Raw genomic sequence first — 72,089 nt, forward strand, 5'->3', positions numbered from 1 at the left:
GGGTCCGGTCACCTCTTCTCGTTGTGCAGCGTTTTCTGCCACACTTTTTCCTTCCCACAGACTTCCCACTGAGGTGCCTTGATACAGCACTCTGGGAACAGCCTATTCGTTCAGAAATTTCTTTCTGTGTCTTACCCTCTTGCTTGAGGGTGTCAATAGTGGCCTTCTGGACAGCAGTCAGGTCGGCAGTCTTACCCATGATTGGGGTTTTGAGTGATGAACCAGGCTGGGAGTTTTAAAGGCCTCAGGAATCTTTTGCAGGTGTTTAGAGTTAACTCGTTGATTCAGATGATTAGGTTCATAGCTCGTTTAGAGACCCTTTTAATGATATGCTAATTTTGTGAGATAGGAATTTTGGGTTTTCATGAGCTGTATGCCAAAATCATCCGTATTAAGACAATAAAAGACCTGAAATATTTCAGTTAGTGTGCAATGAATCTAAAATATATGATGGTTACATTTTCATCATGACATTATGGAAAATAATGAACTTTATCACAATATGCTAATTTTTTGAGAAGGACCTGTATATTAGAGAAGCTACAGTAATAGCTGTTGCCATGTGAACATGTTGTGAAACACTTTTAACTCTGCTTGGTCTACTATTGTTCAGAATGGGTCCTTCCAAACATACGCAGCCATTCTACAAAAAGAAGGAGGAGGATGCTGAAACGAACACATCTGGGTTGTTGCTAGGCAGCCGGTCGGTGACGGAATCCCTTCTGCATAGATCGTGAGTCCTCGTGCTTTTTCGGATCTCCTCGCGTCCTATGAGCATGCGATGCGGTTGATGTCAGCAGCAGTAGCGCCAGTCAGTCCGGCGGAGCTGAGGACTGGAAGGATGATGGCGGCCGGCAGAGCGACTCTCTTCCGTTGGATCTGACGGATAAATCCCCGGGCTCAGAGAGCCACCTCAACGATGGAGAGACAGGGGTTCCCCGACCAGGACCAACTCCTGCAGTTTCTGAAGAGGCTCAAGGAGGTGTTTGATGTCTGTGACGAGGATGCTGACGGCTTCATCCGGGTGGAGCACTTGATGGACCTAGGGCTTCAGTTCGGTCAAGGAGACAAGGTGAGCTGAGGGGAATGGAGGTTAGTTATGGGTAAATAACTCGATAACGAATATCCTTGCTCTTAAAACCATTCCAACATTTTCACCAGATAGCTAAATGGGCAGCTGAAGAATAATGGACCCCAGAGCTTCGCATATAGACAACCTGTAAACATTCCCAGGTTCTGGAGAGCTCCTAGCATTTATAATGTCAGGATTAACCCAGGCTTGTTCGGGACCCCATGAGGAATATGGTTTGGGGCTACTTCCTTGCACCACTATAGTGTAAATGCTTGGAAGGTCTGAGGACACTGTACTGGTCAGCTACTGTGGCTCAGTAGGAAGAGTAGTGGTCTTGCAATCAGAAGGTTGTGGGTTCAATTCCAGCTTCCTCCTGCCATAGGTTGATGTGCCCCTGGGCAAGGCACTTAACCTCAAGTTGCCTACCGATCTGTGTATCGGTGTATGAATGTGTGAGCGTTAGTGAGTGCAATTGGGTGAATGTGGCTCTAGTGTAAAGTGCTTTGAGTGGTCTGTATGACTGGAAAAGCGCTATATAAGTTCAGTCCATTTACCATTTACTCTCATGTACATGCAGCCAACCCTCTGAATCAGAATCCAGCACTGCACAAGTTATATTCTATAGTTTGCCCATTTTGTTATTGTTACGACTAAAACCAACTTTAACAGGTTGTACCTGGTGTTTATTTACGGTCTAATTTAATCGTGTGGTTGGTAGAATTTTTAAAACAATTTCTAGTTATGTACTTTAGGTTTCAGGAGAATACTATACTGCTGAATGTCAGATCATGTAGGACAAAAAGAGCTTCAGTGGATCCAATTCACTCTTACATAAGCCCTAGGCCTGCTAAAAATGGATGAAATGTACTCATGATTATTCTGGGTAATTCTAAAATTACAATTATATAATTATAATAATATATTGCATTATTATATAAAATTATATATATTCTTACAGAGATTAGAAACACGATGTAAAATTTTTTTCCAAGCTTTTTTTAAGTTTTTTTTTTTATTGAATGTTTTACATGTTGCCAGTTGGAAAAAGGATCTAATCATATGGTTTCCATTTGGCATTTTAACTGTGAAACTTTCCAGATTTAATACGTTTCAATGAAAACGCAACATAAAGTGTTTCTGTACAACTGAACATTCTGTTTTTATGAAATTATGGGTTTCAAAATTCACACACGTTTGACATCCCTTTGAAGGAATGCTGGTATTCCCTTTAATAAAATAGATGTGATTTAGATCAGAATGTTGCATTACATTTCATCTGTGTCACATGGCCTTCTACAACATTACTGTGTTTAATAACCATTCACCAGTGACATTCAGACGTTCCTCAGATGTTTGCTCCTACCTGTTTTTCTTGACAGCCAGCTGTATTTCATCCTAACAGGAGTTAAAGCAGGACAACCTTCTCTGCTTCAGCACAGGGTAAACAGGGTTCCAGAGTGCTGCTATAATGTTCTTACAACACATCAACACAGTCGTTTCTTTTACCTTAAAGGATTGTCTGAGTCAACATATTAGGCTGGAAAGTTTTCATTAAACTTCCATCTCACTTCCACGGACAGTTTTGCATAAGTCAGAGGTTTCTAACTCTAGCTCTCTGTATTAATATAAGTAATGTAGTTTTTATTGTTTCGGTGCTGTGCTATGGTCACGGCCCTTAAAACAGGGGTGTCCAGGTCCAGGTCCTGGCTCTGCTAGATTACATTAGCACCAGGTTCATCCGCCCATATTTTCCACATTGCAGAAATCATAGAGAAAATTTTTATTTGGCAAAATCATTTTTAAAGAAATCCTTTTTTTGTGATGTTTTAGAGTTAAAATGAAAATACATGTTTGGCTGATTTTTGAGATGTAATAAACACCTCTAAAACACAGACATGTTTGAATGTGCCCACATGATGTTCAGATTATTCCTGCATAGAGGAATAATTAGAGCTGGAGACTGCAGCTTCCGGCTGGGGAAAGTGTGTTGTACTGGGAGACACAGCAATCATGTTTTGACTTTGATAGTGTATTGGTTGATAAATTAAGTGTTCTAGATTAATATTTTATCATATCAGAGTAAAAGATTAGTTAAATCTCTCACTAAGGTTAATAATGGACTTGGAAGCAAAGGTAAAAACCCTGGAACCTAAATTAGAATTTGATAAAGTTTTGTAACATGACAAAATAACATCTGGGATAATGTCGATTAGACTTGGTTTTATATGAAGTTGCCATAGTTAAACGCCTCGAACATTTTAAGTGAAAGCAGTTCCCAGGTACTGTAAGTATTTTACTGTTCTTTGTCTTCCTCTCCTACAATTGTATATGTTTCTATGTTGTTCAGCCTTTAGAGAGTTTTAAGAGAAATATGTCAGCAGATTGGTAGATCATTAGGTTGTGTCTTGATTTGCCCCTGAGATTGTTCTCTGCAGCAGCTACATGCTCATTGTGCTCATGGTGGAAAAGCTAGTTGTCATATTTTCTATCAACATCTGTCTTTCTCTATAGGGACACAATTATGTTTCTTTTACCCTGATGAATTTACTCCTACTACCCGCCTACAGTATAAAACAGTAATGTTGATTTTCCAGAGTCCTGCTTCTGACGATAAGAGAACCATTATTTTCCATTATTTAGTTTTCTCTACGACTGTATTTTAGTTTTATTTTCTGATCTATTTTTGTTGGAACCTTTATTTACACCTCCAGAAAAGAAAAAAAACAGACATACTGTATCTATCCTCCACCCCAATCATGAGTGACATCATTAGTAAAGAATGCATCAAATTTAGTTTTAACACAGAATTCCACTAAATATAGACTATTTGCTAAAGTGTTCTGGAATGTATAGACATAAGCCTTATGGCCAGTCTGCTGGTTTAGTCTAATATTGACCTGTACCTTCTACCGGAGGACAACAAGAGGAACATGTCATGTGCTGTTGTTCATGCATGATGTTGTTCACTCTCCTCCAACAGAGGGTGGTGTAGATAGTACTGATCTCTGGAAGAATAGTCCCAAAGATCTTTCTTGCTGATTTTACCACTACACTGAAAATCCATAAGTTAAAACACTGCTGATGGCACAGTTGTAAAAGTTTCCCATCATCTTTTTGAAATCTGTGAGATCTCAGCTTTAAACAGACATGCTGGTTGTGTGTGTAGAACCCGTGTGGTGAACAGCTGAGAACAAGTTTTGTGGTGATGCCATTTTGTGGAGTTTGTTTACTCTCTGATTCAACTGCTTATAGTTTAAACTGTTTTTGGTGTTCACAGAAAGGGTTTATAATAGCTGTTAGCCAAGATTCTAACGCTTCTGTGGATACCACACATGTTTTTGTTTAACGAAGGAAACTTACAGTAATGAAAGTAGAAAGAAAAAAGTAAAAAACTTCCACTAGTACTGGGGGTTGGGGCTTAAATGGTAAATTGTAATTGGCCTGTACTTGTATAATGCAAGTCCAAGTCCAAGTACACCAGAGGGCTTTACACTGCAATCAGTTATTCGTCCATTCATACACACATTCACACACTGACAGTGGTATGCTACATTGTAGTCACAGCTGCCCGAGGCAGACTGACAGAAGCGAGGCTGCCATGCAGTAGGCGCCACCAGGCCCTCTGACCACCATCAGCAGGCATGTTGGGTGAGGTGTCTTGCCCAAGGATGCAACAACTGAGAAGGATGGACCTCATGCTAATGGAGAGTGGAGAGTGGTTTTATCCATTTCCTCGTTGGTCTTCTTGATGTTCAGAACCAAGTTATTATCACACCATGATGCTATATGTTGTTGATGAAGCGGAGCACTGTGGGGTGTCAGTGAATTTGATGGAGCAGATAGAGCAATCATGTGTGAACAGAGTGTAGAGAAGTGGGCTGAGCACACATCTTTGGGGGCCCCCAGTGTTAGACAGGAGTGAAGAGGAGGTGTGCCCGTCAACTCTTAAACTCTGTGTAAGGTATGTTAAAAAGTCCACAATCCAGTTGCACAAGGTGTTTAATCCCAGGTTAAGGAGTTTGGCTCGGAGTTTGTAGGGCCATATTGTATTGAAGGCCAAGCTTAAGTCAATGAAGATCAACCTCACATAGGTGTTTTTGTACTCTACAGGGGTTGGACAATGAAACTGAAACACCTGTCATTTTAGTTTGGGAGGTTTCATGGCTAAATTGGACCAGCCTGGTAGCCAGTCTTCATTGATTGCACATTGCACCAGTAAGAGGAGAGTGTGAAGGTTCAATTAGCAGGATAAGAGCACAGTTTTGCTCAAAATATTGAAATGTACACAACATTATGGGTGACATACCAGAGTTCAAAAGAGGACAAATTGTTGGTGCACATCTTGCTGGCGCATCTGTGACCAAGACAGCAAGTCTTTGTGATGTATCAAGAGCCACGGTATCCAGTGTAATGTCAGCATACCACCAAGAAGGACGAACCACATCCAACAGGATTAAATGTGGACGCAAGAGGAAGCTGTCTGAAAGGGATGTTTGGGTGCTAACCCGAATTATATCCAAAAAACATAAATCCACGGCTGCCCAAATCACGACAGAATTAAATGTGCACCTCAACTCTCCTGTTTCCACCAGAACTGTCCGTCGGGAGCTCCGCAGGGTCAATATACACGGTTGGGCTGCTATAGCCAAAACCTTTGGTCACTCATGCCAATGCCAATCGTCGGTTTCAATGGTGCAAGGAGTGCAAATCTTGGGCTGTGGACAATGTGAAACATGTATTGTTCTCTGATGAGTCCACCTTTACTGTTTTCCCCACATCCGGGAGAGTTACGGTTTGGAGAAGCCCCAAAGAAGCGTACCACCCAGACTGTTGCTTGCCCAGAGTGAAGCATGGGGGTGGATCAGTGATGGTTTGGGCTGCCATATCATGGCATTCCCTTGGCCCAATACTTGTGCTAGATGGGCGCGTCACTGTGAAGGACTACCGAACCATTCTTGAGGACCATGTGCATCCAATGGTTCATACATTGTATCCTGAAGGTGGTGCCGTGTATCAGGATGACAATGCACCAATACACAGCAAGACTGGTGAAAGACTGGTTAGATGAACATGAACGTGAAGTTGAACATCTCCCATGGCCTGCACAGTCACCAGATCTAAATATTATTGAGCCACTTTGGGGTGTTTTGGAGGAGCAAGTCAGGAAATGTTTTCCTCCACCAGTATCACGTAGTGACCTGGCCACTATCCTGCAAGAAGAATGGCTTAAAATCCCTCTGACCACTGTGCAGGACTTGTATATGTGATCCCAAGACGATTTGACGCTGTATTGGCCGCAAAAGGAGGCCCTACACCATACTAATAAATTATTGTGGTCTAAAACCAGGTGTTTCAGTTTCATTGTCCAATCCTGTACATGTACTATCATTGTATGGAGCACAATGGCGATGGTGTCCTCAGTCAACCTATTCTCCCTCTATACAAATTAGTATGGGTCCAGTGTTGATGGTATTGCTCCTTTAATGTGTTTGATGACCAGTGTCTCTAGGCATTTGGCAAGTATGGAAGTGAGTGACATGTGACATTTGACTGTTTGAGGATAGGGACTATTTTGGTTGTATTGAAGCTGACTGGGACCCATGCTGTGGACAGCAACAGGTTGTAGATGGAGGTGAAGACGTCTGCTAACATCCTGGGAGCAGCAACAGCAGAGGAACGATCACCCCACTATTTTACCTTGACCCTGGTACTTCTAAAGTGCATTAATATGAAAACCTCAGTGTCCTCGCATGTTTACGAAGAGTGAGAATTTCTGAGAGATAAGATGGGGCAAGACTATTTATGGCATTAAAAGCAAACATTAAAATGAATAAACTGAATTCCAAAATTATAGTTAAAGGCAATGAAGTGATAAAATCACTGGACAGTGTGGTCATGTCAGGGTTAGTTTAGTTGAAGGTGAGCAAGGCAGGTCTGGCACACACAGCTATCAAGTGCATTACACTAAATAAATCTTGAGCTGATAAAAGCGTGAATGGCTTTTTCCAGGTTCCAACAACTAAAAAATGGTTGAACTTTGGCCAGATGATGAAGCTGGAAAAGCTTGCTCTGACAACAGAATCAATCTGTTAGTCAGATTTTAAGCCGCTGTCAAAAGTAACTCCCAGATTTGTTACTTTCTGTTTAAAGCTTGAGGCCAAAGAACCAAAATCTGACAATGTCACACAGGGCAGTCCAGTCTTCTCATTATTTAGGTGTAAAACATTTATGGACAGATATAGCTTTATCTCCCTTATGCAGCTCAGTTTCACACAGAGAGCTCCATTTCATACTTTCACTGGGTTTAACTGGCAAAACCTGTAGATTTGTACATCATCAGCACTTTGATATTTTTTGTAAAGGTAAAGTGCGATATAAATAACATTATTTATTTATCAGCATAATAGTGAAATAAGACATTATGTTTGGCAATGGCTAAGCCTTAAGGCAGCATGAACAAAGGAAACAGGAAAGGGTCAAGCATGGAACCTTGTGGTACCCCATAGGAGACTGATGTAGTTTGCAAAAGCAAACCATAACAGACAAACTCCGTCTATGCATGCCTTCCCTGTGCCAGGGCACACAATTAAATCTGTAAACCATATGTAAACAATATCAGGAAATGGTCAGGTATACCAACATTATAAACACATACATTTAAGCCTTTAGGCATCCTGGGTGAGAATTATGGACATGTTGAAAATAAATCCAGGATGGATTGCATTAAACTATTAAGAAGAGTTTGGATCAGTACCAGAACATGGCGAGTTTCCCCCATTTCCTTTGGTGCTTTCTATCAGGTGTGCTTCTGACTAGCTAGACAGAACACCTTAAAGGATTATTATTCCCATTTTTTTCTTGTCTGAATTTCAACCTGAGCCTCAGTTTAGCTGCACTGCCCGAGCCGTCCAAACCTCTGGAAGGAAACACATTGTCCTGTGAATATCAGCCCAGTAAGGTGATGGTATTAGGACAAAATAGAAAGGTGTGAGATGAGCTCTGACATTATTGAACAGCATACACTCTGCACATATTTGGAATGAATTCATACAATTTCTTATAATACAAGAATTTATTAACAAAAATAAGTCAACTCAAACATATTTGAATCAACAAACTCTTTACTATGCTAAAACAATCCAACTAAACTACCAAGCAAAATTAAAGAATAACGAAGACTAATGGGCTATGTACAATATAAACAATTTGATTAAAGATGATTGGAAACCATGACCAAAAGAGTGATGCAACATTACCATGCAATGTTTATGTCTGAGAACTAAGGATTATCTTGAAGAATCTGGAAATGAAGTTAAGTTAGTCTTGGAACCAACTTAGGCAATAATCAGCAACATTTAGACAACCCTTCACAATGCAAGATCAGATAAAATATTATTTTAATGAAATAATGTTTTAAATAATGACCTGCTGAATAAAACCAACCTTCTGGATGACTATTTCTCAACGGTGTCTCATTAGCTGCCTTTATTTATTAAAATAATATTGGAAGAAATATTATTAAGGGAATATTTTGGAAAGAGCCACATCTTTCTGGAGAAATGGTGCTTAATGGTGTTTACTTAGTTATCAAATTTAGTAAACTGATGTTAGGGACACATTATTTACTGGATTGAAAAGTAAACTTTTCTGGGTAAATATTATTTAGCAGCAAGCACATGTCCTTAGCTGTTAGCAGATAAGCTAACAAAGAAGCTACTAGCTTAGCACCAGAATCAAACACATACCTTTAAAATACCTCGGTTAATATAAGGTTTAAAATGCGGACGGCGCGTTATGACCAATGTTCTGTTTAAAATCACACTTTAAATAAAGTTTGTCTTAACTTTAAAAACATGCAAAGAACACAAACTGGGCACATGTGCTGCAGATAGCCTGCTAGCACTAAAATAGGCGAGTTTCACACAAACAAACCAAACTTCATAAAATGACAAATGTTTAGATCATTTCATCCTACTGTTAATCTGCCCAAACCGAACCTCATGAACTGTGGTAAGGAATGTTGTCCAAAAGACGATGAAGTTTGAAGAAGGTATCCACAGTGAACAAAGGATTGGCTCCGGAGCTGTAGCTGGGCGGCCTGTCCTGTCCGTTGACCACACGGGTTAACACGATGAGGCGGTCTCTGCTGTCTTCCTTCCAGACTGGGAGACCCATCTTTGCAGGGGTTTCTCTTGAACACCGTTTGCTTCTGCAGGGCTCGGAAGGAAAGTCAAGCAATGCTTGTACCTTAATTACCCCCGTTCATGAATGAAAATACTGGATACACAGACAGTATTTCATTCATACTTATCTTTGCATATGATCGATGATCGTATGACACTCTTGGATCCAGTTTGAAGAGTTTATGTCTGTTTGCCAGTAAAGAGACATCAGCGCGCTTGTCTCCCCTGTCGGGTCTCTTTCGAAGGCCGTGTGAAAGAGAGCGGATGTAGCAACAGCTGTGCTTTTATTTGGGTAGTGGCGTCACAGGAAATCCGCAGTTATCCCGTTTCCTGTCTGTGCCGGAAGAAGGTTAGTGCACTTTATTTCGAAAAGTTCCAGAAGAGTTTGTTCCGGAGTTTAATGTTGAAATCCATGGCGGTGGGTCCCAACACATCCGTCTTACAGCACATCTGAAGAAGCCTCTGACTGAAGACACTCTGTTGTTGTAGGACAGTCTCATAAAGAGGATGCTCAGGGTTCTCCATAATGTTCTTCATTTTATGAAGAATCCTTCTTTGCACAATGATCTCCAGAGGTTCCAGAGGAGTCCCCAGAACAGAGCCAGCCTTCTTTATCAGCTTGTTGAGCTTTTTTAAGTCCCTGGCTCTGATGCTGCTACCCCAGCAGATGATGGTAGAAGAGATCAGACTCTCCACAACAGACTTATAGAAGATATGCAGCATCTTGCTGCAAACACCAAATGACCGAGGTATTTATACTCCTCCACCACCTCCACTTCTTCTCCCATGATGGAAATAGTGTTTGACCTATTCATGTTTCTCTTCAAATCTATAATCATCTCCTTTGTTTAAGTTACGTTCAAAATGAGATGATTGTTTCCACACCATGCCACAAAGCGGTCCACCACCTTCCTGTACTCAGCTTCTTGTCCATCTCTGATCCACCCCACAACTGCAGAATCATCCGAGTATTTCTGCAGATGACAGGAGTCTGTCTTGTACTGGAAGTCTGAGGTGTACAGAGTGAAAAGGAATGGTGAGAGTACAGTCCCCTGTGGTGCTCCTGTGCTGCTGACTACTTGGTTAGACACACAACCCTTCAGTCTCACAAACTGTGGTCTGTTTGTCAGGTAGTCTTTGATCCAGGAGATTGTTGAGGCCTCCACCTGAGTCTTCTGGAGTTTCTGACAAAGCAAATCAGGTTGGATTGTATTAAATGCACTGGAGAAATCAAAGAACATGATCCTCACAGTGCTACTGGCTTTGTCCAGATGACAGTAGGTTTGTTGAAGCAGGTGTATGATGGCATCTTCAACTCCAAGTCCACAGCGATAAGCAAACTGAAGGGTGTCCTGATAGTTTATTGTTTGCTTACTCAGGTGGGCCAACATGAGTCTCTCTAGGACCTTCGTGATGTGGGATGTCAGGGCAACAGGTCTATAGTCCTTGAGGACTGATAAGTGACTTTCCTTTGGTGCTGGAACAAGACAGGATATCTTCCACAACACTATAACTTTCTCCTGGGCCAGGCTAAGGTTGTAGAGGTGCTGCAGAATCCCACAGAGCTGCTCTGCACAGGCCTACAGGACTCTAGGGCTGAGACGATCTGGACCTGCAGCCTCATCCCGGTTCTGTCTTTCCAGCTGCCTCTTCAGCTGACTTCTTGAGACACACAGGTGGAAGAGGGGGCAAAGGAAAATCAGCATCTTCTGATTTGGTTGAAGACAAACATGTAGAAGCAGAAGGATCCATCGCTGAGGTGGAAGGTAAAACATTTGAGGTGTGACAGGAAAGCTTTGGATCAAAGGAGGGTGGGATGTCTGTTTGGCTGTGAGCAGGAGTGGAGGATGCTGAGCTTGTTTCTGAACTGAACCTTTTGAAGAATATGTTTAGTTCATTGGCTCTGTCCAGACATCCATCGGTCCGATTGTCCTTCTGCTTAAAGTCTGTGATTTTCTTCTGGGTCCTTTGTAGGGCTTGGAGTTCATCCAACTTGTTTCCCGACAATCTCACGTTGCCCATCATAATCGATGGAAGAGATGGCTTGAACTTCCTCCTTCTCTCTCTTCTCTTTGCTCCTGCTCTGCATCCGCAGCGTCTCCTTTTCAACTCATCAGGGATTTGAGGTTATAGTTGAAGTATTATTTGAACTTTTGAGAAATTAATCAGCTGCTCCTGGTTGTAAAAAACAACCCCATTTCCATGGTGACACATCATAACATATATCCAGAAGTAAAAATATTATCAGCAAAATTATATAAATTGTTGTCATCATGCATTCAGTCAATATACAAATCAGTTTTTTCCATTTATTGAAGAGTGAACCTGTATGTTGTTGCAGGTGAAGAAGCTGACTAAGCATCTGTGTCCTAATGCTCATGGTAAAATAAGCTTCAAAGATTTCTGCCATGCAGTGTTCGCTATTAAAGGTAAGACAGTTTTCATCAGTTTTTCTCTTTCACACAAATCTTTGCTTGATTGATGCTGTAAATGTTTTAACATACATCTGGTTCCTAATGATGTTTTCCATCTGTATTTATTGTTTATGGTAAATTAACAAGCAACAAGTTAAATCTTTAGCCTACAGTCATGTTAAAAAGAAAGTGAACATGCTAGGATAGTCACTTCTAGGATAAAGATTTTTTGTGCCACTAGTGGCCTGAATTTAACTGCATTTCTGATCATTTTATTGTAGAGGAAAGCTGTCTTGCACTTAGTCGTAAGTGTTGGTATATTAAGCTGTGCAGTGTACTGGATTTACATTATTCCCACCTCTTATATTTAAACAAAATATATATCATTTCTCTCAACCTTGTTTCTCTCCTATCCTCCTCTTGCTGCTGCAGGTTTTGAAGAGATATTAAAGATTGCTGTTTGTCCTCGGAGTCTGACATCCCGGCATCAGTCAGTCACAGACAATGGCTACATTTATCAGGTACACCTTTGTATTGATGGGGATCCTGATTTTCTAACTGTAAATACAGTTGAAAGACAAGAAATCACAGCTCTAGGACACAAAACTGAAACACTTCATCTACACATACATGTCTGCCTTCAAACACATCACTTGAGTTGTATCCCATTCTTAATCTATAGGGTTTAATATAATGTCAGCCCAGTTGTATTAGAAGTTGGTAAATGGGCAGTATATGTTGACACCCACATCTATCTAATTCTTAAAGAATAATGGTCAGTGTGAATAGGCTGTTAAACATGATGTTTTTGCCGTGATGGGGTGGTTGCACATAGCCCTGCAAGAGATCAGCTCAGCTACGTAGTTGCTTAGCAACAGGAGCTAAAGGGAGAGAGATGGTGTGGTCTTGTCCTGACAAAGATCCTCTACACTACCAAAATAGTGGTTTAAGTGATGTAAATGTTTGAATACATGCATACACTTGTACATTTGCTTTGTGTTTGGATAATTTTTATTGGTAGAGAAACATAATAGTGAGTAAATGTTGAAATTAAAATGTAACTTCATTTATGGTTGTATGTATATCAGGTTTCAAACTAAAGAAATGCATGTCGTCAAATCCTGCTCGAGTGTGCTGATTAGATACAAACATTTTGCTGAAGAAATCCAATTTTCTGTCATATTATTTATAGTGCCTATTCCTAAAACCTGCATAAGGACAACATGCAAAATTCACTTAGAAAGGCCCCAGACCAAATTTTAACACATGACCTTTTTGAAGTGCTAATTGCTGCACAAACACAAGTACTTATTTTATCTAGAATCAGAATAGGTTCTAGGTTAATCAGTTATACTAAAATATCCCAAATCTTCTACCATTAAAAGAACCTTAAAGAGGTTCTTTAAGTTTCTGTCCCTCAAAGCCATTGAGGGAGCTCTCCTACTGCCCAGCCAGCCTGTTTGCTAACTTACCGTGGTGGCTCATAAACACACGCAGTGTGTGTAGCTTCTCTGCCTCATTAACACCCACTGAAAACTCTTTGTAAAGCTAAAGTTATAGCCAATGACATAAAAAGCTGCATTATGGAAATTAGCCTTTAATTGTGCTTTTCCAGTTTCGTTAATAACAATTAAAAATATATGCTGTGGAACAGGTCTTATAGACTAAGTTACTTTATCTATTCTAGATAGATATATCATGTTTTTGTAATTATCAAAATAGAGCATTTCCAGCAGTTCATGGTTCTTTAGGTGCTACACGCCTTTTCATTACAAACAAAAATTTGTCATGCTGTGTAGTGAAGATAGGACCAAAGTGCAAGGAAGGATCTCAGGAGCCAGACAAATGCAGGTAAGTTTGAGGTTTAATTACTCTCACTCACAGACCAGGCAGGGAAAACCAGAAATGACAACGAATCCGCATAGATCAAAGGGAACCAAGGAACATATATACAAACATTGGTCTTGTCGTTCATTGGGGAACCAATGAACGACCAGACAAGGGAAAACTAGAAACAGGTGTGGGACAGGCTACACGAAAAAGAACGTAAACAAAAGATCAGACCAGGTTAAATAACAAAAACATACTCAAACATGGACAAATCCTGACAAAATATGCATTCATGACTAGAAGGCAGTCTAAATAGTAGGTAAATACTGTATCCGCATGTTCCTAAAACAACAAGCCATTGTCTTAAGTAACAATTAAAATAACTGGGTAATAAATATGAAAGTCCTTTGTGCATGAGATTGGGTGTGTCCTTTGGCAGAGTGAGCCCAGACAGATTTATGTATTATTAATGTTTGTATCTGGGGCATACTCCATGCTACCATTATAAATAAACAGTTGTATAACAAATCTTGCTATTCACATACCTGATCAAATTGTTGTTTACATGAAGAAGAAAAAGTGATTTAGTTGAAGGGAAACTGTCAATTAATAGAACTATGGCCCTATGGATGACCAATCTTGTCAAAATTAAGAATACATATAGAATAAAATAAATGACTGAATAAAATACTTACTGGGCCAAAAGGTAGCTAGACATATAAATTAGAGGGTTAGGAATAGTAAAACAGCAAACACATAACTTGTATTAAATAAACAAATGAAAAGAATAGAGTTCAAGAAACAAGTATGATTGAAAAGTATCATACTTACTAAAATAAGAAATAAGCATAATAGCAAATACATACACTACCAGTCAAAAGTTTTAGAACCCCTTTCTCATTTACTGGTTTATTTAATGTTTATGACCTTTGAAAATTGTATGTAGATACCAGTGGCGATTGCTCTAAGACTGCAAGGGAAGCTCAGCTTCCCCTAAAATGTCAAAAAAATAAGTGATCAAATATATACTGTTGTGTGTAGATGTCATTGACTAAATATGCGCTACAACGCGCTCAAATTTGTTCAGAATCAGCTTCTTATCACTGGTAACGACGTGGCTTTCCTCTCACTCATTCCCGCAGCTTCACAGTGCTTTAAACAGTGAGTTCAATAGCGAAGCAAAAATACTGGCCTTGTCCCGCCCATCGAACTCTCAGCGTCCCTGAGGGTCTATGGGGCAGCCATGGCTGCAGCGAAACGAGACGAGTCATTGGATAAATGCTGGGCTTTGTCCCGCCCATCGGACGCTCAGCGTCTCTGAGGGTCTATGGGGCAGCCATGGCTGCAGCGAAACGAGACGAGTCATTGGATAAATGCTGGGCTTTGTCCCGCCCATCGGACGCTCAGCGTCTCTGAGGGTCTATGGGGCAGCCTCGGCTGCAGCGAAACGAGACGAGTCATTGGATAAATGCTGGGCTTTGTCCCGCCCATCGGACGCTCAGCGTCTCTGAGGGTCTATGGGGCAGCCATGGCTGCAGCGAAACGAGACGAGTCATTGGATAAATGCTGGGCTTTGTCCCGCCCATCGGACGCTCAGCGTCTCTGAGGGTCTATGGGGCAGCCTCGGCTGCAGCGAAACGAGACGAGTCATTGGATAAATGCTGGGCTTTGTCCCGCCCATCGGACGCTCAGCGTTCCTGAGGGTCTATGGGGCAGCCATGGCTGCAGCGAAACGAGACGAGTCATTGGATAAATGCTGGGCTTTGTCCCGCCCATCGGATGCTCAGCGTCTCTGGGGGTCTATGGGACAGTGGGCTGGCCTCGGCTGGCCCAGACGCTCAGCTTCTGCATGCTGATTGGATGATCTGTCCGAGGCTGAATCCCTTTTTGATTGACAGCGAAATGAGCAAATCAGTGATCTTGAAATTGAGATTCCCCTCCTTGAAAGACCAGCATCCGCCACTGGTAGATTCTCACTAAAGGCATCAAAACTGACTGAACACTTATGCAATTATGTAGCAAACACAAAATTGTAAAAGAACTTTTAAATTTTAGATTCCTTCTGTCCTCTGCGGTGTAAAATATTAACCTCTGGCCGTCTCTCAGTGAACCTCTTGGAAGTTCTTTCAAGACTCTTTGGAAAACCATTTCAGGTGACCACCTCTTGAAGCTCTTGGAGAGAACGCCACGAGAACAAAGCAGTCATCAGAGCAAAGGTAGGCTATTTGGAAGAATCTACAATATAAAAATGTTTAGAGTTATTTTATACTTTTTGTTCGTTCGTTCGTCGTCTTCCGCTTATCCAGGACCGGGTCGCGGGGGCAGCAGACTCAGCAGAGACGCCCAGACGTCCCTCTCTCCAGACACCTCCTCCAGCTCCTCCAGGGGGAGCCCAAGGCATTCCCAGGCCAGCCGAGAGACATAGTCCCTCCAGCGTGTCCTGGGCCGTCCCCTGGGCCTCCTCCCGGTGGGACGTGCCTGGAACACCTCCCGAGGAAGGCGTCCAGGGAGCATCCGGTATAGATGCCCGAGCCACCTCAACTGGCTCCTCTCGATGTGGAGGAGCAGCGGCTCTACTCCGAGCTCCTCCCGGATGGCCGAGCTCCTCACCCTATCTCTAAGGGAGTGCCCGGCCACCCTACGGAGGAAGCTCATTTCAGCCGCTTGTATCCGTGATCTCGTTCTTTCGGTCATGACCCTAAGTTCATGGCCATAGGTGAGGGTAGGAACGTAGACCGACCAGTAAATTGAGAGCTTTGCTTTTCAGCTCAGCTCTCTCTTCACCACAATGGACCGGCACAGCGCCCCCATTACTGTGGCAGCCGCACCGATCTGTCTGTCGATCTCCCGCTCCATTCTTCCCTCACTCGTGAACAAGACCCCGAGATACTTAAACTCCTCCACTTGAGGCAGGAACTCCCCTCCAACCTGAAGAGGACAAGCCACCCTTTTCCGGTCGAGTACCATGGCCTCGGACTTGGAGGAACTGATCCTCATCCCAGCCGCTTCACACTCGGCTGCGAACCGCCACAGCGCATGCTGTAGGTCTTGGCTAGAGGGGGCCAGCAGGACCACGTCATCCGCAAAAAGAAGAGACGAAATCCACTGGTCCCCAAACCAGACCCCCTCCGGTTCTTGGCTGCGTCTAGAAATCCTGTCCATAAAAGTTATGAACAGGACCGGCGACAAAGGGCAGCCCTGCCGGAGTCCAACATGCACTGGGAACAGGTCCGACTTAGTGCCGGCAATGCGGACCAAACTCCTGCTCCGCTCGTACAGGGACCGGATGGCCCCTAATAAAGGGCTCCCGATTCCATACTCCTGGAGCACCCCCCACAGGGCATCACGAGGGACACAGTCGAATGCCTTCTCCAGGTCCACAAAACACATGTGAACCGGTTGGGCAAACTCCCATGAACCCTCGAGCACCCTGTAGAGGGTATAGAGCTGGTCCAGTGTTCCACGGCTGGGACGAAAACCACACTGTTCCTCCTGAAGCCGAGGTTCGACTATCGGTCGGACTCTCCTCTCCAATACCCTGGCGTAGGCCTTACCAGGGAGGCCGAGGAGTGTGATCCCCCTGTAGTTGGAACACACCATCCGGTCCCCCTTCTTATAAAGGGGGACCACCACCCCAGTCTGCCAGTCCAGAGGCACTGTCCCCGACCGCCACGCAATGTTGAAGAGGCGTGTCAACCATGACCGCCCTACAACATCCAGACACTTGAGGTACTCAGGGCGGATCTCATCCACCCCCGAAGCCTTGCCACCGCGGAGCTTTTTAACCACCTCGGTGACTTCAGCCTGGGTGATGAAAGAGTCCAACCCCGAGTCCCCAGCCTCTGTTTCCACCACGGAATGCGTGATGGCAGGATTGAGGAGATCCTCGAAGTACTCCTTCCACCGCCCGATAATGTCCTCAGTCGAGGTCAGCAGTCTCCTGCCCCCACTATAAACAGTGTTGGCAAAGCACTGCTTCCCCCTCCTGAGGCGCCGGACGGTTTGCCAGAATCGCTTCGAGGCCAACCGGTAGTCCTTCTCCATGGCCTCACCGAACTCTTCCCAGGCCCGAGTTTTTGCCTCTGCCACAGCCCGGGCCGCAGCATGCTTGGCCTCACGGTACCCGTCAGCCGCCTCAGGAGTCCCACAAGCCAACCACAGCCGATAGGACTCCTTCTTCAGCTTAACAGCATCCCTTACTGCCGGTGTCCACCACCGGGTTCTGGGATTGCCGCCGCGACAGGCACCGCAGACCTTACGGCCGCAGCTACGGGCAGCAGCATCGACAATAGATTTGGAGAACATGGTCCACTCGGACTCTATGTCTCCAACATCCCCCAGGATCTGGTCGAAGCTCTCCCGGAGGTGGGAGTTGAATACATCCCTGGCCGAGGGCTCTGCCAGGCGTTCCCAGCAGACCCTCACTATGCGCTTGGGCCTGCCAAGTCTGTCCGGCTTTCTCCTCCTCCAGCAGATCCAACTCACCACCAGGTGATGATCAGTGGACAGCTCAGCCCCTCTCTTCACCCGAGTGTCCAAAACATGCAGCCGAAGGTCTGATGATACGACAACAAAGTCGATCATCGACCTCCTGCCTAGGGTGTCCTGGTGCCAAGTGCACTGATGGACACCCTTATGTTTGAACATGGTTCAAACATAAGGGTGCTAGTCATGGACAATCCGTGACTAGCACAGAAGTCCAATAACAAAACACCACTAGGATTCAGATTGGGGAGGCCATTCCTCCCGATCACGCCTCTCCAGGTGTCACTGTCGTTCCCCACGTGGGCGTTGATGTCCCCCAGCAGAATAATGGAGTCCCTGGGAGGGGCACTATCCAGCACCCCCGACAGGGACGCCAAGAAGGCCGGGTACTCTGCATCCTTGTCTTGTGTCATGATATATGTTTGGATGAGTTGTACTGGAATTCTAATTTCCCCTCGGGGATCAATAAAGTATCTTTGAATTGAATTTGAATTTAAACATAACGACATAAGTTTGCGTTCACTCGTGTAGCGTTGCCTGGCTGCCTGTGGCAGCTTGAGTAAAAGTCGGCGTAACGCTTCGTTCTGTTTATAAAGGAAGTCAGTACTCTTCCACCAGAAAATTTTATGGTAGATTTATTTTCAACTAAAGAAAACCAAGAGCTTCAGAATGAAAGCAAGAAGTTAATATTGATTGTTTTTGGTGTCATTAATGTTTTGGTTTTTCTGTATAGTAAAATAAATGATTAATTGTTGGCTGATCTGATTGTGGGGTGGGGCTTAGGGTTTATAAGAAGAGCTTCTGGCTCTGCTGGAGTCAGTGTGGCCTGGTTCCTTAGGAGGTAATGTAGATGCGCAGAACTAAGAGAAAGATAAGAGTTGTAAATACTATGTATATATCCAAATTTTCTTCTCATTTTTCCTGCCACTCTGCACTTCATTTTTGGGAGGTGTGTAAATAGAAAGCTTAACATTCAGATGCTTTCATGCCCTCTGTGATTTTTTCCACTTTTTGGAATCAAGTTTATGGTGTCCAGGCCCACCACATGAGCAGCTAGAAGGAACTCACGACATTGTTATTTCTGTTATTCTATGTAATTCTTGGTAGCGCCACCCTTTGCAGCAATTACAGCTGCAAGTCGCTTGGGGTATGTCTCTATTAGTTTTGCACATCGGGAGACTGAAATTCTTTCCCATTCTTCCTTGCAAAACAGCTGGAGCTCAGTGAGGTTGGATGGAGAGCGTTCGTGAACAGCAGTCTTCAGCTCTTTCCACAGATGCTCGATTGGATTCAGGTCTGGACTTTGACTTGGCCATTCCAACAACTGGATACATTTATTTGTGAACCATTCCATTGTAGATTTGGCTTTATGTTTTGGATCATTGTCTTGTTGGAAGATAAATCTCCGTCCCAGTCTCAGGTCTCTTGCAGACTCCAACAGGTTTTCTTCCAGAATGGTCCTGTATTTGGCCCCATCCATCTTCCCATCAATTTTGACCATCTTCCCTGTCCCTGCTGACGAAAAGCAGGCCCAAACCATGATACTGCAACCCCCATGTTTGATAGTGGGGATGGTGTGTTCAGGGTGATGAGCTGTGTTGCTTTTACGCCAAACATATTGTTTTGCATTGTGGCCAAACAGTTCGATTTTGGTTTCATCTGACCAGAGCACCTTCTCCCACATGTTTGGTGTGTCTCCCAGGTGGCTTGTGGCAAACCTTAAATGAGACTTTTATGGATATCTTTGCATCTCTTCCATACAGGCCAGATTTGTGCAGTGTACGACTGATTGTTGTCCTATGGACAGACTCTCCCACCTCAGCTGTAGATCTCTGCAGTTCATCCAGAGTGATCATGGGCCTCTTGGCTTCATCTCTGATCAGTCTTCTCCTTGTTCTAGATGAAAGTTTAGAGGGACGGCCGGGTCTTGGTAGATTTGCAGTGGTCTGATACTCCTTCCATTTCAATATGATTGCTTGCACAGTGCTCCTTGAGATGTTTAAAGCTTGGGAAATCTTTTGTATCCAAATCCAGCTTTAAACTTCTCCACAACAGTATCTCGGACCTGCCTGGTGTGTTCCTTGGTCTTCATGATGCTCTCTGCGCTTCGAACAGAACCCTGAGACTATCACAGAGCAGGTGCATTTATACGGAGACTTGATTACACACAGGTGGATTCTATTTATCATCATCAGTCATTTGGGACAAGATTGGATCATTCAGAGATCCTCACTGAACTTCTGGAGTGAGTTTGCTGCACTGAAAGTAAAGGGGCCGAATAATATTGCACGCCCCACTTTTCAGTTTTGTATTTGTTAAAAAAGTTTGACACATCCAATAAATGTCATTCCACTTCACAATTGTGTCCAACTTATTGTTGATTCTTCACAAAAAAATAGAATTTTATATCTTTATGTCTGAAGCGTGAAATGTGGCAAGAGGTTGACCAGTTCAAGGGGGCCAAGTACTTTCGCAAGGTACTGTATGTATATGCATTTATTATAATAAAATACTTTATGATCTATTCTTAATGCCTTAGCCCTCTCAGAATCATGTAAACTATATGGCATACAGTTATTTTATGGAAAAACAATAAAACAAAATCTGAAAAAACCCCACCAATTCTGAGTGTGCTTCTGTTTATATTTACCCTTTTTCACATACAGTCTGTGCACAACTGTTGGTGTGATGCTGTTTGATTGTGTTTGTAAGCAGAACGGTGAGGTAAAGCTTGGCCCTCCAATTATCACATGTACACAGTCTTACCCAGAGTGCCGTGTGTATGATGCGAGGCATGGAGCTGAGGCAGAATGTGACATGGACAGCAGTGTTGAAAACGCTCTCAGCTCTGACTCCCAAGAGACATCACAAGACAGGTCAGTTACAATCAACAAGAGACCATTTGTAGGTTTGGAAAAACTATCTTGACTAAAATTTTTGCTGTACAACCATAGACATATGATTGGATTGGCGTCTGCCCCTGTCATCCCCAGAGAAGAGCAGTTTGAGGACTATGGTGAGGGGGTAGATGTAGATTTCAGCCCCAGCAGCCCTTGTCCTGAAGATGACAGCAGGACAAATGGTTTCTCAGACCTGAGTTCCTCACTCCCTTCCAGGTTTGTAATGTGTCTAGAAATACACACCAACCTCAATATTGAATTTGATCTCAGATCATTTTTAACACATCTCTTTCAATGAAAATGAAAAAGGACTGCTGGTAATTGTAATGCTAGCTATTCCTCCATTTGAGTGTCTGGAACTATTGAAAAGTGGTGAAGCAGATGCTTTGGTGTTGAACCAAATGGCAGCTTCAAGGAAAAAAGGCTATTCCACGTGCCATTCGCTTGAACACACTCCTTTATGTTCTGCCTGAGTCCTTTCTGAATAAACAGCAGACAAGCCTCGAGATGTTCTAATATAATACATTTTCCTTTTCGTTATGGCTACTTACAGGGGTTGGACAATGAAACTGAAACACCTGTCATTTTAGTGTGGGAGGTTTCATGGCTAAATTGGAGCAGCCTGGTAGCCAGTCTTCATTGATTGCACATTGCACCAGTAAGACCAGAGTGTGAAGGTTCAATTAGCAGGGTAAGAGCACAGTTTTGCTCAAAATATTGAAATGCACACAACATTATGGGTGACATACCAGAGTTCAAAAGAGGACAAATTGTTGGTGCACGTCTTGCTGGCGCATCTGTGACCAAGACAGCAAGTCTTTGTGATGTATCAAGAGCCACGGTATCCAGGGTAATGTCAGCATACCACCAAGAAGGACGAACCACATCCAACAGGATTAACTGTGGACGCAAGAGGAAGCTGTCTGAAAGGGATGTTCGGATGCTAACCCGGATTGTATTCAAAAAACATAAAACCACGGCTGCCCAAATCACAGCAGAATTAAATGTGCACCTCAACTTTCCTGTTTCTACCAGAACTGTCCGTCGGGAGCTCCACAGGGTCAATATACACGGCCGGGCTGCTATAGCCAAACCTTTGGTCACTCATGCCAATGCCAAACGTCGGTTTCAATGGTGCAAGGAGCGCAAATCTTGGGCTGTGGACAATGTGAAACATGTATTGTTCTCTGATGAGTCCACCTTTACTGTTTTCCCCACATCCGGGAGAGTTACGGTGTGGAGAAGCCCCAAAGAAGCGTACCACCCAGACTGTTGCATGCCCAGAGTGAAGCATGGGGGTGGATCAGTGATGGTTCGGGCTGCCATATCATGGCATTCCCTTGGCCCAATATTTGTCCTAGATGGGCACGTCACTGCCAAGGACTACCGAACCATTCTTGAGGACCATGTGCATCCAATGGTTCAAACATTGTATCCTGAAGGCGGTGCCGTGTATCAGGATGACAATGCACCAATACACACAGCAAGACTGGTGAAAGATTGGTTTGATGAACATGAAAGTGAAGTTGAACATCTCCCATGGCCTGCACAGTCACCAGATCTAAATATTATTGAGCCACTTTGGGGTGTTTTGAAGGAGCGAGTCAGGAAACGTTTTCCTCCACCAGTATCACGTAGTGACCTGGCCACTATCCTGCAAGAAGAATGGCTTAAAATCCCTCTGACCACTGTGCAGGACTTGTATATGTCATTCCCAAGACGAATTGACGCTGTATTGGCCGCAAACGGAGGCCCTACATCATACTAATAAATTATTGTGGTCTAAAACCAGGTGTTTCAGTTTCATTGTCCAACCCCTGTACATCTCTTCTCTTCCTTTGTTTAAAACACCTCACTGGTAATGAAGGAGCTAATTTTGAGTCTTCCTTCCCTCAGTAACCACATCCACACCAAGCAGTGTTGTTGTCAGCACCACCAGATAAAGATCAGACTTTTTAGTTTCTGATCGCTCTGTCACCGGTCAGGAATGCTCAAGCTGCAAACTGGCTAATCTTTTTCATCAGTCAATTTCTCTGTGGATCTCTATAAATCCTCCTTAAAAACAGAAAACGGGAAAGTCCAGATTTCCAGTTATGTAAGCAATGTGAAGAGAAGCCTTCTGAAGTGTTTTAACCAACAGATCTTCCGTTAAAATACTGTATAAACCAGAGTTGGTGGAAGACAAAGTTTTTTTTTCCTCACTAATTTATGTTTGATCTAAAGCTTTTCATGCTATTGTATACATGCAGGAGCTTTGGTATATTGTTTGTGATTTATTCCTTAGTCAGCAGCTCTATAAGTTCTCTGACTTAATTTTGTTATGTGTGGATGTTTTCTTCTTCAAATACAGTGCTAGGCACACTCCTCAGAAGATGCAGCAGCTGTACAACAGTGATCTGTTCGACATCTATTGCTCTCAGTGCTGCAAAAAAGTTAATCTTCTCAACGACCTAGAGGCTCGCCTGAGAAACCTCAAGGCAAACAGGTAGAGAAAGCACTATTAATGAATAATGTAATTAATGTATTGCACTCACATCTTTGATCTGTAGACTTACTTGAACCGGAACCACGGCCAAGACACCCTGGCTGCTGATTCATTATCACATTATCATCACTTAACAAAGCTCAGATTAACTGTTAGACATGCGCAGCCATCCACACAAAACCCACCATCTTATGCATTTCTGGCACCAAATGGTGCAGCCAGATCAACACACATAAGCCTGAATCGTTTCTGTGGCAACTACATTCAGAACAGGTGGGATGATTGGTTGGAACATTTATATGTGTGAGTCACTGCAGTTGTTAAACTCAGATCCAAAGAGAATTGAAACATAGATTATTGACTGCAGAATAGTCATTATAAGACAAGTATTAAAAACATGAGTAGTAGTTTGTTTGTTTAAGCAGCAATGTTCTCTGTATTGTAAAACAGATGATAAAAAATCATCTTTAGCTTGTAAGAGACTAATTTTCTCATTGTGTTTCAGCCCTAATAGAAAGATTTCCAGCACAGCATTTGGACGGTGAGTAAATGACGTTCTTACTGATGACCTAATCTTACCTTTTTGTAGCAGATGTTAAATGCATCTGTGGTTATTTAGCTAAAGTTTATGCTGACTATTTGGTGAAAAGACATTATGTGTGTTCTGGTGTATTCCCTCATTGTCTAATGAGTAATCATATTTATTTTCCCCTTCCTGCAGTCAGCTGTTCCAGGCCAACCATAGTGTTTTTGACTCCAGTCAGGGCAGCAGCACAGAGGATCTGTTCACAGACAGCATTGACTCTTGTGACCTTGACATCACAGAGAAAGTACATCACTCACACACACACACACATACACACACACAATTGCAATTAAATCTAGATTTCACAATATACAATTATGACACATTGTAATATAATTGTAAAAATGATTTTCCAAATGCATAAATAATTCACTTGACTTTATTTTAGTTCCTAATGCTGTTAAAAGTGATTTGCAGCTATACGGCATATTTCTTTAAATACAGTTGTGTAAATCACTCAACGTTTAGTGCCTAAAATACTTTTTGTTCTTTAAATATAAAAGTTGTTATAGGCATCTGTCCACATAGCATTTTTCTGGTTAGCTTTCCCACGCTTTTGTGCCTATTTAAGCTTAGCAACATTATAACTAGAGATGCACTGACCAGGCTTTTCTTGGCCAATACTTATCTCCACTTTTTCTTTTTGGTCTTTAATGCTTATTCCAGTTTTGACCGATTCTGATTTTTTTACTTTTTGTAAATGACTAACATACCTAAAATAAAAAAAAAAGAGCTGCAGGTTCTTTGATAAAGTTGCTAGTTTTAAATACAACAGGAAATAAAGAGATTAATAATCATCCCTATCTGTCTTTACCCTTTCTGATTCTTGTTAAAACTTGTACAAAGTACATCAAAGTTTTTGGTTGATGCATTTATTGACTGAATATGGTGCAATATGATGAGATTTAACTTTTCAGTATTTGACCTTCCAATCACCAAACAGATGGAAGGATCAATGAAAATTTGCTTGATTCTGAATTTATTGGCCCATCTCTGAGCTATCTATTTTACATATTACAAACACTACAGTATATAACAAATCTTTCTAATGGTATGCAGACCATCATTGACATTTGATTGAACATAGAACATGGATTGTGGTCCCTCTGCTTGTCTCGCTTAGGTCAGTTATCTGGAGAAGAAGGTGACAGAGTTGGAGAGTGACAGTCTGGCCAACAGTGACCTCAAGTCTAAACTCAAACAGGAGAACACCCACCTAGTTCACAGGTGGGAAAATGATCTAGGACATGCTTGAAGATTTAGCTTCTTCTTTAGTTGGTCAGATTTACTCCTACAAAACTATATGATCAGAAATGTATGTTTAACATTTGTAACTTTGTTTTTTGACATTTGTGTAAAGGTTTTGTAGGTTCAGAACATTTTAAACATTAAGTCTTTCATTGGTGAATTGGGAGGTTTCATTATCTCCACAATAATTTCATGCTTTTCCTATGTGAACATTTAATGCATTTGCAATGATCACATTTCCTTATCTAAGTATGATCAGTAAATTTATTCGCTCATTGTAACCTCATCAAGAAAAAACTGTTTGCCTCTCAGAGTGCATGAGCTTGAAGAGCAGGTCAAAGATGCTGAGACTAAGGCTGCAGAGACCCTGGGAGAGGAGATGAAGAGGCACCGGGAGGCCTACAGCAAGATGGAAAGAGACAGAAACACAGAGATAGACCTGCTCTGTTGCAGGTAATTTTTTAAACATGTTGAATAGGAAATTACAGTATTGCCAGAATCCTTAAACATGTTCGGACAAACTCAGACGTTCCTTTTAACCAAGAGCATCCAGAATAAAATGTTTCAGGTCATTGCCAGTGGTATTTCCAGTGAGGTCTAAGGTACCTTCTTTATCAATCTGCACCAGGCTGATGAGGATGCTGAAGTTGTCCACATACCGAACAATACACGTTTATTTCACCTGTGTTAATATAGAATCTCACAATTTTATGTTCAATGCCTTTCAAAGTTATACCACTTGAACCTCTTTTTCACAATTTGTAATGTAATACCCATTAATCCATGGAGTGTTTTTTGGGATATTATGTGATAGACTAACACAAAGTAATGCAGAAGGAAATTATGGCTAGTTTTCGAATGTTTTTAAAATAATAATAAGAAAAGTGTGTCATGTACTTTCACTACAATCACAGTTGCAAGTCCTTTGGAATATCAATTTAGTTTTTTTTTCACCTTTTAAATTGCAAACATGTGAAAAGTAATTTGGAATTGGAATTCATTCTTTCTCTGTATTGATAACCAATCATTTTAATGGGCTCAGGGCCTAAGAGACAGTCACCCTAAACTAAAATGAGCAATTGGAATTTCTATGCCAACGTTTCAACAGGGTCCATCAGTTAGAAGAGGAGAATGGAGAGATGAAAATTAATGTGAGCAGGCTCAAGTCTCAATCTGAGAAAATGGACCAGGTGAGTCAAACTGATTCTGCTTTTAGTGTCATTTTTGACGCTGTCAAAGAAATTCATCCCAACACTGACTTGTCTGGAGGTCCATTATTGCACAATAGAAATTTCCCGATTATATACCGTATATGCTGGTGAAGATTTTCAGTAATTTAAGTCAGGATATGGTAAACCCAAAACAAAGCAACTGGACTCCTGTTCTTGTAGTTGACATTTGGCTCTTCATCTCAAGGGCTTTCATAATTCAAAGCTAGGGAGGGAGAGGTTCCAGGCTTTTAAGCTGTTTGGGATGTGCTGTTCTGCACATCTAAATTCACAGTTCAGTTTCTCCAAGACCTCTACATTTGAAGAAACTAAACAGCCTCTCCACATACACAGGAGGACAAGTATCATCTGAGACACACTTTTGAGGACCAAAATGTTCATATTTTGAATAGAGAAGATAGATGGTTTGAGACAGGAGTGGAGAAAACCATTTACTTCAGTCTAGAATAAACAACTCTTAAAACGGAGGAGGAGGCCTCAGATTTCAGCTGTCAAAAACATACAGTTCAGCATTAAGCCTGATGCCCAGTCAGTTTCAAACCAGTTCACACCTTGCATGTGACCAGAACATCCCTCAGTGATTCGGGCTAACAACGGCACTAACAACACCCTGTTGTTAGCGGAATGTAATCTGCATGTGGATTTAGATGTGCAGAGCGGCACGTCCCAAACAGCTTAAAACTTTGGAACTTCTTCCTCACTAGCTTTGAATTAAGAAAGTCCTTCGGATAAGGAGCAAAATGAACTGAAGTCCAGTTGCTTTGTTATTCATGTTATTTATTTATTTTTTTTGGTTCAGATTTTATTTAGATTAGTTTTTTTCTTCAGTCAATACAAGTAATTTAAAGCTGTAGTTTGTATTTGATATTGCTCAGAATTCCTTTCATGATTAAAAGTCTGCCTGGAATGAGTCATGGACCCAAAGGAACATCAGAGATGGCTGCCCAAGTTTAGGACTGGAAAGTTTAAAGACTTGAGAAATGACTTAGACTTGTGCCCTAAATATCTTAGTCTTGACTTGGACACCTAGTCCTCTCATGTAATAAAGAGTGTAAGGAAGTTGGTATGTGAGCTACAAAATGCAGCATATTTTACTGTGAAAGGACGAGCTTGATTATTAGCCAGTGACATTCATGGATTATGGGATATTGACTTCTTACAATCTCCTCAGTCACTTAGTTATAGCTTCATATTAATGGCCATATGAATGTCTATCCAACTGAATGCTGTATTAAATGAGTTTGGATCATTTCAGAACAAAATATACGTAATTTACCTCCAACATTCTCTCACTGTTAAGCGTACTGTGTCATTACAAAGACACTTCCGGCTGGATATATCAAAATAAAAGCACTCCCAGTTTCATTCATTCAGAATTTCAACACTCTTTTAATTACTTATCACACTTTGCCTCATTCATTAGGCTGCAATTTGTACCACACATTAAAGCATCTTTACTTTCCAGAATTCAGAACAAAGGCTTTAAAGGTGGATTTACAAAATGGTTTCCCAATATTATTACAAATTTAGTCAGGAGAAAACCCTCTAAACCTTTTTTAGTGCAACATATCACGAAGGAGTAGAAAATATGAAGAGAGGAATAAACAAGTGTTACCTTAGTCATTGCAAAGATAGAAACACACTTTATTTAATTCATTCAAAAATTCCACATTATTTTTCTTAGAGAAAAGATGTCTATTGATAAAAAATAATGTGAAGCAGCCATTCATAGTTTTCTGCAAGTATTAAATGTAAAATATTAAGATATAATTGTTTATGACAAGTAATAGATTTAAAGATTATTATCACATGTTAATTTGGTAATTTAGGCGTTAGGACAAACAGAAAAGGTTTGGAATCCTAACCTAAAGCAGTGCTGGGTTAGAGGTGACCTAGATGTTTTGGATTGGAGACTTGAGAGACATGAGAGACTTAATGTTAGGATGTGACATTTTGGACTTCGGTTTTGTTTTGTTTACTGTTAACTAGAGGTTTCTTGTTTATGGTTTTGTATTCATGTTTTCTGTTTTTCCTACAGTTCTGGTTTTCTTCTGCCTCCCAGTGTGTTCTCTCACCCTTTGTTCCCTTGGTGTTGCTTTCCTGTTCTTAGGATGGTTTCATTATTATTAGGTCTCCGGTCCTTCTTAGCCTTGTTCCTCTAGTTTATCTTTGTTCTCTAGTTCCTCCTTTATAGATTAGCTTTAGTTATTGTTTACTTTTATTCTAGTCCTCGTTTCCTCTGCTTCATCCTCAGTTTGGTTCAGTCAGTGTTTGTTTAGGTTTGTTTACTTTTTAGTCAGGGTTCCCTTTTGGGTCCTATTTTGTTAAGTGTTTAGGCCTTAGGTTGTTGTGTTCCCTCAAATTTCTCAATTTCCTTTAGTTCATGTTTATTCTTGATTCTTATGTTTTATTTATCTTTGTTTTAGGTCTGCTCGGTGTCTTGTTAATTAGTTGTATTAGGTTCAACTGTTCCCTCTGCCTTCCTGCCTCCTTGCCTCACATGTCCTTAGTTCCTTTGATTACCTGTCTTTGTTCTCTTTCTGCATATTAGTTGGTTTGTTTCATTATGTTTTGTGGGTTCCTTGTGTTACAACTCACTAACACTCGCTACCCTCATCCATGCCATGATCCTGCAGTGTTCAGCCTTGTAAGTTTTGGATTCCACTCTGGTCAGTACCTGCAGTGTGTTTTTTGTTACGTTTTGATATTTTGAATAAAGCTCTGGATTTCACAATGCTGCTACCAAGCTCTTGTCTGCGCTTTGGCCCAACCCAAAACCACTCCGTGACACTTAAGACTTGGCTCTGAATTGGGGCGAGGACTTGAGACTTGACTTGAACTTGGCCATCAATCAATTGAGTTTTAACTTGGACTTCGAAAAATGACTTGTAAACATCTCTAGGTAATATAGCAATACTTTTTGCCTGTCTTTTAAGGTTTCCCTGATTTGATCAAATGCTGAGAGTCTGCTTCAGATAGATAACAGTAATTCCCCTTTGTCGCATTCAATCTTCCTTATCTTCTTTTCACGCTGCAGGAAAAGCAAAGGATGACGGACAAACTGGAGGACACTAGTCTAAGGCTGAAAGATGAGGTGGACCTGTACAGAAAGATAATGGATAAGCTCTGGCAAAACCGCCATGAGTTTCAGAAAGAAAAAGAGGCCATGCAGGAGGTGAGGCTCACTTTGTCTCTCACTGGTTACCTTTAGTGAATAGTGAGGCACAAGATTGCAGATTATTGACTTAAATAATAATAATCAAAACTTCAAGTACAAGCAAGGGCCTAGCCATAGTATTGAGACTGCAGTATTATGTATTTTACTAGATGTTGCTATAGGATCATATCCCAGACTCCAGCCTCACTTTGCTTTCTAATTGTACCAGTAGACAGAGATTTAAAGAAGAGTGTCATGAGCAAAGTAGGTGGATTAGTAGTGCTTGTTAACAACAGATGGTGTAATCCAGGACAAGCTACTGTGAAATATCGTCTCTGCAGCCTGGATATTGAAATTCTGGCAGTAAGTTTTTGTCAATATTTACCTAGAGAACTGACCAGTGCTATTTTAGCTACAGCATACATTCTGCCATCAGGTGTTGCTGACTCTACATTGAATATCATAGTCCCAGTTGTTGCTATGCAGCAGACACAACAACCCAATGCATTTGTAGCAATATCTGGGGATTTTAACCATGCCTTACTCTCTGCTACACTTTCAACATTTCAAAAAAATTACTTTATGCTAACATCAAGGAGGCAGACACCTCCTGTGCAAGACCTCTTCTTGGTAATTCAGATCAAAACCTTGTTTTTCTCTGCTTAGTGTATAGACCCCTTGTTAAGAGGCCACCTGTCATGAAAAGAACTATGAAAAGATGGTTCTAGGAAGCAAAAGAAGCTCCTCAGGGTCTTTCAGGCTTCAGACTAGAATAGTCTCAGACTAGACTCTCCCCTCCACATGGAGAACACATCGATGCCATGATTGAATGTGTGACTAACTACATAAATGTCTGTGTGGACAACAACAACCAAACCAGATCAGTGGGATGCTCCTCCCAATGCCCAGTAACAAATCCTGGATCACCAGTGACCTGTCTCCCTCCCTGAAAATAACCTTCTGGGAGGGAAACAGGGAATTATTGAGGAGTATAGAGAAGCAACGTAAAGTGAAGATTAGAGACAGCAGGGAGGTGTACAGGAGGAACCTGGAGAGCAAGCTTGTTAGGTATTATTTAATCAACTCAGAGGCAAGAACAATCCAGTTAATTTACTTGCAAGGGTAGCTCTGCAGTACAGACTACAAAGTGTTGGCACCCTTCTCTCTTTATTTATACATGCTGGTTCACACACAGTTGAACAAACATTCAGTGTGTGTGTGTGTGTGTGTGTGTGTGTGTGTATGTGTGTGTGTGTGGGGGGGGGGGTCAAAAAGGTTAGGGTTCATGTGTCTTGATTTTAAACAGAGAGAGGGAGTGATGACTCGGTACCAGTCCCTAGATGTTGCTGATAAAAGCATAACACATTCCTCTCCCCATCTCCCTTTCTGTGACATGTAAGGAGGGAAAAGCACTTAGAGCAGACATGAGTGATATACAATACAAAAGTTTTCAAACCCCTAACAAAGCTCCAGCAGAAGAATGTAAGAGATGTGCTGTCAGGGATGAAGAAGATCACAGGCTTCAAGTAGATTGAGTATCAGGTAAATTGAATTATTGACAGAGCCAATGAACTGAACACATTCTTCAATAGGTTCAATTTAGGAACAAGCTCAGTATCCTTCTGGCTCGCCTCCAGCCAAGCAGAACTCCCACCCTCCTTTTACCCACAGGTTTTCTGTAACACCTTACATGTTTTATGTTCTACCTCAGCCATGGATCCTTCTGCTCTCTTGGCCTCCCCCTTACTCACTTTTGTGTCTCTAGAAGTCAGGTGAAGAGGCAGATGGAGAGACTGAACCAGAACAAGCCTGCAGTTCTACCTAATGTCAGCCCCAGAGTCCTGAATGGACCAGCTATGTGGGATTCTGGATCACCTCTTCAACTTAGCCTGACCCAAAAGAGGGTCCCAGTGCTTTAGAAGACATCCATCCTTGTTCTGGTATCAAAAAGCTCATCCATCAGTCCTCAATGACTATAGACCTGTTGCCCTGACATCCCACATCACAAAGATCAGAGAAAGTCCTGTTTGTTCATCTGAGCAAGCAAACAAGCACATATGAGGAACACCTACAGCTTGCTTATACTCATGGAGTTAGAGTTGAATATGCCATCATACACTTGATTCCACAAACCTACTGTCATCTGGACAAAGCCAGCAGCACTCTGAGGTTCATGTTCTCTGATTTCTCCAGTTTTAACACAATTTAAACCTGATCTACTTTGTCACAAACTCCAAAAGATTTAGGTGAAGGCCTCAATATTTGCCAGGATCAAAGACTACCTGACAGACTACAGTTTGTGAGACTGAAGGGTGATGTGTTGTGGTGGTGGCAGCAGAGATGCAACTACCTACTTTGGGGCACCACATGAGAACCTCAGAGGACTGTACGCTAACCATCCCTTTTCACTCTGCGTATCTCAGCACAACTCAGACACCTGTCATCTGCAGAAATGAAAAAGGCTGGCTCTGTTTTTGAGGCTGCTTTGGAGCCCCTATTGATGTTTTTACAAAGAAGGGTGCTTCATAAAATGAAGAACATAATAGACAACCCTGAGTATCCTTCTCATGTGACTGTAATATAACAGAGACTCCATCAGAACAGATGTAGTACTGACCACTTCAGGAGATTCTTCCTGCCTTAAGAAAATTACCATCTCTAGTGACTCTTTGAATAAACTTGGATAGTTGGAGTTACTAATTTCCTTTGGCATAAAAAAAGTATTTTTTAGTTTAATAAGTTACCAAAAAAGTCAATTTTACCCAAGACTTTGTCTCTTCTTTTTGCAGTTAATTGATGATATTCGTCGGGAGCTGGAGAATCTGCAGTTGTTCAAGTTGGAAATGGAGCATCCTGGGAAGGGCAAAGGGCTGTCTGCATATAATGCCAAGAACCGAGAGACTGAAATGGAGCATGAAGTCAAGAGACTGAAACAGGTCTATAAACAGAAAACACTCAGCCTTGTTTTTCTGTTATTTTAATATCAAAGTGTTACATTAGTCATCCTGTTAGTCTTTATGCTTTCTTTCACTAAAAGGCTGTCAAATGTAATCTTTTTGATTAGATTTTAGCAAAAACATTAATTCCACAAATTGTCAAATTGGTTCTTTAAACTTAAAAGTAAAGAAAATCAAGTCAGGTTAAAGTAGGTATGATGCAGTATTTGATCATGTTTCTTTACTCTTTTTCTCAAGCCTCCTATTCACCTCATCTGTTGCCCAACCACAATCTTTGTACCAAATGATTCATTGAACCTGTTACAGATCTTCAGTGGGTTTTTAAGGACTTCAAATAGTGTTAAACAAGTTGGTGCATCATCGCTATGTTTTATCAAAATGTATGAATCTTCCAAACCCTTAAGAGTTAGGAAGTCAGCATCATAATTCATACACAGATGTGTTAAGCTACAAGTTTATTTTCCTAAAAAAAAAAAACTTTTCATAAGGTTTAATATGATTAAATGGCAACAGTTAAACTCTCACTCACATAATAAATTGTAGTTCAGCATTTCTTGTCTGTATTGTTGGAATCCCTAATGAATGAAAGCCCTCAGTGGGATTTTTGTTTTGAGGTTTCTGTTTGGAGCTGTTTGTGCCTGCTCTTGTCACCTTATAAAATACTCCTTTTCTAATTGGTAACAACAATCTTAGCTCTACAGCAGCAACGTTTACGCAGCTAGCTCCATGTTTGCAGTAAAGGTCTGTAGAGCGTCTGACCACGGTTAAATGCTTCAGTCTTGTCTTATTTTATGTCTTTGCGATGACACTGAGCTTTGTTAGCTCACACATTTTGATTTTACTTTACTTTTTTCATATGTTGCCTGTTAAACTTATGAGTGTTTTACACACAGTACATTTCATTTAAACAGCACCTTTTACTTATTTAAATCTCAAAGGCAAAGCATAACAATTAAAACTTGATCATTTTATTTATGTTTTGTCTTTTCAAGATTATTTGAAACAAATATTAATATTTACAATGATCCTAAGGAAAAGCACATTGAAGGACATGAATAAGAATGTCGTCGTTCACCCTTTGCATGTAAGACTCCCATGGCAACGTAAAAACAATCTATTGTCCAGGTGTTTTGCATGAGAAATATTTCCACAAAATTATGAATCAAATAAACAACTGTGTAAATATCATGAATAATGATGCTCTTGATAGCCCACTGTGTTACTGTCTCATTATTAGGTGGAATATAAAGATTAGATGTGAGGCGTCATACTGAGTCTTGTCTACTTACATCTGAACCAGTGTAGAGGCACGTTAATACCAAGTTAAACTGTGTCTTAGACTAAAACCATAAAATCAGTAACTAAAAACATCTTTATAAAGGTTTGAATCTTTGGTCTCACAGATTTTGTTGCACTCAGATCTGATTACAACCTTCACCCAGAATTCACTAGAAAACACTGTTGTCTGAACTTTTTCAGGAGAACTTCAAGCTCAGAGACCAGAACGATGACCTTAATGCTCAGATTCTGAGTCTGAGTTTGTATGAGGCAAAGAACCTTTTTTCCTGCCACACCAAGGCCCAGTGCCTTGCTGCTGAGATTGACAATGCTTCAAGAGATGAGGTTAGTCTGATGGATGGAATGTTTATTGTTGTTTGTTAGAATTGAATCATTAGATTTATTTCTCTTGTTTCTCTTTCAGCTTGTTGATGCTCTGAAAGAACAGGAAGAGATCAACCTGCGTTTGAGGCAATATATGGACAAAATTATTCTGGCCATTCTTGATCACAATCCTTCCATCCTAGAGATTAAGAATTAAACATTTCACATTCACACACACACACACACATTTGTGTTAGTGTAGTGGTGGCCATGACACCATCTTCCTAATTCCCTGTATCTGAAAGTTGGAATGAAAGATTTCAGCCATCCCTCCAAACACTGGATTGGGAATGAACTTCCTTTTTCTAACATTTGATCCCAAAAAATATGCATTGAACTGTTTTAGCTCATTCGCTTCATATAAATTCTGATCTAAGCAAACATGCTGAAGGTCAGGATTGGTTAGCAGATCTGATGAATCACAACTTCCCACATTTAGACTTCAATAATATCTTTATGAAGAGATATTTTGAGTTTTAATTTTTGACCACAGTTTCATGCTGTTTAGAAAGAAGGCAGGATTGTCAGTTCTGTGTTTCTTCAGTGTGATGTTGCCTGAGGGGATGGTTGATTTGCTGACGTCTACAGTTACTGATGTTTGCTACGACCATTGTCAGAAATACCAAGGATATTTCAACAATGAACTTGTTTCTTATCATAATACCTCTTCTTATTATACTACAAGCAGCTGCCAACTAATTTAGTAATGCATTTATTAATGAAACAGTATTTTACAAAATATTAGTTCTTCTGATTATTTAGTGTTACAAAGAATATTTTGTACTATATAATATTACGTAAGCTAGCATTCAGAGACCCCTTTTAACACTTCGTATTTACTTCTTCACAGTTCTAGAATTGCGCCGCTCAAGGTGGCAGCGGGTTGGAGTAGCTCTGTTACTTTTAATATGAGCTACAACAGCTTTTAATTTTCCTATGGAGTTAATAATTTATTTGTGAATTTGAAATTAAATTAAAACTGCATTTGGCAGGTTAGCACTACCACTGTACAAGTGGCTTAAATGGGCAAAATAAGACCTTCTAGTTGGTTTAAAAACCCTGCAGGCCTCCCCTTCAGACTGAAGGAGATTAATTCCAAACTTCAACAAAGCTAAGTTTAGGAAGTCGGATATGAACCAGTCACACCGACTTTACTTAGCGGAACTAGAATATTCTCAGGCACTGTTTGCTGGGATTCGATTTTGCTTCTTCTAATACTTTAGTTTGTCTGTTTGAGCACATCTGAATGTTTACATGAAGCCTTTGATTTATATAGCATTTATTTCAAGTGTCATTTTTTAAGTAATATTGTAAATGAGCCTATGAGTAATTTCAGACCTGTCTCAATAGTAAATGTGCCAATATTGAAAATAATGTGCCAAATTTGTTTAACTGATTTAGAGATAAGACTTAACAAACATCTGAAGGTCCTCATATAAACTGGACAGCTTATCTCTTTAAGCCTGAATGACTGGAAGGTGTTGTGGCACATATTTCTCATTTTTGTGTTAAAATCAAGATTTTAGCTGAATGGGGGTAGGAGACTGGAATGACTTTTTTAATTGTCAGTCATCCAAAAACGTCACTTGGAGTTTCAAATTTTTCATTTTTATAGGATTAAAGAACACTGTAAAGGAGTAGCTGTCACATGGCTCACAGGCGGCTTCATGCCCCTCCCCCTATTGGCACGCTGTCACTTTGTAGGATCTCACCTGCTGCTAGCAAATAAGGATGGATGCACATAAAATCAAAACAACACTTTTCATGTTTGTAGTGGGAATCAAGTCCATTCAGCTCATTTTAGTCGTCGAGGTTTTGCAGAATGCAACGTACAGATACTGCAGATATTACTGCTTGCAAGAAAACTCAACATGTCTTGTAGAAATAGAGAACGTTTTGGTTCCTATACACAACAAATGCAACAAAGAGACCGCAGCATTTACTCATTGTTTCAAGCTTACTGTGTACAGTAGTGTTCTTATGAGCTGACCAAGAAACTGAATGGGCCACTTCTTAGATTTATGTTTTAAATAATCTCTTCTTAACCAGTGTTAATAAAATATTGTACTCAGATCACTTTCACACTTTGTCACATTGAAAAGCTATCTAAACATATTAAAGCAGTCCACAGTTGCCAGTGAGGAGTTGAGTTTTACACTGCAAAAAAGCCACTATATCCTTTAAATGAAATTATGTTTGTGTTGCTGACTAGTCACCTTGTGATTTCTTCTATGTCATTGCTTTATTCAGTTGCAAATGGCTCGCCACACATAGAGATGTACAAGTTGTTTGGCCTTAGATTGAACAGTTTCAATTATGAGGTCTATTTATTGCGGATAGTTGAACTTTAACATAGTATTTTTATTTATTTATTCTAAATGCACAGATACAGTGACGCTGTTTCTGTAAGTCATTCCACTTGTAAAAACTGCTTTCGAGTTTTGACACAAGCTATTTAAATTAGTGTACAGCATACTTATGTATGTAATAATTACATTACAACTATTGGATATTACTTGTCACAATTCACATGTATTTATTTTGTTTTTGCTTACTTGTTTAAATAAAATCCTCTTGCTTTGGCATGGCAGATCAGCTCTTGTTATTTGTCCCCATGCATAAAGTTTCAAAGCTCCAGTGTATATTTACTGTCGAACACATTGATTACACTTTAGTCATATCCAGTTAACACTATACATCTTTTGGAGTTTTAAATGTATGTAATCAGCGGCTGAACATAAAAACATGTTACATTTAGAAAACAGTAAGCATTGTTCTTTGCGTAGGATCTCTAATTGAAGGCAAATTTGCAAACCCAGTTGATTAGGCTTTTAAAAGACAATGCTTTTAGGCAAGGCACGTTTATTTGTATGGCACCAATCATACACAGGATGATTCAAACTGCTTTACAGGAAAACAAAGGAATAGATATCAGACACATTAAAAACTCCAAATACATTGAAAACACAAAGAGATGGAAAGGTTACAGTAAACAGTGATGCTTCCTTTCCTGATTTAAAGGAACCGACAGTTTCTGCGCATCTCAGGTTTTCAGGGAATTTGTTCTTCCCTGACCAGCAATTCTGGAATATATTTAGGCTTTAGTCTATTCAGGTCCTTGTAGACCACCAACAAGATTTAAAAAACATTGCCAGAATAAAGGCTTTCCTATAAAAACAGCCCACAGAAAAACTGTTGTATGTTTTATATTCAGTGGATTAGACTATTGTAAGAATTATCCTGTCCATGTCATGATTTGTAAATGTTTAGGTTTTGGTTTGTTTTCAGCATCTCTTTTTTTATTTTCTAGCTGTTGCCTATGATCATTATTGTTTATAGTCTCTAGGCGGTGCTGTATTAGTTCATTCCATTATTTTTATTTTTCTTGTTTTCTGCTCATGGTGCATTTTTAGTTCAGTTTCATCTGTAAGACATTTCCGTTGCTCAGATTGTGTCCTTGTATTTATGTTTAGTTTCCAGTCATGTTGTGGGTCCACTCTCAGCCTTTGCCACTACAATCAGCTTCATTTAGTCCACCTGCATCATTCCAGGCAGTCTTCCTGTCTCACCTGCATGCAGTACTATATATACTCTTCAGTTCTTTTTTCCCCTTGCTGGTTATTCTGCTATGCCAAGTCTGTCCACATCCCTGCCAGCTCGTTTTTGCCTTCCACCTTGCCGCATGTTTTTGCTTTTTATTTATTAAACTTCTCAACTCACCATGCTGCTTCTGCCTGGCTGCAATTGGATCCAACTCCAGAACCATCTTGACAGTCCAGGAGTGATGCTGAAAAACTAGTCCATGCATTTGTTGCTTCAAGGCTGGCCAATTATGATTATATTACTATCAGGATGTCCACAAAATGCAGTTAAAAGTCTTCAGCTGATCCAGAAGGCTACAGTAAGAGTTCTGATAAAAAATAATCCAGAACAGAATTTAAAATTCTCCTTCTCACAAATCAGAATCAGCTTTCAGAAATATGAAAAGGAAATAATAATATTTTTGTAAATATATATATAGTGTTTTTAAAAGGAAGAAAGACATGGTTGAATTGTGCAAATATGCATGGTATCAATCTGGGCGCTCTGGCTGTTAATGTTTGTCAGAGAACCTGAGGAAATAAACTCTCTCCGTGGCGGCTGGTTTTTGCAAATAGTGCTCTGTAGCGCCGGCCTAAAGGTAAAAGACACACAGTGGGGAGCCCTTCCAGGACTCTACCTGGAAGGTCGGACCTGATGATCTGCTCTGCAGACCTCATTGTTTGTTGTAGTTTGGATGTGTCCTGTTTTTTGGATGAGCCATTACAGGTTTTTCCGGCCCAGGACGAGCTTTTTTAGGACCTACTCAATCCTAATGATCGGAGCTGAGTCAGGACTACATGTGATTGTGCCTGATTGGTCATTAGACCAGGGGAAATTAGAAGGTTTTCGCTGAGGTTGTGCAGGGAAAGGTTAATAATAATCAAACCAAAATATAATTTTACTATTAACAAATTATAACCCATAAATGAAGGCTGAAAAAAAAAGAAAAATGACACCTTGTCATCTTTCTGAATTTCACACAGGTGGAGCGCTGTTTTTAATAACGTCCTAAATCAGTTGATCACACATAAATCAGCTGTTCAGAAGCACAAACATTTTCCCCAAAACACTATCACTATGAAACAAATTTATTGATGGTCTTAAAGAGAACCAACATCTGCAGGTGGAGGGAGCAGGCAGAGAGCAGCTGCCTGTAATCAGACTGCCTGCATCAGGTCAAATGGGAAGAAGATGCCGCTGAATCCACAGAACACGAATATCTAATATCTAACCTAAAACTAATGTCACCATGGTCAAAAGCCTGTGGGTTTGCTTTTTAAAGTCCTTATCTTCATTATTGCCATGGCTGAGACAAAAACTTCCTCATAAAGCCCAAAATTGTTACTTCTTCAGGCAAACTTTGGAGGTCCACCATCCAGACAGCAGCGTCTCTCTTCTCTGCTTCTCTGGTCACCCCCCTCACATCAGAACCCCTGAGCCTTCTAGAAGTTCTGGCTGGGGTGTGGTCCAGATAATTATCCCAGTGGAGCATTTTATACATGGAAAAAACATATATATAACATTCTTGCATATAGAATAATACAAACAATATTAGTATTTATGTTTAGTTATATTTTTGTTTTAGTTTATTTTCTTTTTTTCACTTAGACTTACAATGTCACACATTGACATTAATAGCGGCACAGCGCACTTCACTCACGATTAGAGGCAGGGCTTCAAACCATAGCTCCAGCTGAGCTAGACTGAGTGGATTGGAACCATGAGTTCACAGTAGAGCTAGTGGAATAGGGGCATATGTGTGAGGATCATCTCAGGTTTCTAGGAACCGGAAGCGATCCACAGTCGATACAATGTTGTTGAGGATGGTGAAGGGGGCAGTGAAGGGGGTAATCTGTGGATGTCCACCATAATTTCCATTGTCTTGAACGGGTTAAGCTCTAGATGGTTCAGAAAGCACCAGTGTACCAGCCGATCCACCTCCTGTCTGTATGCAGACTCATCACTGTCCTGGATCAGAGCAATATTGTGGTGTCATCTGCAACCTTCAGGGGTTTTTCCTGCGTGTCTGCTGATGTACAGTCGTATGTGTACAGGGAGAAGAAGAGTGGGGAGAGAACGCACCCCTGGAGGACCACCAGTGCTGATGGCTTTTGTGTGTGAGAAGATGCTCCCCGGGCCTCAACCGCTGCTGCTGATTAAAGCCCTTAATGATCTAGCTCCATCATACATCGCCAATCTGATTGGTCCATATATTCCTAACAGAGCACATCGTTCTCAGACTGCAGGTTTACTGGTGGTTCCTAGAGTCTCTAGAAGTAGAATGGGAGGCAGATCGTTTAGTTATCAGGCTCCTCTCCTGTGGAACCAGCTCCCAGTTTTAGTCCATGAGTCAGACACCCTGTCTACTTTTAAGGCTAGGCTTAAAACTATCATTTTTGATAAAGTTAGAGTGGCTTAGGTTATCCTGAGCTATCTCTGTAGTTATGCTGCTATAGACTTAGGCTGTTGGAGGACATAATAGCCACTTTCCTTTACTTTGCTAAATTGTTCTACTACTCTCAAATTTTGCTTTATTTGCTGTTATTCCAACTTTTAATTTTTTGTTCTCTCTATGTTTTTTGTCTTCATAGAAGCTACATCTGACTTGGCTCTGTGTTAAGCTTTGACAGCTTCCTGGAGGGGGACGTCAGCTGAGCTGCTACTGCCAACAGCTTGATGTTCTCCTTCTACCTATAAAAAACTTATTTACCAAATCAGTAATAAAACAAACTTTACTGCATTGTTTGATAACCAGGATTAATTTGGAACATATGTAATTAACTTGGTCTGTAAGTAATTTGCCTGTATGGTTGGATTGAATTTATTTTTTTGTAAAGTGGCTTCAGACCCAATCTGAATTTAATTTAATTAAATGAATGGTGATTTCTGTTAAAACAAAACAACAATCGGACAGCTGCAGCTCATTCAAAATGCTGGTGCCAGAGTCCCTACCAAAAGCAGGAAAATAGATCATATCACACCTGTCCTTAAATCACTGTTCAGGGTTCTTGTTTGTAAAAGGACAATTTAAAGGTAGAGTAGGCTGATATAGGAATCAATGGGGGTTAATTTAGACCATGAGTATTAAATTCCAATCCATGGGGATAAAGGACCTGCAACTTTTAGATGTATGTCTATTTGAACATGCCAAAATCAAATAGTTTAGTAGTTAGCAGGACACTGTAGACCTTAATGACATGCTGAGGAGGCAATTCAACCAATGTGATTCAGATGTGTTGGACCAGGCGGGGACAGATTTAAAAGCCGCACACTACAGATCAAGAACTGGAATATGACCCACTTAAATAAACTTTTCTCGAGAATAGAGCCTAGACTCCAGGTGTGATCTTTTTTTACTCAAATTTAAAACTGCCAAATGACAAAGTAGTCATACTCTGCCAAACAAGATCTGAACCAGTTTAGCAGAGTGGATTTCTGCCCAATTTTTCCCTCTTTCCATCAGGATGTTATGATCAACTGTGTTGAATGCATCACTTAGATCTAGAAAAACTAAGAAACAGGTTTCTGATGCATTGTGAAAACATGACTGGAAAGCATAGAAGAGGTTATTTTTCTGTTTTTTGTTTTTTTCTGTCTATCAAAAAGGAATACATTTGTTAATAAACTGATTTTTAAATTATCTTTGCAAAAAGAAATCTCAGGTTAGATTTGATTTGATTCTATAGTTACTTAACTTATTCCAGATTGGATTTCTAAAGAGAGATTTGATTAGGTCATGCAGAAAATGACAGGAGTGAAGAGTAGAATTTACTATCTGCTTTATTATTTTAAGAGCAACACAGTGAAAGATATTTTGAGACTTGTTTATTCACATATACATAATTCAGTGATTTCAAATAATCTAAATGGACTTATGCTTCTGGAGGCATGGGAAACATAATCAAGCTACCAGAGGTGAACCCACATTCTGCGTGTCTTATTTTCGGAATTTTGTTATTTTAAATAATCTGCTAAATCATTGTAGTTGTAGGTTTTTACTTTTATCACTGCAATTACAAAAATCAAGCAAAAAAACAAAACTTGAGATACACAGATGTGCTGAAAATGTGACAGTTCCATTCCAAAATCAATTTCTTTATCACTGCTGCCGAACTATTTAAATGTTTGGGTTGTTTAAATGAAAAAGATTGTTCAAAAGATGTTTGCATCTCACTGAATTACAGTCTCCATGAACGGTTCTTCTTACAACTGCTTTTGTTGGCTTTAAAATCAGGTGACAAATTACCTCAAAAGCAAGAAAAGAGAAAAAAAAAAAAACAGTTTATAAACCAATAAATTTGTGAGATTATACTTTTCCTGAATTTTACAATGGTCCCACCTTACTGACTTTTGATCTGATGTCGAGGATTTTTTGTTTATTGATTGCAATGTTTTTTGAAAAAAAAACTAAATATATCTGAAATAATTTGTAGTTTTTATTGTAGTTAGAAATGAAAATTCAATGTAAGGATTAGAGGACTAACACAACTCTTAAGCTTTATAACATTTATTCAACAATATTTTGTGTAAAAGACGGATGGATGGATGGATGAGATTATTAATACATCTCCAGCCCCAGGTAGCTGTTTCGGGCTTTGTTGTGATCCTCCAATCCTGTAGATGGCGGTAAAATTTTATAGATTTTGATGTGTCCGCCGCCAAAATGCTAATTTCACAGAAGAAAGATTTTGCTTCTCGGAGGAAGAGCCCAACAAAGCGGCCCTGTATCTTTTAAGCAAGAAAAGTAAAAAAAAATATCTTCCGACGATGTACGCCAGGACAAATACGGGCAGCACACATGGAGACTTTCAGGACAGAAATGGAGTGAACTACGTTTCATCGTCAGAGTCTTTCGGCCACTGCTCTCAATTGTTCTGGAAAAAGGACCCGAACGATTCCGGAGTAAGAAAGCCAGTTGTTCCCACCACCGTTAGCTAGTGAACCCAAGCCACAAACATGCAGCCTGCGGCGGCGGAGACTCTCTCTGTTTTCGCCAAGTAGTGACTGAAGCATTTGTTATCACACCTGCTTAGGTTTCTGGAATGCAGTCTTTGCTACACTTGGCTATTCGCTGGTGCAACTGTACAAGTAATGCTAGAGTAGCCTTATGAGCATCCAGCTAACGTAGCAACCGTCATGCTGAGCGCCTCCTGGCCTAGTTTGACCATTAGCTGCTCTGTGCTAGCAACCAGGGTAGCATTTTCTCCTGTTTTCTACAAACTGTGTTATCCATATCCATTTGCACCCGAAGCGTGATGTCATGGTTGCGCTGCGAAGAGACGCGACATGACGAAAGCTTTGACATAATAACGAATCACAAGGACTTTTAGCATAGCCGAAGCTAATTTCTGATAAAGGGTTCCTTAGTCTAACAGATATACCGTTAACTATGATTAATAAGGCAGCATGTTCATTTGATTAAGTTGTGTACTAAACTGTGTTCTAACAGTTCAGTTGTCAGACTGAGCTGCAGTGGGGCTCTGCTGAACACTGAGCTCTATATTATTGTTGTTAGCGCAAAGTAAACACTACCAGGCTGCTCGGTAGGAAACGCTAGCGGAAAACGATGTTTCAAAGCCCCCTTTGTGATTCCAGACTGTGGTTCATTCATGGCTGGAGTCTACCCACGGAAAATATGGGCACGCTGAGATCCAGGGCCGGCCCGAGGTTGTATTGAGGCGTGAGCAGGATGTGATTTGGGTACCCACTTGTAGTTAAGCCCATCCTCTCCCAGCTCCGCAGCACTTTTTATACTGCCCATGATGTTTATTTTGGCTTTCTGCATTTACCTCAGCTTGGTTTACAGTTCACTAGTAATCCATCAATGAATTCCTAAAATTGATATATAAGATTTGTTGAAGTGGGGTTCTGTTGAAAGGTTGTGAGCAGTTAATGTATCTCCAGAACATTCTGTAGAATCTTACGATCTAAATGTAGAGCCTGAAGGTAACAGCTTATCAGATCTAGGTCAAGGGCAAAGTATATTCTGACATCTCAAAAACAACTGCAACTTCCAAAATGTTCTTGTGGTTTATCAAACACTAATTTATTAACCTTTAAATCACACTAACATTTATATTAGATAACAATTGAATGTGTTTAATTGCGCTGGAGAACGATAGCAGTCTGATACCAATCATCTCCGTTAATTGTTCAACAGCGTAGAACGTGTTCAGCGTATCTAAATAGTCATCTCGTTAGAAATGTATGGCAGTGTAGAAAACAAAAGTAGAGTTAATTTAAACATCTAATATTTGTATATATTACACAGCATACCCCTTTTCCTATGTATGGTTACAACTAGCACTTCAACCAACCTGTGCAGTGCTCAGGGTGGTCTAAGTGTCCAGATTCTGCTCAGGGTTTGGGTCAGCTGTGCTTAGACCCACACATCTATTACATTAAAATACTTTTTCTCCATCTTATTGTTGGAGACGTTACAGCCTGCCTCTTTGGTAGGCTTATGTATTGACTGCTGTCTCACACTCAACTGCACATCAGTATTTCCTTTGTGTATATTAGCAAGGATACTTTGAAATACAGCCCATGGTTACACAGCAGTTCATCACTAGGAATTGACAATGTAAAATCCTTCAGGTTATTGGACAGAACTATGTGCACATATAAAACCCAACTAAAAACTGCTGCAGCATTTTTTCCTTGTTGGACTGACCTCCCTAACATTTATTTCCCACACGTTGAAATATAGAAATGCTTAAATAGATTTTGCATGGCATGTACTTCTTTTCAACAAGTTGCATTCAAATAAGTAACAACTCTGATTTTCTGTTAGCCGTGTTAGATTATTAAATCAGCCATTCATTGTGTGTGTGATATAGAGGAGTTGCTGTGATGTAGGTTTTCAGTTAAGCTGGGGTTCAACATCATTTAAAATCAAAACCAAAACAATTATGGATATTTAAACTGTCATCACCATGGTGATAACAGCTGATTAGTGCAGTTAGTAGAAGTAAGTAAAGATGCACTCTGATAGCAGTCTGTGACCAGAATCATCTGATTTTTAACTTTGATCTCATCTGACCGTGACCGGCGACTGGCCAGTAGGAAACTCAAAAATCCATGAAATTTCCCATCACTGAAGGCACCACATTAAGAGCTTCCAGGTCACACAGACAGCAGCACTCTTTGGCGTGGATGCTGTTACTGAGTGAGAAAAAATAAAGTTTGCTGTCTTGAGTAGTGGTGAAGTGATAAAAAAAAAAAGACTGACAAAAGCTATAAGAAGTGATTTAAAAGGAAACCATGAGGTACAGCAAGGTTGCTCTGTTTATCCTTTCAACGTCTCTTTCATGGAACACGCGGAGTTTGGAAACGTTGGCAGAATTTAGGAAATCTCTGAGTTAACCTAATGATCTACATTCTCTAGCAAATACACATGATGAGTGCTAGCTGTGCTAGTATACAATGATGAACAGCATAGGTATTTTGCCTTTGTTTTAAAATATTAATGAAACCTTGTTTTGTAGCTTAGCTGCATGACATTTTTGCTGTTCCTAATCTAAATAATTGGCTGATCATGACAGGAGGGCTAGAAAATATATAAAATGCATCTTTATCAGTAATGGTAAACATTATTTGATATTTAAATGTAGACTTTTTCATTAACTCTGACACTTTGAAAAGGCTGCAAACATTTCTCCACAGAGTATGTTTCATAACAGACGACACCTAAAAATCATGAAGCAGCAGCCTTCTTGTACAGCCTTCTGGCTTCCTGGGATCTGCTGAAGCCTTCCTTTTAGATTCAGTTTTATTTGTCAGGTTTGTTCACACAAACAAGGAATTTCACTTCGGTTCCACTTTGTTGTCAATGATGACATTTTAAATATAAATACAAAAAAAAGGAAATAAAAGGCTTTTTTGGAAATATGTATATATCCAGTGTTTTTACAAGAGAAATACGTGCTTAAGTGGCTGCTGTGTTTCAATCTACAGATTTTAGACTACATGTGGTGAAAAAGTTACCTAAGTTTTGTTGTTATTGTGGTCACCTATTATTTCCTTTGGTCTTATTTCTGGACCCACAATGTCACTTATAAGATAAGAATAATGTTTGAGATTTTTCTTGGTATTATTCGGCCAAAAATGTTTAATTGCATTCATTCCAAAGCCTGGGACACACTACACAATTTCTTGCCTAATTTAAGCCCATATATTCTGTCAGGAAAAGTCTGCCTGATTATGTCAACTAGCACGTGTAGGCACAAAACATTTTTTATTGTGAGAGTGAGTGAAGACCAGAGTTGGCAAATGTATGATGGGAAACCTACCCGACCTCAATCTCAGTCATGTTTGAATGTTTTGAGCTGAATCCTGATGCATTCGATGAGTGTGAACTGATAACTGTCCCAACTGTAAACACGTATTATTGACAGCCAATAAAGAGGCTGGGACACGACATGCTAGGCTTTATCTGTAATTATATCTACAACATTATAAGCTTAAACCAAAACAACAGTGGGCATAATGCAAACTAGAAACACAATGACAGTCAACCAAGTCATTCCAAAAACCACACATAAAAATACATTTTCCAAACTCTCAGCATGTGTAATACAATATATACAGTCTACAATATTCAAATCTGAGTTTCATTTGAGAAATTCCCCTGTGGGAAAAAGTATTAATTCATTAACTGCATCCTTTTCATTTTATGGTGGAGTGTAACTGGATAGTCTGCCCAAATTCTGAGATTATCGTCTGTTACTGCCACCTAGTGGTATGTTTGCTCCCTCCTTTAGGTGGCATGATAAATGCTGTAGTCTGATACCTCAGCTGGTCCAGTTAGATGTGTGATTCCTGCTCTTTCAGTCTGTTGGTGTGAACCCCAAGTTGTGTAGTGTGTTCCCAGCCAAACACTGTAGCGGCTGGAAGTTGTTAATTGATTACAGTTAGGTGCATAAGCCTGAAATATCTGGAACATGGTTCTTCTAGCTGGTATCACCTCTGTTGGTGCTGACGTGTTTGTGGAGAGCAGTTTAGGATGGTTCGTGCCATGTTGTAATAGTGGCTCATTTGAGTAGACATCAGAAAGTGTGCTACTCATGCTCAGAGAATGTCGATGTATACCCTGTGATGTGCCACTAAATGCACTCATCGCTTCTTTATTCACTCAATCCATTCCCTTTGTAATCAGGGAAGATGTGGTTTTACGCGAAATAATCAAATTCTTGAGTAGAAGTAGTTATTTTGTTCCTCTTTGCAATACAGCAAACCTCTTCCATAGGTAGGCTGGTCGTTACACAGCATGCCCTGTGAAAGTAACACATATTCTGTCCAAAAAGCTTATGTTTGACATCTAAAAACCACCTTTTCGAGCATCTGAGTACAGCTGCTTCATGTTTTCTAAAGTGTTTGTACCTTCTTTTACAGCCAAGTTCCACCATCAGCTGGTGTGATCAGCTGCCTCCGTCCTCTGCGGCCCTTTCTAGCCCCAGTCTCTCCTTGGAGTCCCGAGCACCAGCGCCTCCACCCCTGCCGCCAACTACAACAGCATCAGACGACATGGAATCAGACGAGAGGCCGTATGTCTGTGACCTGTGTAACTGCGCCTACAAGCACGCCAGCTCGCTCCTCAACCACAAGCTCACCCACAAGACTGGAGACTTCAAGTGAGCGTTCCAGACTCTTTAAGTTTTCACATGTTGCTGTTTGTTGGGATTGCTCTAACCAGTAGACTACTTTTATCAGGTGTGACTTCTGTAGCAAGCCCTACACCAACTACATGTCCCTACGGAACCATATGCGAATCCATGGTCAAAAACGGTATATGTGTGATCTTTGTGGGAAGGCCTTCCGCCTTGCACGGTATCTAAGGAACCATCAGAGGATACATGACGACGGGCCCAACCGCTTCGACTGTCCATCGTGCTGCAAAAGCTACAGGACCATGCTGGAGCTGGCCCAGCATCGTTGCAGCGCTGCTGCGACTAACCAGGTACGTCGTTGGAAGGTAGCACTGCTGATGGCCAGGGATTGATTAAAGCTGCTTAGAAGATCAGTTCAAAACTTGTTAGTTATTGCCTATATGTTTTTGATTTTTTGCTTTAATGTTGTAAAGCTTCATGATGATCACACGCCCTTAGTGACAGTAACCGACTTTCCTCACATCTGGTTGGTGATTTATTCTTAAAAATAACTAAACACGTCTGTCTGTTAGTAAACCGTTTACATGTGCTGATTCATACACCAAAATAGCTTTGCCAAAATATTAAAAGATGTTCATACTTCATACAGGAAGTTGCGTATATAAGTAGATTTTCTCCCTTTGTATTAATAAAAAAAATTATTAGGGACAGACTTTTGATATCAGATGTTGTTAATTGTGTTATTATTAGCCATTTCTAACAAACTTCACTACTTTGACACAGTAGTACATTTGAAGTCAAATGTATTTTAACAATATGGTATTTCTACATTTAAGCTCCAAAAGAAAAATTAGAAATATCTACAAAAAATCTGATTGTTTCTCTGCATAAAGATCTGAAGATTCAGATGCATAAAATCTATTGTACTTTTAAGACTGGAAAAATATAAAGAATGCAGAGAATGTGACATAACATGAAGCTATGCTATTTCTGATGTTAACTGAACCACTTAACTGCAGAGAAGAAATTCACCTAATTACAAATTTCTATTCTCAATTCCAGAGTGAGAAGAGTAAATTTATCTTAAAGTTGATGTCATGGTCTGGTTTAATAGATAACCATGTGACATTCTTTCCCACTGCGTAACTCATTGTCACTGCAATGTAAAGGAACTCAGGCCAAAGTGTCAAAGTTGTAGTTTTTAGGTATTGACCATGTTGTACCATTAGACACCTGATTATAAGTGCAGATCAGCAAGAATATCCATTAGAAGTTATATGTTATATGGATTCATTACAAAGAGTGATTTATTTTTGTTTACTTCTGTTGATTTTTCTGGCTTACAGCAAATGGAAATCTAATTTTAGTCACTCAGAAAGACCAATAAAAAAGGATTGTTAATACAGAAAGCTGTGGGTTTTGATTCCAGCTTACCTCTGTAACATGACTATGTGCCTGTAGGCAAGGCACTTCGCCACAATTTTCCTGCCAGTCAGTGTTTTGATGTATGATTGTGCTAATGTAGTGGGTGTGGCTGGGTGAATGAGACTCGTTGGGTAAAATTAGTTGTTGGGATTGAAAAAGGACTATGAACAGTGGCTTGTAAAATATTTATAGCACTGTAAAAGTATTTATACCCCTTGAACCTTTCCACATATTGTTACATTACAACCACAAACATTAATATTTTTTATGGGAATTTTATGTGAAGCACCAACACAAGATGCATGATTTCTTTTTTTTTTTTTTTAAACAAATAAAAAACTGAAAAGGGCATTGTGCAAAAGTATACAGCCCCCCTGAGTCAATACTTTGTGGAACCACCTTTTGCTGCAATTACAGCTGCAAGCCTTTTAGGGTATGTCTCTACCAGCTTTGCACATCTAGTGACTGAAATCTTTACCGATTTACTGTGCAAAACAGCTCAGGCTCAGTCAGATCAGATGGAGAGTGTTGCTGAACAGCAGGTTTTAGATCTTGCCACATATTCTCAATTGGGTTTAGGTCTGGACTTTGACTGGGCCATTCTAACACATTAATATGTTTTGTTTTAAACCATTCCATTGTAGCCTTGGCTTTATGTTTAGGGTCGCTGTCCTGCTGGAAGGTGAACCTCTGCCCCAGTCTCAAGGGTTTTGCAGACTCCAACGGGTTGTCTTCCATGGTTGCCCTGCATTTGGCTCCATTCGTCTCCCCATCAACTCTGACCACCTTCCCTGTCCCTGCTGAGGAGACGCTCCCCAAGAGCATGATACTGCCACCACCATATTTGACTGTGGATGATGGTGTGTTCAGTGATGTGCAGTGTTAGTTCTCCGCCACACATAGCGTTTAGCATTTTGGCCAAAAAGTTCAATTTTGGTCTCATCTGACCAAAGCACCTTCTTCCACATGTTTTCTGTGTCCCCAACATGGCTTCTGGCAAACTGCAAATGGGACTTCTTATGGTTTTCTCTTAACAATGGCTTTCTTCTTGCCTCTCTTTCATAAAGACTACATTTGTGCAGTGCATGACAAATAGTTGTCCTGTGGACAGATTCTCCCACCTGAGCTGTGGATCTCTGCAGTTCATCCAGAGTCACCATGGGCCTCCTGGAGTTGGGCCATACTCTTTCCATTTCTGGATGATGGATGAACAGTGCTCCGTGAGATGTTCAAAGCTTGGGAAATCTTTTCCTAAACCTGCTTTAAATTTCTCCACAACATTATCCTTGACCTGTCTGGTGTGTTCTTGGATTTCATAATGCTGTTTGCTCCCCAATAGCATCTTAACCAATCTCTGAGGCCATCACAGAGCAGCTGTATTTGTACTGAGATTAGATTACACACAGGGAACTCTTTAGTCATTAGCAATCATCAGCCAACTTATGAAGGCTATTGGTTGCTCTCAGAGTAAAGGGCGCTGAATACTTTTACATGCCACACTTTTCAGTTTTTCATTTGTAAAAAAAAAAAAAGAAGAAATTATGTATATTTTTGTTCCACTTCACAATTGCATACCACTTTGTGTTGGTCTTTCACATAAAATTCCAATAAAATATATTTATGTTTGTGGTTGAAATGTGACAATATGTGGAAAAGTTCAAGGGGTATAAAAACTTTTACCAGCCACTGTATAAGTTCAGTCCGATTCATTTTGGTCATATTATGGCTTACAACAGCAGATAATCACTGACAGTAGAGTAAGCCTCAAAGGGTACTTAAGAAGCAGGGTGTATCCAGTCACATTAATGGGAAGTTGAGTGAAAGGTAAAACTTCATGGACAATATAGAGACATGATGAAATAAAGCGCTCCCCCTTTAATGAATCTATATAATATAAGGGTTTTTTTAGGAGTTTTTTTTTTTTTTTCTATTTAAGTTACTGAAATATGACATTTGTGTTTAGGGCTGAAACGATAAATTGGATTAATCGATTATTAAAATAATTGTTAACTAATGTAGTAATAGAATATTTGCTAACTGGAGTACACAGACTCTAAAGCATCTCATTTCCTAAAACAACAACCCGCTCAAAGCAGTAATTAGGCCAAAACTGTACAAAACATTATACACTTTGCATTAAAATGAAAGACCTCCTTTGTCTCTAAATATGCTGTATCCAGAACTTTTCAGGTGGCCGAGCTTTAGCTTCACCTGGTTCAAATTCTGTAAAATATTTTCTATTATTCAAAAACATAGTCAACAGATTAATCGATTTGCAAATAATTGTTAGTTGCAGCCCTACTTATGATATTTCTAAGTATTGAGATGTATGCTTTAAATAACCGAAAATGTCTAGTTTCCTATTATTCCCCTATTAATTGGTGCTGTAGAAATGAATCAGAGTGCGTTTTTCTACAGAAGCCTTTTTATCATAGAGTGGACAGCTGCTGGAAGATTGTAGCTTGTTTAGATTAGAAAAGGAGAACTCACTAATAAAGGCTGTAATTCAGAGGCATATGTTCTGGTTAATACTAGCTAAAGGGCTTTTTTCAACGAACCTTTGCAAGTCTACTTATATCCTCATTTTTAGATAAGAAAACAAATGATAGAAAAACTTGCTTGTATGGATGTTGATGTACATGGTTGTCAAAAACATGTAGTATTATTTTCCTTTCCTTTTTAAATGTGTGTATGTAACCTAATGTGGCATGTTTTTCCCTTACTCTGTCTGCTTCCCAGGTTTAGTTTTCAGCAGCTTCCTAATTAGGAAAAACAGATTGCAGGCCCACTGAGTGTGTGCTGTAAAGTTAGAGTTAGACCCAGCTTAGGCCTACTTCAGGGACAGGTTTAAAACTAAGGGATTGGAAAATAGTTCAGCAGATTTTCTGCACAAGTGTAGTAATCCAAACTTCTATGTGTGTGTTTGTTTTTGTTTGTGTGTGTGTGTGTGTGTGTGTGTGTGTGTGCGCACGCTTATGTGTGGGGTTGGTTCATAAGAACCGGTTCAACTGCCCGTCCTGCTTTAAGAGCTACCGAACCATGCTGGACCTGGCCCAGCACCGCTGCAGCGCCGCGGCCAAAAACCAGGTTGGTGTGAGCGTGAGTGAGCATGTGTGTGAGGCAGAGTCAGCAGAAAGACTCTGAGTTCTACATACGACTGGCAGTACCAACATTTTATTCCCCACAATTTCCTGAACCATGCACACAGATAAGGCCTGCATCTGATGAGAGCTCGTCAGATGTTTCACACTGGCATTACAGAAGACAACATCGTTTCCTTTATGCTGTAATCTGTTACTGTGTTGCTACCCCTCTGGGCCTTTTTAATAGTTAACAGATTCAGATGAATTACTTTTCTGGATGTTGTGGTTGAACTATACAAGTATAAAAATCCTATGACCAAGATGACACTTGGCAGTTCGTTGGCAGATGTATTTATTTCTCTGCTGCAAGATCTTTTTCCTAAGGGCAAGGATGCTAGGTGAACATAGCAAACAGCTTCCCCCACACAGACCCAAGATCAACCTCAAAGTAGCCAAACTTCAGTTACAGAGATTGTTTTGGATGTTCTGCTCAAACTGTGTTTCTGTCAAATCAGGCTGTGACATCTGCACTATCAGGCGCAGACAATAATGCACAGCAGGTAATAGCTACTAGAAAATAGCTACTTGCCTAGACAAACACAAATAAACAGAGAAGTAATTATGAAACTTAAAACCACCGGAGCGTCTTATCTTCCCACCCTGCAGTGTGAGCAAGATAAAAAAAAATCTCCAAATTCACTGTTGGAGAACAGCTGCAAAGATTAGGATCTTAGGGTCCCCCTGTTTCCATAACAACCTACAGACACTATCTATCAATTGTTGGTTGGGGGCCATGCTGGGAAACAAGCCTTTAAAGTTCTACGATCAAACGTAAATGTTTGGAGTTTGCTGAACTATTGGGACTTTATCTGGGACCACGTGCTGTGGTCAGATGGGACTGATTGAGTATGGTGGAGAATCTGTGATGATGTGGGCCTGTTTTATCTGCTGAAGGTCCTGGAACCTTGTACATGACATCATCATCTGTTTAAAACAACAAACATTTCAAATAAAAATCTGGTGTCCTCCGCCTCTAAAGGGAAAATGGGTTGTCATTGGCTCTTCTAGCAGCATATCAATCCACAGACAGGCCTCACTAGGCACAAAATCCAGCTGTAATTGCCACTTCAGTCCCAAGTCCTAAATCCTATAAAACTCTGTGGACTTAGCTTAGAGGAAGAGAGCCAGGACCAGGACTCTGAAGGATATCTGTTCTTTACTGAATAACTACCAAGGTCTGATGTTTCTACATTTTCAGTGGGAGATTGTGTTACTGCTAAAGATAGAGTGGGTTTCTCTCCAACCTATCCCTGTGCTAGTTGTTAGACCTCGCTGGCTAGACTGCAGGTTTTCCAGTGTTCCACTGCTACTGCAGGTAGTCTAAAAAGACCAGACAAAAGCTATAAAATAAAATGTTTCACAATTCAAAGGTTGGGTTTAATTGCTAAATTCCAGATGGAATAATAAAACCCAAGTATGCATATGGCATACTTGGCCATATGCGAAGGCCATATATCGAAGGAATGTAATCTGTGTTTGTTGTGTGATAAAACGTGATGTTAGCTTAGCTACAGTGAACCCTATCAGGCCCTACTTCAGCTGGTAAAGTGGAGGAGATATTTCATTCAAATGGTGCACTGATGTTTTATTTTCCCTTTAAAGTTCGTGCACGTTTTAAACAGTACAGTGATGAAGCCAGTTGATTTTATTTTCGTTTATCAGTGATCTGTGTTAACCTGCCTAAACAAACTGTCTGGGCTGGAAGATCAAACAGGCAGATCCAGAATTTCACCTATCACTTATTATAATAATCACCATCCGTGTCTGCGTAAGACGACCGGGGGTCTCTCATAGATCAGTTGAATTAATGTCAGTCTAGATCCCAACATTGTCAGTGTTGCAGGACTAAAGTTGATGAAATCACCGTCCTATGTAGTTTCTGTGGCTAACAAAATCTAAACTAAGGTGACCTTAGAGTGGGGGTGGCCAGCTCCAAGCTTTAAGGCCAATGTCCTGCAGGGTTTAGATGTGTCCCTGACTTAAATGACTGCATTATTTGCCGGGTCCTGCAGAACTTGGTGACACATCTAAAAGTTGCAGGGCACCAGCACTCGAGGACCAACGTTTCCCAGCTATGAATTAGATTATTTATGTTTAAAGCCCTAGGTTTAACATCACAATTAGTGAAAGTCTGTGTGAGTGAGTGGGTCTGTTTGTGTGTATGTGCATTTAGACAATTCCATCTCATATTAGTGGGTTTAAAGTAAGCAGGCACTGAGTGGTGATGAGTCTGTGATGCATAAAAGGAAAATAAACTCTGAAGAGCATAAGAAGCTGAGTGTGGAGGAAGGGACCAGCACAATCACCTTCATCAGTCACTTCTAAAATCTCACACTGTGATCTGCTTGCATGAATGAGGTTTGTTCTGAATGACATAAGTATATAAAATGTCTGCTCTTTTCTGTTTCTTTGCTGGTCTTCACTCCAGACTGGCGGTCGTCGTTCCAATTTCTCTGTGAATCCACGTCGTCAGCAGCAGCAGCAGCAGCAGAACAGTGCTAACTCTATGATGCAACCACAGCACGGAGGACACACCCAGCAGGAACCTTTACCTTCCCACTGTGTTGCAGCCATGTCCCAGGGTGGGCCGGGTGCTGGTGTGTCCAGCCAGCCTGTTCCAGACCCTCACCAGGTATGTAGGAGACATCCATCAAATTATTACTAAAGGTTTATTATCAGGGCACGATGAGGTATTTCTGTTTCTGTGTACCAGCAGGGCCGGCCCAGCTCGGTGTCTTCTCAGAGCAGCCAGCAGAGTATGAGGAGCTCATCAACCAACAAACACGTCCCGCCTTCTAGTGCCACCCCGTCCTCCTACTCACTGCTCCAGCCCCTGGTGCCTGAGGTAAAGGAGATGAACTCGGGATACACTAGACTGAGCGCCAACCCCATGGTAGGAGAGTGCCACCACACATCTGCCTTTTGCTCTCTGCTGGCTCCCTGCCTTCTCCCAGTCTGCCCACTAACACTAGGATGGGGGTGTATGTGTGTGTGTGGGGGGGGGGACTAACACTTGTTGCTCTGTGTCCACCCGGGGCCTCTGAATATAGCTCAGGCCTTTTGTCTCTGTTAATGGAGGTTATTAAAAAATAACTGATAACTAATAAGTTATTAGTAGAGGCATCTGGTGAACATGCTCTTACCTGCCTTAGAATCCAATTAAATCCCATTTAACCTGAATCCTTGTGAAACTTTGTACTTTTGTTCATCTTCACTTGTATTTGTAAAGCAAACAACAAATTATTATATTTGGTTGTGGGATGAGCTGAACATTGTAATAATTCTAATTATAAATGCTTTGCATTTCTGTAGTGACAACTCAGGGACTTCTTTTACTCCAAACAGCAGTCGGTCAGCAGTTCTTACACTGTCCAGGTTTTTTCTTTGCAACAAGTCAAGCAACATTGTGAAATAAATGATTTTACTATTGGGCACCAGCTTCCTGCTGCACACATCATATTAATGTGGAAAGAAACACAGTTGCAAACCTAGTATTAAAAAGTGGAGGTGCTGTGTAAAATACAAACTATAAGGAGAGCATACAATGCTTTGAATTATTTCACATTTTGTCCGTTATTACTGCAAACCTTCAGTTTATTTTGTTTTGACTTGGTAGTGCAACATTGTTTGGTTTTCAGGGTTTTTCCCAAATATAAATTGGAAATGTGTTGCATTTGTTTGCCGTCAGCCTTGTTCACGCATATACCCCAAAATAAAATGCAGTGCAACCAACTTCCTCCATAAGTCACCTAATCAGTTAAAAGTCCAGCTATGTGTAATCTCAGTGTAAATGCAGCTCCTGGCCCCAGATGTTTGTTAGAGAACATTAGTGATCAAACAGCATCATAAAGACTAAGGAACACAGCAGACAGGTCAGGGAGAACGTTGTGGAGAAGTTTAAAGCAGGATTAACAATATCCCAAGCTTTGAACATCTCCCAGAGCTCTGTTCAATCAATCATCTGAACATGGAGAGGATGGACCAACTGCAGACCTGCCAAGACAGAGAAGCAGTCACTAGGCACATGGTAATCTTAGAGGAGCTGCAGAGATTCATCATTCAGGTGTAAGAATGTGTTGACAGGACTGTTTTAGTCATGCACCTACAAATTTAGCCTTTATGGAAGAGTGGTAGGAAGAAAGCTAACCTATAAGAAGTCCCTTTTGCAGTTTATCACAAGCCTTGTAGAAGATACAGGTAACAGGTAGAAGCAGGAGTTCTGTTCACACGAGACTTAAACACACCATCCCCACCGTGAAACAAAGTGATGGCAGCATTATGCTGTGGGGACGCTCGTCTTCAGGACAGCTAAATGCAGGACAATCCTGGAAGAAAACTTGTTGGAGGCTACCAGAAACTTTAGCCATGGGGTGGAGGTTCACCTTCCAGCTGGAAAACAAATCTGAACATACAGCCAGAGCTGCAATAGAATGATTTGGGTCAAAACATACTCATGAGTATGAATGGCCTAGTCAAGGTCCAGATGTAAATTCAGTGGTTAAAGTGTGGCAAAATTTGACAATTAATGCTCCATCCAATCTGGTTGAGCTATTTCACAAAGAATGGGAAGCAATTCCCGTCTCTAGGTGTACACAGCTGGTAGAGACAGAAAGGTTCTCTCATTGAGGCTGAATACAAACGAATACTTTACTTAGACTCTGACTAGAGCTGCAGTTTGCTTCACCATAGAGACACAGATATTTTCTGAATTGACCCAGACTGCAGCTGAAGCAACTGCTCCAGTTTTTTTAAATCGTTTTTGATTTTATTTGAATAATTAAATACTAAACATATTTGGCATGATGTATTTTTATTTTTGGACATATTGCTGGTCCAGGGTTCATGCCTTTTCTTGTCTTTTGCAACTTTAAAAAAAATCTTCTCAGACAAAGTTTTAGTTGCTACATTTAATTTGTGGCCTTTCTCTCATTTTGAATAAACTGTGACACTTTCATGGTCTCCTTTAGTGTAGCCCTATACAGCATGCCAGCTCTAAAGAATAGAGCTTGTACTGATGGCCTGCTTCTAGGGTTGTAGTTTCCCCACCAATACACACAGTGGCCTGCAAAGAAAACAAGCAGAGTGAGATTGAGCTGACACGGATTCTTTCTCTTGGGATGGAAACCGTGTGTGGGTCCTCTGTGGCAGTAGGAGGCTCTCTAATACTACTAACCTGGGGCTGTGCTGCAGATTCGGTCTGCTCTCCAAGCTGTCACACCTGCCATTTCTTCCATTTTTCGTTGCACATTTGAATTAGGAGCTACTCATCTGTGTGATTTCATTCTGATCAGGAACAGTTCTCTGTTTTTCACTCATGGTGCTAATTTTTACTTTTTATAGTGAACAAGTTCTTCACAGATTTGTTTTTACAGATGGAATTTTTTCTGAAATTCAGTAAAAATCATCTTTTTTTTACTTAATTTCTTATAAATTATTAAACAAGCATAAGTTCTACAGAAAACAGAATGTGTAGAAATTTTAAAATGACATTAAATGTCAGCATCAGTATCTTTGTTTAGGCCACGTAATGAAGTGATGCAGAAAGGAGAATTTGATCCAACATCCTGGTAATTTTTCTTCTGTCTGCATTACTTCATTTCACCTAGTTTTGTGATTTTTGTTTGGTCTTTTTTTATTTTCAGTGTTCACAGCTTCCTGGATTCTGCATCAGCTTTTCTAATCACCCTGTCTTCTTCTGCATAAATGCTTCTGCAAAACATTAAATATACTTCATATGTTTAAATGGTGCTACCCTGATACTAATGTTGTCCTCATTCATTTATTTTTTCTCTCTCCACCGCTTCTGCTTATTCCCAATCTGTCCCTGGCTCTCCTCCTCTTCCCTCTCCCACCCTCCCTTCCTTGCAGAAGCACCAGGACACTTTCTCCCTGGCCCCCCAGCGGCCCCTCCCCACCATCAACCCCATAGGCCACTCTCTTCATCCGAACGGAGCGCCCTCACTCAAGCCTTCCCCTGTGCCACGGACCATCCAGGCCATGCCCTGGGAGCAGCGCTCCCTCTACAATCAGTGAGACTCCTGACAGCCAGTCATCAAGTCTGCCACCCAACAACACAGCCTCTTCTTCCACCCTGCCCTTTTCACATCCAGCATTGAGGATCGAGGACTCTAGAACGCCCCTCTGCTTTTCGAACTTGTCCTTTGGAATGCTGTGTGTGGGAATGGGGAAGGGCACTGTTGAGAACTAGTTGAGATTGATTTCCGAGTAGTTAGGTTTAAAACAATGTGTTGCCTTGACCCTCATGTATGATCTATGCCATGTATTGGATATAAGTTAAAATGTCTTTACCCTGAGCTGCCCTCTTGATAAGAATTTATTTCCCTGTCCTTCTTTCCCCAATAGTTATGAAAATATCTATCCTTCCCGTTATGAATAGTGCTCCCACACCCTTTTCCTTATGTTAAATAAAATAGAAAGTTTTTTTTCTATCAGGAGCCAATTCCAAATCTGGAACAAGAACCAAGTTGTCGTTAAATGTTACAAATTTCTTCCATTGGTCCAATATGTTTGTATTTTTTGATAAATGCAGTTTCTGGGAAAGGCAAAAGGAAAACGATCTTTTTTTTTTCCTTATAACCCTTTGACATGCTCGAGAGTGAACATTGTGTATGTTGTTAGGATGTGTCATCCAAGCCACTGGACTCTCTCAGCACTCACCTGTAATGTCCAAGCACAAAGGACCACAGCTGAAGCTACAAGTTTTAAAGTGGTCTTTACTGGGAGTTACTTCTGGAAGATAAAATGTCTCCAAACTGACTGTTACAGTGTTGAGCACTTTAAGATAAGTGCTGTCAAACTACAGCTGTTGCCTCCTCCCACCCTGTGTAGAACTGTAGCTCCTCAAACAGTAAGATAAATAATGTGTTACAACAGCCCCAGATTCTGACCCAGTTACCCCCTCAGCAGTGACTAGAACGGACCAGGACTGAGCTCAGCATCACAGCCAAAACCCAGGTCTCTGTATTTATAAAAAAATAAATAAAAAAAGATACATTTTGTTTTAATAAATCATGTGTGCGTCTCACTATTCCCAGGATGGGTTAATGACTAGGTCTCAGTAAGCAGCCAATCATGATTGACTTACATTAACTTTGGAGTATTTTGTACTGTTGAATTTGATGAATAACGATTAATTCATGGATCCAGCATGTAGTTAATTTATCTTCCTAACATGATGGTTGCTGAAATACCCACAATTCTACTGTCATTGTCTTTCCTCTTTTTAAAGTTGTTTCCTATTTTTATTCCTGACATGTTTTCATTGTTGCTTTCTCTTTCCTTGTAAAGTGTCTTTGAGTATTTAGAAAAGTGCTATACAAATAAAAATGTTTTATTATTATCACCAACAGGCAATGATTGAAGCCTTCTCATGCCACTCAGTTCTCATTGTCTGTTTTAAGTTCTTTTGGATTATTAGAAAGTATTTTAATATAAACATTTTATGAATTGTCAAAGTAATGAGGTTTTTTTTTTCTGTGAGTGGCAGCTTATTCAAAGGGTGTAGTATTGCCTTGCTGTGTCAGATTTGCTTTACAAAAGGGTTACATTTGGAATTTCTGTTGAAAAGATTACTTCATTGAATGAATGAGATCACAGGATATACAGGTCCTTCTCAAAATATTAGCATATTGTGATAAAGTTCATTATTTTCTATAATGTCATGATGAAAATTTAACATTCATATATTTTAGATTCATTGCACACTAACTGAAATATTTCAGGTCTTTTATTGTCTTAATACGGATGATTTTGGCATACAGCTCATGAAAACCCAAAATTCCTATCTCACAAAATTAGCATATCATTAAAAGGGTCTCTAAACGAGTTATGAACCTAATTATCTGAATCAACGAGTTAACTCTAAACACCTACAAAAGATTCCTGAGGCCTTTAAAACTCCCAGCCTGGTTCATCACTCAAAACCCCAATCATGGGTAAGACTGCCGACCTGACTGCTGTCCAGAAGGCCACTATTGACACCCTCAAGCAAGAGGGTAAGACACAGAAAGACATTTCTGAACAAATAGGCTGTTCCCAGAGTGCTGTATCAAGGCACCTCAGTGGGAAGTCTGTGGGAAGGAAAAAGTGTGGCAGAAAACGCTGCACAACGAGAAGAGGTGATCGGACCCTGAGGAAGATTGTGGAGAAGGGCCAATTCAAGACCTTGGGGGACCTGCGGAAGCAGTGGACTGAGTCTGGAGTAGAAACATCCAGAGCCACCGTGCACAGGCGTGTGCAGGAAATGGGCTACAGGTGCCACATTCCCCAGGTCAAGCCACTTTTGAACCAGAAACAGCGGCAGAAGCGCCTGACCTGGGCTGCAGAGAAGCAGCACTGGACTGTTGCTCAGTGGTCCAAAGTACTTTTTTCGGATGAAAGCAAATTCTGCATGTCATTCGAAAATCAAGGTGCCAGAGTCTGGAGGAAGACTGGGGAGAAGGAAATGCCAAAATGCCAGAAGTCCAGTGTCAAGTACCCACAGTCAGTGATGGTCTGGGGTGCCGTGTCAGCTGCTGGTGTTGGTCCACTGTGTTTTATCAAGGGCAGGGTCAATGCAGCTAGCTATCAGGAGATTTTGGAGCACTTCATGCTTCCATCTGCTGAAAAGCTTTATGGAGATGAAGATTTCATTTTTCAGCACGACCTGGCACCTGCTCACAGTGCCAAAACCACTGGTAAATGGTTTACTGACCATGGTATCACTGTGCTCAATTGGCCTGCCAACTCTCCTGACCTGAACCCCATAGAGAATCTGTGGGATATTGTGAAGAGAACGTTGAGAGACTCAAGACCCAACACTCTGGATGAGCTAAAGGCCGCTATCGAAGCATCCTGGGTCTCCATAAGACCTCAGCAGTGCCACAGGCTGATTGCCTCCATGCCACGCCGCATTGAAGCAGTCATTTCTGCAAAAGGATTCCCGACCAAGTATTGAGTGCATAACTGTACATGATTATTTGAAGGTTGACGTTTTTTGTATTAAAAACACTTTTCTTTTATTGGTCGGATGAAATATGCTAATTTTGTGAGATAGGAATTTTGGGTTTTCATGAGCTGTATGCCAAAATCATCCGTATTAAGACAATAAAGGACCTGAAATATTTCAGTTAGTGTGCAATGAATCTAAAATAAATGAATATCAAATTTTCATCATTACATTATAGAAAATAATGAACTTTATCACAATATGCTAATTTTTTGAGAAGGACCTGTATCTGGTACAAGCAGCACATTGGTCAGGTCATCACCAACATGGAGAGACATGAGACAAAGGAAAAGGGGACAAAAAAAACAAAATAAGACACTAAGAACTAAATGTGAACAGAAGATAATAGCAGGCGATCAAAGCTCTTCTGCCGATTTTTAAATAGCAAAATGCTGAATTCTAGCAGAGATCCAAGGATAAAAATACCACAGTGAGTGTTGAAGTCTGAAACACATGCACATTCTAGAACAAGCAAGAACATCACCCGTGATTGGCAACTAAGACGTGTTTTTACCTTCTCGTTTTTGGTAGTTTAGAACTTTAAAATGCACTCCAAGAGAAATCCGGCATATTTCATCAGAAATGTGTTGCCATGATGGATATCTGTAGTATAAATTTGGCAAAGGACCTATTTATCAAAGGCTATCATATTTGGAAGTGCCATTCATTCATGCTTGGATCATAAAACAAATCTATTTTTAGTCAAATGCAAAGATTTGTTTTACCGCATTTGATATATTAGAATATTATTGAAAGTTCATTTAATTTAGTAACTCGGTTCACCAAGACAAGCATTACATGCACTTCTCACAAAAAGTTGGGGATTCTTGGCTTTCAAGTGAAATTTATGGAAATACAAAAGGTTCACACTACAGTGATTTTATATCATGAAAGGGCACTTAAGTAGAAGCATGAATGTTGGCTTCCTCATCTCAAACAGTTTATCGAAACAAAAGCCAACAACAGTGGTGGGTATATGATAATAAAACATGTCAGTGTTTCAGTAATGTGTTGAGCACTTCAGCACCAATTACAGCTTGACCACAACGTCTCATGCTGTTCACAAGTTGACTTATTGTCTGCTGAGGCATGGTATCCCACTCTTGAAGGGTGGCCCTCAGGTCAATGAGATTCTGGGCTACAGAGTTATGAGCCTCTAGACGGCAACTCATCTCATTCTATAGATTTTCTATAGGGTTCAGGTCTAGAAAAAGTTCAGGGTACTCCATTTCATGTACACCAGTATCCAGCAGCTGTTCCCTAATGATGTGACCTTGATGAGCTGGAGCATTGTCCTCCATGATGATGATATTAGGCCTGTCTTGTCCATGCAGGGGCACAATGACTGGATTAATGATGTTATCCAGGTAGTATGGGCTTGTCACTGTACCATTCACAAAGTGTAGGGAGGTTCTGTATTGACTAGACACACTTGCCCACACTTCAACACCACCACCACCACAGGCTCCTCTGGTGACAACCGTGGCTGATGCATAGTGTTCTCCTTGATGTCTTCAAGATCTTTGGTGTCCATCATTTCTGCTCAGGGACTTTCATCAGAGAACAGCACTGAGGCCCTCTGGTTCCTCGTCCAGCGTAAATGCTCCCTGGCCCATGCGACAATGTGCCTGGTGCCGCGGTCAGGTATCCTTGCAGATTGTCTAGCATGCAGACTACACTGATGTGATCGGATTTAAATGGTCTGACATGATCTTTAGGTGCCTCTTACCTTCCTTAAATGTGCCCGGAGTTGAATGACTCTTCCAGTCTCTATCTCTGTTGCAACCTGTTGATGACACTCTATGACACTCTAACCTCAGTGGCCACCTCTGTTCCGAGAACATCCTGTTTGAAGCCTCTCAATGGTGAATGTTGATTAATTATTAGTTGTCATCTCAGTTTCATGATGTGATCAGCATGATGAGCAGTGTTTAAATACCACTTTTGATTTTACCAGGAAAGTTATTGGTCAATTTATGGTTCAAACACCTGTTGTGAATTTTACCATTAAGCTCCTTGTTAGAAAACAACATGTACCAAAAGTTCTGAAACACTGAACAGTTGGAAATATGCATTGAAAGGTTTAAAGTAGGTCACATTGAGTTCATATGTAAAGGTTATAGTGCATTTTAGGTTCATCCTGAAATTTCACCTTGAAGTGAGTTGTCTATATTATTAGCACCTTGATGCTTTCAAGCTTTTTTTCTGATAATTATAACATCAGACCAATAAAAAATATTTTTAAAACAGAAATGTGGGCTTAATGGAAAGTATGTTTAAGATTTGTTTAAAGACTGTTTTCAAAAGGAACCTTAAATCTGACAATTTTACTTAAAGACTTACTGTCCAACATATTTTAAAGGAGAAAAAAAAGGTGGTAGAACGACGGATACTAGCCCATTATGTTATTCAGTCTTTTTTCCATTGTGTTCTGTTTAATTATTCAGACTCTGGGGAATTCTGTCCTTTGCAGTTTTGTGATTTATGTCCATTCTTCCTGAATTTTGGCTGAATCGACAGTCCTCCCTCCAGACATCTGGTTACTGAACAAGCAAGTGTTTTTTTCTGTGTGTATACCTGGCTATAGCTTACGTTAACAAAGTGTGTTGGGGAGTTTCTTCTCTTCTTGTGACAAGCCTTTAATTTTCAGATCAGCCAACCTCCAATGACTGTGGCAAGAGAAACCAATGGAAAGAACAACTTGCTATACATGGCGCACCTGCTTGAGAAGGTTCTGTGGCCCATTGTAAGTGGATACAAATACCTTTCTGTCACTGCCTGTAAAAACTATGCTCTTTGACCATAACAAGATGAATAAATAAACATTTATTAAGGAATACAAAATACTACCCAAAATGTTCACTACTGTCAGTCAGGCAGATCAATCTAGATTGCAGAGTTTGGAAAAGCAAGAATAGTAAGTAATTATTACCCATTATTAGTTTAGAGACATAGACACATTCAGTATAGTGAGTGACTAATATCAGACAAAGAGCTGAAACACTTAACATAATTTTAAAGCTATTTACTATAGAATGTTACACATGCAGGGTTTTAAGGTGTATGACATAAATTAAACTCCGAATCCCTGCATTGTTACACCAGAAGCACCTTGAAAAATATTTTTGAGTCACTCAGTTCTGTTGCTGTGTGATATGTGCAACAAAACGTATTCTTTCGTTTCTCATGTTGATGTATTACTAAACGCCTTTAGAGAGGATAGTTGTACACAGTTTTTCACCTGGAAACTGACATTCACAAATAATAATAATAATAAATAATAATAATAATAATAAATAATAATAATAATAAATAATAATAATAATCATAATAATAAATAATAACGTATATCATTTTAGAAGACCTAATGACAGTGACTCTAACGTCCATTAATTTTGTCAATTTAATTTCACTTTTTTAAAGAAGCTCCATAATGCAGCGTGCACGTGGCGGGAGCGCGCGTCGGAAGGAAAGCCCTGAGCCGGAACACGCGCCTTTGTCACGCAGATTCTACGCTTTTAGGCTTTCGGTCGCGCGAGCCTCTGGTGCGGATCGCCGCGAATTAAAATCTACTAGTCGGTGGGTGGGGCTTGGTTCCGGCAGGTTCGGTGGTTATTGATCGAAAAATGTTTCTCATTTCGATATGAGGCTCCATAGCGCCAATGTTTTTATTACTATATCGGCCCGTGTCAGGGCCTCTGTGCATTCAGCACCGGCCTCTAACTGGATCACTTTCCGTTAACACATCCGCAGTGAAAATGCTTATCAATTAATTCCAATCAAAGGAAACAGAACACCTATATCCACTGCCTAATTGAGTTTATAAACCGAACACGTTCTAATTAGTTAAGAACGCCCTTAACTTGCTTTCTAGAAGATTTGTAAAATATATGGACACGTTTCGGAGATAAATATTTAAAGATTCCTCTGTTTCTTTTGGTGATAATTCCTACATTATGCTCAATGTGTGGTTTATGATTTATTAAATATATTAAAAAAACATTCAAACTGAGCAGGATTATTTAAACTTGAAAGATGTGATTGGATTTTTAAAAAAGAAACCTGCGACTTGGATATGTGTTTAATCTAATTAGAAGAATAGTTTCTGTCTTGTTTGACGAGTTTCTCCACGGAGATGTCTTAAGGCCTCAACAAAGCGGTCAGGCTGGAGGCCTAAAAAGCACAGGCCTAGGTGTCATGGCACATATTCGCCTGTAAGTGGCGGTAGTGACAGACAGAAAGACTAACGGCTTGTTGTCATTTTATACGGCTTCAACAAGACTTGAGGTAAGGTCCACATGAAGAGGTAAACTACATGGCTAAATTAACGAAAGCTCCATAGAGAGGACACTGTAAGGGTTTGGTTTTGTATCAGCGAGCCGAATATTAAGGAGGAAGTTAAGCTAAAAAGCAGTTTTCGGAGGTTTTTGGTTTCGCCTCTATATCTTTTTGTTTCTACGCAGCAATTATGCTAACCATATGTTCTCTATTCGTTCAACGTTGCAAACGATCTAGCAAATAAGGTAAGTTGAACATTTTGAATAATTAATATAACATAATGGAAAACTTCCATTTAGTGTCTGCAGTACCATTAAAATGTATTTTCCTTTTATGAAATTGTTCTGAAAACCAACAGGTTTAAATAAAAATTATTTACACCGAATTTTTTTATTTTATTACTCAAATAAAACAATCTTTTTGCTTCCTAATGTGAATCTTTGTGTTTTATTGCTTTGTTTCCGGACATTATCAGCCCCCTCCCCCTCTCTGGTCCCTGCTTCTAGCTCCATTTTGTGTGGCAACACAGAGCAGAGGTCCTCTTGGCTCCTGTCCGCCACATGAGGGGTTCTGGACCTAACGCTCCATCAAACCCGGTGAGTCCGACCCACAAACGGTTAAACTCCCTGTTTAATAATAATAAAATCTGTGGTTTCCTGTCTGGCGGTGCTGACAACGAGGCTTTCAGATTAACCTGAGACCGATCTGGAGGACATCCAGGTTCTAAATAACACAGAGCAGCAGTTTTAAAACATCACTGATTCTCAGCTTCATATTTTGTTCAAATATTTAATTGGAGTTGCTTCTAGCAGAATTATTTCATGTTTCTACGGCTACATCCCGTTCATCTTATTTGAAGATGCTTTATCAGTTGTTATTTTTCTACTTAAAAAAAATAAAACAACAAACTAGTTTTAATTAACACCACAGCACAAGCACAATCACTAAATAATACAATCAATTCATGCTGCTTTATTCTTATAATCTCTAATCATTTTCTGCTTTTTTATATTTTAGTTTATATAACAACAAAGAGCATTTGAAAAAACTTAAGTATTAAATGAATATATTTAACCAGGCAGCTCCCATGAAAATACACATCATTTCTTCCAGGAGTTGTGCCCAAGATGCTGACAAAAACATAAACTAAAACAGCTGCGAGTAAAACCATCATCAGGAAAGTTAGAATGAAGTAAAATGAAGTAAAGAACTACATAATAAAAGAGTATTATAAATAGAAGGATGCATTTGAGAGACATTTAGGGTGAACCTTTAAAGGTATGAATGGAGGGAGGTGTGTCTGAAGATATTTCAAAGCTTTTTCAAAAGTTGTGGAGGAAAAAGAGAAAAATCTATTTTACCAAATTATGTTTGTGTTTTTGTAAACAAATTGCAGTATTTTTGAATTGGACGCGGTGTAATGTGACAGGTTGTTTAAATCTACCCAATAAATGTGCCAAGGTTAGCTAAAATGATCTTTTTCATTCATCAGGTGTAATAGAATTACCCTGAGAGCTAAATACAAAGGCAACACTCGATTGAAGTAAAAATTCCAAATGTACTAATTAAACAATATTCAAATGCAAACACTATCTCCAAATGACAAGCAGGTAGTATTTAAAGTATACATTCATATAATGTAACATTAGCAACATGAAAACACAACTAATTGTAAAATAAACTGTGTTTATCATAATTAAACAGAACATAGCCAAACTAAAAAGGTACTATAGTACCAAATCGGACATTAATGTGTTTTAGCATTTTGACTGCACTGTTTCCATGTGCCTAATTTATTCTAGGACTTGTGTTTTCTTATTGTTTTAGATTTTGAATCCATCTTTGCACATAATCATTTCTGTTTCTGTGCAGCAATAAATCCAGGGTGAAAGGTGAGTTTTTATGATGGCTGAAAACTGTTAGAGAACACATCCTGTTTCCATGATGTCAAGGCAGGAAGCAAGAGCCACCTACAGGTTAGGCAGCCTGTTTCCATTTTCCTGTTTATTTTTGTATGATTCTAAAGAAACGTAGGTTTTCCTCTCCAATGTTGGAGTTAAAGCCTTGTGAGATCAGCTCATATAGACCTCCTAGTTTTTCTGCGCCTGTCTGTTGAGGTTTTCCCTGAAGTTTTGTTTTAGAAATATTTATTAGCAAGAAAAGAGACGATAGGAAAACAACAAAAAGGGATTTAGAATTTTTAAGTTTAGATAAATATGGATAAGAAAACCCACAATGGAAAAACATGTTTGTTTTTCTAGATTTTGTCTATGTTTGGTTTTTCTAGAAGGTGAAATCTAAAGTAATATTGAGTTGCCCACCAGGGCTTTGAACTGTAATTACCTTAAATTTACCTCTGGAGACTTTTGCCATTCTAAAATAATCCAGGTTTAGCCATCAAGCAGAAGTGCAAACCTACAGTTGAAGGTTTTGTCAGCTAGCTGTCATCATGTGTTGATGCACGGCAGCAGATCTGTTTTTAGGCTATACATTCGTTAAAAATAGTGTTGCTCCTAATTATTTACTGCTAGGCTTGCATTTTTCGTGTTGTTTGCGGGTTCCTTTTTAAGGCCTAACATAATATCAAATATCTGTCATAAATATGTGGGAAACTGTTGAATTGAAATATTACAAATTGACAACATAAATCTAAACAAGGCACCAGTGTGTAAGAAGCTCAATAATTTGCCACTTTACATGACAGAGTGACTTTAAATGTTACAAATGGAAAACAAATGAATAATAATAACAAAGGGATTTCCATTACAAACCAGGCATAGATTTGTTAGGTTATTTTGTTGCTTTCAGTAACCAAATATATCTCCATTTTCCTTTTGAGATGAAGATGATTTAATAATACCATACCTTTAACTATTTAAACGTCATTAGTTTTGATTTAGTTTTTTTAAAACCTTGTGAAAATGTTTCAGATCAACAGGTTAATAACTGGATTAGACTAACTGGGGAGCCTGGAGTTATTTATTCACCTCCAGATAGTTTAAAAGTTATTTAACATTTGTTTTCAGCAGTGATTGTAAGTTAACTAGAGATCCACTTCTCTAGTGATTTACAACTGTGGAAAGGCAAGTAAAAAGTTAGATGAGATTTAATGTTGAAACGACAGCAGTAACTGAAGTAACTTTGTGTAACTTGCTCCGTTTTTAACAGGATTCCTGTACACAGTCCTGAGGTCTGGAAAACCATGGAAATGGATTTTATTATTTACCAAGTTTTAAATATTTATTTAGTTTTATATTTAGATAAAATGTTTTAACTTTTACCTGCCACCTCACAATGTAATGTTTATGCAACATTTAAATTTTTTTTAGTCACTGATGCAAAACCCACAAATAAATCCACACTCATTAAAAAAATTCCAACATTTCACAGCAGTTTTCTGTCTAGCCAGTCTTGTATAAGGGTTTTAAACTGGGTCTGGTTTAAAAGGCAAGAAAACATGCCTTGACACTTACTGTTTCAATATTTTTAAAATCTACACAAAAGTATCAAGGATCACATACACAAGCCAGATCTTAAGTTTTATAGGTTTAGAAATGGAGCAGATTCCAAAAATCTGTTCAGACTTAGCCAAACAAATGTTTTGTCCTGAAATGTTTGGCATTTTGTAAAAACTACTGGAAAAATGTAGAAATCTCAGTCTTGAAAGGCGTATAATTTTGAAGCAGGAGGTTTATAGTAACCCTGTTTTACTGATTCAAGTATATCTACCACAGGTAATGGAGATAAATAATCTTCTTTCGGTGCTTTAAAATGGACACATTTGGTTTGAAAAAGTTGCCTTCATTTTCTAATATACATTTGTGCGATTAGTGGAAGCTCTGAGTTTTTAGCTGCCTGTTGTTGTTTTACCTGATTCAAGAAATTAGGTCCAGGTGTTGCTTGTTGTGCTCATTAAACCTGCATGTTATTCACACACCCATATACACAGATAACTCAAATCATTGATATCTTTACATCATTAGTATTGCTCATCACACAACTCAATTGTCCAAGTTGTAAATGTAAATCTGATCTCACAATATAGAAGAACTTAACAGGCCAGTAATAACTGGCAGAAGAGGTATAGTAAACTGGAATCACATACAGGATGTAACAATGTGTTCCATCATTAGTCAAGCAGCAGCTGCTGGACCTGTGCAGATATTCCACAGAAACATTAGGATACATCCTGACAATAAGTAGTGGGCAGCATGGTGTTTCCTTCACCTTCACACTGCTAACTATGGATGGTACACAGCTTTTTTCACCTGAGGCCTGAATGCTCTGTTGGCCTGAGCTCTTTACATACAAGACCAAAACACAGAAAGATCTGAAATATGTCCAGATTTTCAAATTTAGAAATAAAAAAAACAACGAACTTAGTATGTGGTTTTGACGAGGGTCTTGTTCGTCTGACGGAGATGTATTTGGTCTGATTATGGTACAGATGTAGACTGTTCTTTAAATATGTTTGTTTCTGCAGTCTGTAAATGATTCTGTGAAAAAATATCTGAATCCAGCTTTCTGTTTATGACATTTTGGATAAAAATAAACTATACTTAATACATTCCAGTCATATTAGTTCTGTTTATGGGATTTGTATGAATTTTATACATAGCCATGCTCTGGTACTCCTGCAGATCCTCGGTAGAATAACTTGTACTCTAATGATTGAATTTTTATAAAACATTGTTTGATTTTGTTTCTTACAGGTTGCTGATGATTTGGAGGATGAATCTGGCTCTCTGGCTTACTCTGCTTTTCCCTGATGGAAAATCTCTGATGGCGGCAAGATTCTTTGAAGCTGCTGTCATTATTTGGTGTGAAAAAAATTCATTTCAGCAAACATAATTCTACTGTAGGTAAACCAACATGATCTAGGAATATGACTATTCTAGTTGGGTGACATAACTGTGCTCTCCTCTGTTGCTGTTTATTGGCTCCATGAAGAAGAGAGGAACATGTCAGGAAGAGGAGCGGGATAAGGTGCTCGAAAACTTCATATTTATTATTGTTACGCTACACTTCAAAAAGACAAATTGACTTGAGGGATAATAATATAATCTAGAATGTGTTGATCTGACTGTCCAAGAGTGAAAAGCAGAGGACATATAATCATCAACAGCCTGCCTGTGCATGTTCACTGGCTGTTTGTCTCCTCCCTCAACATTCTCGTCCAATTCACCCCACTTCTCCCCAACCTTTGACCTCTGCATGTCCACCCCTTCCCCCAGACACACACAGAGACATGCTGCTCCTGACATGCTGTTCTAACGCCAAGAGGCAGAAATCCTTTCATAAATTTGTTTTGTTACATGTATGGAGAAAAATGTTCTATATAGCAGTGAAGTAACTAAACACACATTCTCTGCTTTCTCTGTATTATTAATGAGACAACAGAGTATATTAACTTCAAGATTCAATCTTTTGGCAAAAAAAACCCCAAACCTTTGATAGTTTCAAGTTTCTAAGTTTAAAGTACATGTTACTCATGAGTATGGTATTTTTTACTATATTTTCAATGCATTCTACTGCTAGCAGCTACTAGTATATAAGTGACGTTGAATCTGACTGTACGATTGGGTTGAACTGACTTGTTTTGTAAAGTGCCTTGAGACAATATTTGTTGTGAACTGGTGTTATATAAATGAACTGAATTGAACTGAACTAGCTGTAGAGACAATATGGAGATTATAGTCAAGTATGTTGAACTTCAGCTCTCTCAATAGCCTGAACCTTAGAAACCTACAACTCTTAGGACACTGCTTGGAAATGAGCCTTGACAAATGTACTTCTTATCCATATCACAGCTACTTTATCTTTCCATGCATTGTTCATATGCATTCTGACCTTTATCTGTGCTACATTTCCCTTCCTAATAAAGTTCTTTAGAAATATTTCTTCAACAGCATGTGTGCAATCACAGATGCTTAATGGTGAAAAAGCAGAAACCAAACCTGAACTGAGCTTTCAAGAGTATGCAATCTCTATACATTCCACTTTTGGTACTTTGAGGTTTGAAAATAATGTAAGTTCATTGTAATTTATAGTTTCAAATAAAGTTGTTTTATTCATAGCTTGTTATTCTGTTTATTCTAAAAACTATTCCTGCAGGTAGGGATGGAAAGAAAACTGTCAGATTTGTACAGAGCTGTGTGGGTTAAAAGTTCACCAATGAGCACAACATATATGTTACATATGTATGTGTAGGAAAAAGACAAAAACTCTTTACATGACTTAAAGCAAACCTGATTGTGTCAAGATAAGGGAAAAATGGACACACCAGCCTGAACTTCTTTTAAAACAATTTGTCACCTGACTCTGGGTAAAGGTAGGATATTTGAGGTGTCCTAAATAAAATCAATAAAAAATCAGGGCATGTAAAAACTCTGAAAGTTGTAAATGAATCTCTAGGAATACCATACGAACAGACTGTATGAAGTGTTTGGTTAGAACAGCTAAGTTCTAGCATTTATCCATGATCTATTTGATGGTTTAATCACTAATAGAGTTTAATCACATACAATGTATTTGCTCATAGGAAGCCATACCAAGGCTTTTGGACGTAGTTTTATATTTTTTTCAGGGTTCCAGTTCAATAAACGTTTGAATTACTATGCTCCTGTTGAGATGTTTGTACAAGCTGCTATTTCTTTAGCAAAGGCATAGAACCTTCGTATAATACAGTGCTTATTGTTTGCTGTAGGAGTAGTTATGAGAGAAAAATTAGGGTTTGGATCCGTCTCGACATTTGGAAGCATCTTCTAAACGCTGCGCAGATAGATGGCATGTAACACCTTCTGTGTTCAGTGTGTGGTTACATGATCCACGCCCATTA

At 40.0% G+C, this 72,089-nt stretch overlaps 2 protein-coding genes and 1 long non-coding RNA gene across 12 annotated transcripts; all 3 read left to right on the plus strand.

Annotated features, from left to right (window-relative positions):
- The first annotated feature begins 766 nt into the window (after positions 1–766).
- LOC124863738 (rab11 family-interacting protein 4A-like) lies at positions 767–36,798 on the plus strand. 3 transcript variants are annotated; one of them, XM_047358200.1, is made up of 15 exons: positions 767–1,072; positions 11,597–11,684; positions 12,102–12,190; positions 20,745–20,860; positions 20,939–21,100; positions 23,235–23,369; positions 23,875–23,910; positions 24,091–24,199; positions 25,079–25,182; positions 25,516–25,656; positions 26,312–26,393; positions 29,470–29,607; positions 32,379–32,525; positions 34,026–34,169; positions 34,249–36,798. In XM_047358200.1, the coding sequence occupies exons 1-15, from the start codon at positions 920–922 to the stop codon at positions 34,363–34,365; spliced, it is 1,761 nt and encodes a 586-aa protein (XP_047214156.1). In that variant the 5' UTR covers positions 767–919; the 3' UTR covers positions 34,366–36,798. The 3 variants fall into 3 exon arrangements, with proteins under 3 accessions (XP_047214156.1, XP_047214153.1, XP_047214154.1); XM_047358197.1 differs by having other exon boundaries at positions 768–1,072; positions 20,700–20,860; XM_047358198.1 differs by having other exon boundaries at positions 768–1,072; positions 20,700–20,860; positions 20,978–21,100.
- A 5,655-nt stretch (positions 36,799–42,453) lies between these two features.
- On the plus strand, positions 42,454–59,329 carry LOC124863897 (zinc finger protein 646-like). Of its 7 annotated transcripts, none has more exons than XM_047358445.1 (7): positions 42,454–42,692; positions 47,184–47,422; positions 47,502–47,748; positions 51,821–51,910; positions 54,395–54,598; positions 54,680–54,811; positions 57,838–59,329. In XM_047358445.1, exons 1-7 carry the CDS (start codon positions 42,558–42,560, stop codon positions 57,997–57,999), a joined length of 1,209 nt encoding a protein of 402 aa, XP_047214401.1. In that variant the 5' UTR covers positions 42,454–42,557; the 3' UTR covers positions 58,000–59,329. The 7 variants fall into 7 exon arrangements, with proteins under 7 accessions (XP_047214401.1, XP_047214399.1, XP_047214400.1 ...); XM_047358443.1 differs by having other exon boundaries at positions 42,455–42,692; positions 54,680–54,859; XM_047358444.1 differs by having other exon boundaries at positions 42,455–42,692; positions 57,835–59,329.
- A 5,892-nt stretch (positions 59,330–65,221) lies between these two features.
- On the plus strand, positions 65,222–71,327 carry LOC124864582. Of its 2 annotated transcripts, XR_007037321.1 has the most exons (6): positions 65,222–65,260; positions 65,489–65,496; positions 65,727–65,847; positions 67,124–67,227; positions 69,964–70,071; positions 70,202–71,327. It is a non-coding gene; the product is annotated as an uncharacterized LOC124864582 (long non-coding RNA). The 2 variants fall into 2 exon arrangements; XR_007037322.1 differs by lacking the exon at positions 65,222–65,260 and having other exon boundaries at positions 65,275–65,496; positions 65,758–65,847.
- Positions 71,328–72,089: the final 762 nt, after the last annotated feature.

The sequence above is a fragment of the Girardinichthys multiradiatus genome, chromosome Y (assembly GCF_021462225.1).
Source record: "Girardinichthys multiradiatus isolate DD_20200921_A chromosome Y, DD_fGirMul_XY1, whole genome shotgun sequence".
NCBI lineage: Eukaryota > Metazoa > Chordata > Actinopteri > Cyprinodontiformes > Goodeidae > Girardinichthys > Girardinichthys multiradiatus.

What these genes read in the sequence shown, in the direction of transcription:
- LOC124863738 (XM_047358197.1), top strand. Translation starts at nt 920, where the DNA reads ATGGAGAGACAGGGGTTCCCCGACCAGGACCAACTCCTGCAGTTTCTG. An exon ending in ACCTTGACATCACAGAGAAA is followed by an intron (nt 24,200 to 25,078) that starts GTACATCACTCA and finishes TGTCTCGCTTAG; the next exon opens with GTCAGTTATCTGGAGAAGAA. An exon ending in AAAAAGAGGCCATGCAGGAG is followed by an intron (nt 29,608 to 32,378) that starts GTGAGGCTCACT and finishes TTCTTTTTGCAG; the next exon opens with TTAATTGATGATATTCGTCG.
- LOC124863897 (XM_047358441.1), top strand. Translation starts at nt 42,558, where the DNA reads ATGTACGCCAGGACAAATACGGGCAGCACACATGGAGACTTTCAGGAC. An exon ending in CTGTTCCAGACCCTCACCAG is followed by an intron (nt 54,599 to 54,679) that starts GTATGTAGGAGA and finishes TCTGTGTACCAG; the next exon opens with CAGGGCCGGCCCAGCTCGGT. An exon ending in GACTGAGCGCCAACCCCATG is followed by an intron (nt 54,860 to 57,834) that starts GTAGGAGAGTGC and finishes CCTTCCTTGCAG; the next exon opens with AAGCACCAGGACACTTTCTC.